Genomic DNA, 72,089 nt, shown 5'->3' with positions numbered 1-72,089 from the left:
TCTTTCGCGAAAGTCACGGTTTTGCTTTCGCGAGAGACACGGTTGTGCTTTCGCGAGAGTCACGGCCGTGCCTCTCGGAAAGGGAAAAACAAAACGTGTTTTCTATATTTTTTGTTCATGAGAGTCATGGTTTTGCTTCCGCGAGAGGCACGGTTGTGCTTACGCGAAAGTCACGGCCGTGCCTCTCGGAAAGGGAAAAAAATACACATTTTCTGTTTTTTTTCGCGGGAGTCACGGTTTTGCTTCCGCGAGAGGCACGGTTGTGCTTCCGCGAGAGTCACGGCCGTGCCTCTCGGAAACGGAAAAAAACGCGTTTTCTGTTTTTTTTTCTTACACGAAAGTTACTGTTTTGCTTCCGCGAGAGGCACGGTTGTGCTTCCGCGAGAGTCACGGCCGTGCCTCTCGGAAACGGAAAAAAACGCGTTTTCTGTTTTTTTTTCTTACACGAAAGTTACTGTTTTGCTTCCGCGAGAGGCACGGTTGTGCTTCCGCGAGAGTCACGGCCGTGCCTCTCGGAAACGGAAAAAAACGCGTTTTCTGTTTTTTTTTCTTACACGAAAGTTACTGTTTTGCTTCCGCGAGAGGCACGGTTGTGCTTCCGCGAGAGTCACGGCCGTGCCTCTCGGAAACGGAAAAAAACGCGTTTTCTGTTTTTTTTCCTTACACGAAAGTTACTGTTTTGCTTTCATGAGAGGCACGGTTGTGATTTTGCGAGAGGCACGGGCGTGCCTCTTTCGAAAAGGGGAAAAAACCATGCTCCCGGTTCGGTTTTTTTCGTCCGTTTTTTTTTGTGAAAAAAAAAAGTTTTGTCAAAACCTATCAACATGGGATCTAGTTTTGAAGATCTCGACGCGAACAATTCAATGGTGAAAACGGTTCGAGATTTGGACGCACGGTTTAAGAGATAAAACGTTTTGAATAAACGGATCTACGAAAAAGGGTAAACTCCCAGGTTGCGACAAGTGACGCGCTGCATGTGCGCCACTTGTCGCGACCTGGAAAAGTGGAGTGTTCTTTGCAATGAGTACTCCTTAATTAGTGATTTCGCTGTGTCGTACTGGCACTGCAGCAGTCTATTTTAGAAGTTAAAAAAATCAGTCTTTTTAGGCAGTTCTTTTAAATTCCGATTTCTTTGTAAATACAAACATTTTTATAAAAGATAATATTTTTTCGAAAATGGAGCAGTTTTTGTAATTTCTGAAAAAAACGCAAGCATTTTTTTAATCTATGAACAAATTTTGGAAACATGAACATTTTGTGAAATTCCCAAACTTGTTTGGTTTCCTTTCATGCTCTTGTTATTTCAGGTTGTTCTGCAATGAAGCAACGATTTGTTAATCTATCTTGTGGGGAGTGTGTCTCTAGCCATTATTCTTTGAGGCCTCGTTCAGTTTACAGGATTTCCAAATCAGAGGGGTAGGAAAGGTAAATGGTTAGAATGAGATGCCAACTCTAATCCTTAGAAAATTTCCACGAGGTCTCACTTAATGCTAAGAATCCTACTAGGGAATGAACAAAAGAATCCTCCAAGGAATGAGGTCAATATAGACACAATCCTCTGGAATCTTGTACCTATGTTCCTCTGAAACAAATTCTAACAGATGAAAAATTCCTCTAGGAAAACCGCAAACCGAACAAGTCCTCAGCAGGTTGCTTACATCTCTTCACAGGATGTTTAAGATATGATCACAATATATAAAAAAAAAGGAACATGACTTGATGCATGTAACTACCATTTTTCTCATTGAGGACCTTGTTGACCCCTCTTCATTTAGTTCTATTCATTTTCTTCAAAAATGGTGTAACTTTATTAAAGCAGGAAATGCTGGACATAGGAAAGCTGTATGGCGATGCTATTTTGTGTTGAAAATGCAGAATAACCTTCAGCAGAACTGAAGGGCACAACAATGTTGACTTGGTGAGGTGTGCTCCGTTATTCTGCTTCAGCTGTGGCAACCCAGAGGCCGGTTAATGAACTGTGATGTAATAGGGACCATAGCATTTGCAAGCGTTTTCATAATACTGTATCACAATCACTATTTACAATTTTAGCAAGAATTTCCCCCCGTTTGTACTAGGGGTCAATCAGCAAACTGATTCAACCAAACAACTTTATTTTGTTGACCCAATGATGTAAGCCAGTCCCCTTTCTTTCAAGCCCGTCTTAAAAAATCAAATGATCCTCACCAGATACTTTGCTTGTGAAGTCGCAGTTTTCCAGAGTCAGATAAAGAGAGGAACGACTCAATCGTCCATTTCCTCTTGCATAATCTCATTACAAAGCATACAATTGGTATTACAACCTCAGGTGTACATCGAGCAAAAGGAATCAGTAATTGTGGCCGGCATCTGACAAAAAACCTTCTATGTTATCCTCCAAAGAGCCCAGTCAAATGATTGGAGATCAATAAAAAATAAATTTGAGGCCCTTAGTTCGCAGCCAGAAATTCAGTTGGTTGAATTTGCACCGTGAGACCTCCGTGCAAATGTTGCGGCTACAAGTAACGGGAAAGCGATAGTCGCATCACAGTGAACCTGGATTTCCAAAAGCTGGAATGTTAGATTACAATAATGATGATCACCAAATATGATGTATGAAAACCATCGCACAGCACAATTAGGGCCAGTTCTTTTGGGCAGGTGCATCATGATCATTATACCCTATACCTAAGGAACATTTTACCTAGTACTAGTATGCAAAACACAAAACAAAAATATCTCAAACTTGTGAGCATCTGTATATACCTTTACAGGCTTTGCTGAACCTTTGATCTTTCCCCATGAAACTGCTTCATCTGGCTGTGCCCCTGAGTCGCTTCCATCAAACTCTTGAGCTGTGTTGATATAGACTGCATAATCTGCACCATTGCGAAACATATTTGCATTGCATATGTGATGCTTTGGAAGGCCTCCACCAAGAATTATGGCCCCGGTCTTCCTTGGGCTTGCATGAATGGCTTCACCATTTATCAACCTTATATCTGCAAAACCATTCAAGCATTTGAAAACGAACACAAAGGATATCAAATAAAGGGGAACTTACCTTGTACAATGTCGATAATAAGACCAGGATTGCGAACTGCATGACAAAACAGCATGTCTCCGAGTGATCCATCAGTCAATGCTGGGCAGTATACAGGAATATTGTTCTGGTCGATTTTAATGAGTCAGCACTTCGCAACTTCAGTCATTGCACAAATAGTTCTTGAAAGTTAAGAATTTCAACCGAGAAAAAAGAACCCAGTGTGGAATAAAGTGAAGGACAACCCAATAAGTGTAACAACCAGCCAGCAACTCTACCATGCTTACTTACATCTGCTAAACTGTGACCCACCACTTCAGAAAAAATAAAAATTTGGTTAAGGAATGATTACTATTTCTGGGTAAATCATAAGACTCAATACGGTAAAGAATTTTTTATGGTAAAACAAAACCAATATGAGAATCAAACTCAACAAAATTCTTAAGAAGAAACTCTAGATTATCTCCCTGTTTACCAAACATAGTTATTTCCAGACTTCTTAAATACGATCAGAATTTACACAAACACATGCCTGCAGACTTTCTGATAATTTGAAAAATAATGAAGAACTGTCAAAAGCATGCTACCTTGTATGCCCAATAAAGGTAGGAGCTTTCATCATTTATTTCCTTGCCAAGACGAGCAATCACTTTTGATGGTGTCCAAACATTCTGTAGGTAACAAGAAATAAAAAAAAAACATAAGTATGGTCAGCAGTGAAGCTTGTACAAAGAATTCACATTGTAGGAAATGCTGGATCATCTTTAATTAAAAGATCAATCAACCGAGGTGCAACAATATCTGCATAGACTTCAGCAATTTGTGCAGAAACTTATAAAGTGTACTTCACACAGTAGGTTTGACAAGATTCTGTAGTCTGGATGCTTATTCATGTATATATTGCTAGATGCATACATCTGAAAGAAAGGAAACTCATGGCGCCGGGTTACAATAAAGTTCGCGACTTCATGTTATGTAGAATTTCAGTTGTTTTAAGCATTCTTTCTATAGCATGTGAAACAAATACTATTGTAAGTACTTTGAGTCAGATTTAAGTTCTCTTCATTTTAATTGTTTTTTTCTTTCCTGCTTATTTGTTGTTCCAGAAAAGTAATTGTGTACCCTTCAATTAAGGAAATTTTCAAAGACTACAAGACAACCCTATCAAAATTATATTACTACTAGTTTCGCTAAATACAAGATATAATTAATGTACTCTCCTATTCATGCATCCCCTGCAAATTACCAACTTTGCAGCTAATTTATGCATCAAAAGCTTCCGTGTGCAGTATAATGGGCCCATGACACGTACAAGGAAGGGTAGCCATAATCCACATTATTGGGGGATTTCGGTAACTAGGGACATACCGAACGAAAATTAGAACTGATTATTACCAGCTTGCTTAAGCCAAGAGGAATGATTACCTCAGTAGATTGTTCTTGTAGCATCTGGTCAAAGAGTGGCATGATCCAGTTTTCAAACTTGCAATAGTTATCATTAGGCACCAACAGATTTCCTATCCGGTTAAGTCCTTTTGACCGTAGCAGTGCCCCAGGTAAAGAAAATTCACCTCGGTACGTTGGTGCTAGGCATTTTATGAGGTCTTCCTCTATACCCCCAGCTGTCGTTACAATAACATCCACCTGAAGAATTTTGTGGAAAATAATTAGCATGGATTAGGAAATCAATGGATATGCAGTTAGTGATTAACTGGAACAAACATCTCCAGGCGACTAGGCATACTTCTAATACACAGATTCTTAAAATGATATTTGAGGTTGCTTTGCTTTCAGATTTGCACACGTGACACAGAGTTGGAGCATTTACCATGTGATGTTGAACTAGAAACCGTATTACATCCCGTATACCGGAAGAAACAAGGTTTGAAGTGAAACCAAGGAATATCTTGCACTTCACAGACTCTCTGTATTTCGGGTCAAGTTCAGCTTCATCACAGTCCTCGGTTGGCTTCTCATGCGACAACCTCCAATCTAACTTCATTGTAGCAAATTACAGTGGAGAAAGAGTCAGTAGAATGTAAGGAGAGTAGCGAAAATCGGCAAAAATTCTGGAAAATAGTACTTAATTTTCGGAAGCATGCATAGTGATATGACAGGCATTCCTTCATCTATAGATTACCTCCAGCTATTTTAATGCACAGCACTTGGATTAAATAAAAGACTCCAAAGTGACACACATTCAGCTAGACTGTTCAGATACATCTAAAAGATTTACTTTGGGGAAAAAAAACACTTGTCAGCTCCACCCTGCATCGAAGCGATATATATCCAACTATCTAAGTGCTCTAAATGGCGAAATAAACGGAATAAATCATCTGCTTCACCTAGTTCTGCTAACTAATCCCGTGCTCAAAAGGAAAAGGCAAGCTCGCAGATGGAGAGAAAGGGAAAAGCGGGCGGTGTACCGTACCATCTGATTGACGACGTCAATGGCGTCGCCGAGGTTGGACGCCTGGAACCCCGTCGAGGCGAGCGACCCAAGAAGCCCGTCGAGGCCGAGGCCGGCGTCGTTGAAGTCGGCGCCGGCGATTTTGGTGAACCGCGACTCGTCGAGGGACTCGGACGGCTTCAGCACGATGGCGCGGACGCCCTCCAGCGGGTCCTTGCCGCGCTCTCCGCCGCTTCCGCCCTCGCCGGCCATCTCCGGCGAACCACTGACCTGGAGCACGAGCCTCCGCCGCCGCCGCCCGCGAGAAACTCACTTTTTCCCCCCGGCGAAAATACTGTACTGAAGCGAACCAGGTTCCGTCCGGTCTGGTCTCTTACTTCCGGGAGCGACTAGCATAGAATCTGGACCGTTGGATTACAAATCGACGGCACAGATTCTAGTACAGGATGAAGTACCATCTGATATTCTCCCCCCTGACGACCCACGACACGCAAACAATCCCAGATCCACCGCTGCTGTCTACTCCCCCACCGAGCTGCCGGCCGGCCGGCCAGCCACCGCTGCTCGGAGACCCGATGGCCATGGACGCATCACCTCGGCTCTACCGCCGGCTCAGGAAGGCATCCGACATCTCCATCGCCACAACCGCTCCCTCCTCGTCCAAGCGTGTACGCGGCCACCCCCAATCCCCTCTCTCTCCCCCTCCGCCTCCTGTTTTACCTATAAATTTCACATCTTTTGGAAGCAATTCTGCTCTCGCTGCCAATTAATGTTCAAACTCGTCCAGCAATTAAACTGGTGGCCACGCAAATCCCCCCTTTTTAGTTTTCCAAGAAAAAATCTCTGTATTTTCTGGATCGCTCCATGTGTTGCCGAATATACCAATATGCTGTCTAGAGCGAGTACATCTAGATGTGCCTTAGTTATTAGTTATTGTACACCCAAGTGATTCAATCAAGCATATACAGAAAAAGAAACAGAATCAAGAAAATGCTCACACGAATCTCCATGTAAGATCAATGCCATAGGACTTAGATGTGATGGCACATCTAGATGTGCTTTAGCAAAACTGTATCAATATATACTGATGCCGTAAATAGAGACAACGCAGTTTAAGGTGATTGTTTTGCTGCGTTTTTTGGGTTATAATCTATCTACTTGTTAGAATTGCTCTTAAACTGTTTCCTTGTTCACGTCATTATTTAGTTTTCCCTGCAAAAGAACGTCACTATTTTGTTTGTTTCTGATAAAAACACTTTTCAAGGTGTTTTTCGCTGTGATACTAGAGGTCTTATAATAATTACTCCCTCTGTAAAGAAATATAAGACCTTTTAGATCACTATATTTCTTTACAGAGGAAGTACTCCCTCCATTCCTAAATATAAGTCTTTTTAGAGATTCCAACGCGGACTACATACGGAGCAAAATGAGTGATTCTACACTCTAAAATATGTCTATATAGTCCGTGTTGAAATCCCTAAAAAGACTTATATTTAGGAACGGAGGGAGTACTTTTTAATACAAGTAGCTTACTTATCTGGGTAAGCTTCTTGGAATTCACTGACCATAACTCCATATTCTTTCACATGGAAATGAAACCAGATGCGTACGAAGGAGTAACACAGCAGCTGCTGCGAGGACAAGATCAGCAGCTTACCTGAGGAGATACTGATCATGATCCTTGACAAGCTAGACGCGCGCACAACAATAACCACCACTGTCCTTTCAAAGCGGTGGCTGGATCTTCCTCGGCGATCACACGCATTTTATGATTTTTCCATTTATGATATTCTCCCTCCACGCTACCACAGGCTGAAGAAAATAGCTATGGAGACTAAGGCCAGCTATGAGGTGGTGAAGAGGACTCAGAATCTGACTGACATCTGTGACAAGTACGATCGGTATAATGCCATCAAAGACAGGAGTGAGCAGTGGATGTGGAAAGTCCGTCTGCTCACACCCATCCTGCAACGTTATGAGCGTCTGGCCATGCGATGCTATGTTAAACGGGTGAATGCATTCCTTCTGCCTCCCGATAATGTTCAGCGACGGTCTTTCCAGAAGCTGAGGCTTCAAACCTTTTGGAGGCCCGGTCTTGATGAATGGTTTAAGGCAGCGGTTGGCAGATGGGGGGTTGAAGATTTAGAGATTGTCGTTGAGAGCCCTTGCAAGCAATTGGGATTCTATCGGTTAGATAGATGCCAGAATGTGCGGCTGAAACGCCTTCTGCTATCCAATTACTGTCATTATTATGCAACCCCCCCATTGTTTTTTCAGAGGCTCACAACACTTACTCTGTGCAAGGGAAGTTCACGTCCCCACCTCGTATACGATATTCTGAGAGATTGCTTGCAGCTGGTGGATTTGAGGCTGAGGGATAGTCCGCATAGCCGAGCTCCTTTACACGTCAATTTTCCTAACTCAAGGTTGAAGAATCTGCAAGTGGACAACTGCGATATTTTTAAAATCTATCTGACTTCAGTGCCTTGTCTTGAAACATTTGCTTGTCGGGGTCAGCCAACCAAACTACGCTACGGTGAGGTGCCTCGGCTTAGGCATGTGAGTTTGAACTTCTTGGAAACTGGATGTGCATATACTGGTGAGCTTGATTTGATTCCTAGAAAAAACACCCATTCACTAAGCAAATTCTTTAAAGGGGTGCCGCCACCAGTAGAGGAGTTTTTTCTGCAATTGAGAGGGCATCAGGTGAGGAACCATTCCTGAAATGATCTTGTCTTTATCAATCATAATGTTGCATTGCTATATAAGGTGGTTCTAAATATCACTATATCATGTCTGCAGATGTGGCTTAAACCAACCGCCATAATCAGCCGGCTTACCAATCTGAAGAAGTTATTCATTGCAAACGTGCCAGTGGACTGGGATACATTCTGGATATTCATCCTATTTGCTGCCGCACCTTACTTGCAGTCGCTACATGTTCATGTCTGTCCCTTGGCGACCCAATAACCTAATAACTATGTTTTTTTTGTCAAAACACGTACCTTTTTGATTTTGAAATATTTCTGCAAAGCAAATATCCTGAACTCTGAAAATCTGAATGCAGTTTGACAATAACTTGGAGAAGGTGAGTGCTGCTGGATCACTAGACGTGCAGGTCGAGCAACCACAGCACCATCACCTCAGAGAACTCGTGGTCATCGGCGAGTGGCGTGGCAGACCGGCTTTGTGAAGCGGATCATGAGGGCGTCGCGGAGGCTGGGGCGTGTCCATTTGCTTGACGGGCACGTCGTGGAGGACAAGGAGCAGGAGCTCGTCGGACTGGAGATTCTCCCGCACCGGCGGGAGTGGCATGAGTGCGAGAGGTTGGAGGTGCTCGAAGAACTCACAGATGGCACTGGTTTCCCAGTTCACAAGATAGTTTTGGAGTGACTTTTGATAATTAATACTCCCTCCGTCCAAAAATACTTGTCCTTGGAAATGAATAAAATGAATGTATCTATAACTAAAATAAGTCTAGATACAACCATTTCTAAGACAAGTATTTTCAGACGGAGGGAGTATGAGTTTGTTGTGCCGGTGGCCTGCCTCTACTAGACCACAAGCCTAACTATGGTGGCTGAGAAGAAAGAAAAGTGTGTCCATATGGGCAACTGGGTATCTTTGCTTTGATTTTGCTTGATTATGCAACGGATGGATGTAGGCATGTGGAATACGTAGCTGTTTAGATGATTCCGGGCCTGTTCATGGTGTGGCTTTATTCGGCAGAAAATAGTGTTAGATACAACAAATCTAAGACAAGTAATAATATGGGGGGTACCACTATTATGTATAAACGGTATTTTATTATCGACAAAGCTAATTTCCTGCCGGCAGGAATCGAAAAAGAAAGGGGCAGGACGTAGCTGTTTAGATGATTCCGGGCCTGTTCATGGTGTGGCTTCATTCGGCAGAAAATAGTGTTAGATACAACAAATCTAAGACAAGTAATAATATGGGGGGTACCACTTTATTATGTATAAATGGTATTTTATTATTGACAAAGCTAATTTCCTGCCGGCAGGAATCGAAAAAGAAAGGGGCAGGACGTAGCTGTTTAGATGATTCCGGACCTGTTCATGGTGTGGCTTCATTCGGCAGAAAATAGTGTTAGATACAACAAATTTAAGACAAGTAATAATATGGGGTACCACTTTATTATGTATAAATGGTATTTTATTATTGACAAAGCTAATTTCCTGCCGGCAGGAATCGAAAAAGAAAGGGGCAGGACGTAGCTGTTTAGATGATTCCGGACCTGTTCATGGTGTGGCTTCATTCGGCAGAAAATAGTGTTAGATACAACAAATTTAAGACAAGTAATAATATGGGGTACCACTTTATTATGTATAAATGGTATTTTATTATTGACAAAGCTAATTTCCTGCCGGCAGGAATCGAAAAAGAAAGGGGCAGTAGCTGTTTAGATGATTCCGGACCTGTTCATGGTGTGGCTTCATTCGGCAGAAAATAGTGTTAGATACAACAAATTTAAGACAAGTAATAATATGGGGTACCACTTTATTATGTATAAATGGTATTTTATTATTGACAAAGCTAATTTCCTGCCGGCAGGAATCGAAAAAGAAAGGGGCAGTAGCTGTTTAGATGATTCCGGACCTGTTCATGGTGTGGCTTCATTCGGCAGAAAATAGTGTTAGATACAACAAATTTAAGACAAGTAATAATATGGGGGTACCACTTTATTATGTATAAATGGTATTTTATTATTGACAAAGCTAATTTCCTGCTGGCAGGAATCGAAAAAGAAAGGGGCAGGACGGGATTCGAACCCGCGACCTCCTGCAATTGGCCCACCACGGTAACCAACTCACCCAGACTTTGCTACTGTCAAAAGTGCCCAGGCTATGAATATATTGCGTAGTGGCTCTCTGTTCAAGATTTAAAATGTGAACGACTCGCTAACTTTGATTGCGAATTCCGTTGACTGTCGCGATTTTTTTCTAAATTGGATCTGTCATTTTTTTGGGGGTGCTAGATCTATTGGCACGCCCTCATTACATTTTTAGTCAAAAAAAATCTTGCTAAATATGGGATTTGAACTCACGCCTAGCAAATAATGTGAAACACACACTAAACAGCTCAGCTGGACCATTTGTTGCGAAAAAGAATGCACGCCATATTATTTGACCATTCCATGTTGCTTTCTTTCTTTCTTTTCTGTGAGGAGTTGATCAAATATACCCCAGTAACTGTTATGTGAATAACATGGTCACTCACACATCGCAAACCCGATAACTTATATATCCCTGTCCTGATAACTTTGGCGACCGAAGGGGGAGGGGGGAGTTGACGAACTTTTGTGTGAATAGCATGGTAACTCACACATTGCAGACCTGATAATTTATGCACCCTATTCTGATAACTTTGGCAGGAGGGGGAGGGGGGGTTGATGAAGTATCCTCTCGATAGTTTTTGTGTCAATAGCATGGTAACTCACACATCGCAGTCCTGATAGCTGATGTACAAATAACGTAGTAGCTTTTTTGACCCAAAAAAACTAGTGTAAACATACCTTCGATAACTTTTTATATGAATAGCATGGTAACTCACGCATCGCAGACCTGATAACTAATGCGAGTCATCCTGGTAACTTTGACAACGAGGGGGGGGGGGAGTTGATGAAATATTCCCTCGGTAGCTTTTGTGTGAATAGCATGGTAACTCACACATCGTAGACCTGATAACTTATGTACCCAGGTCCTGATAACTTTGGCGACGAGGGTGGGGGGAGTTGATGAAATATCCCCTCGGTAGCTTTTGTGTGAATAGCATGGTAACTCACACATCGTAGACCTGATAACTTATGTACCCAGGTCCTAATAACTTTGGCGACGAGGGTGGGGGGAGTTGATGAAATATCCCCTCGGTAGCTTTTGTGTGAATAGCATGGTAACTCACACATCGTAGACCTGATAACTTATGTACCCAGGTCCTAATAACTTTGGCGACGAGGGTGGGGGGAGTTGATGAAATATCCCCTCGGTAGCTTTTGTGTGAATAGCATGGTAACTCACACATCGTAGACATGATAACTTATGTACCCAGGTCCTGATAACTTTGGCGATGAGGGTAGGGGGGGGGGAGTTGATAAAACATCCCCTCGATAACTTTTGTGTGAATATCATGGTAACTCACACATCGCAGACCTGATAACTTATGTACCTGACCCTGATAAAAAAGTCATAGAGGAGTCCCTCTACACATTCACATGTATAGTACATCATCATTTATGCAGTGATTTTTTTTCAAGAAAATACCTTTCCTTTTGTCATCAGACAATGGTGAAAAAGAATTTTAAAAGACTTTTGTTTTCAAGTATTGAACAACAGCCTGGGTTGGTGTAATGGTTGTTGGTCATGGTATTAGGCGTGCCCTAGCTATTTGATGCAGGTTTGAATCCCATGTAGCGCACTTTTTGATCTGTCGCTGGTCGTTAGCACAGTCCTTTTATTATTTTTTATTTTGGAAAGAAACAAAAAATCCTTGATATTGTTCACTACTACTTCGTGGACCATGAACAACATAGAGGTTCAAAATCTCATAACTTACAAGTATCTAATGCACTATATATGAGTTGCATGTGTAAGTGCATCTCGGCGCTCGTATTGGAGCGGTGCGCCAACCAAGAGAGCACCGCCGGCGCCGCTTTCCACCATTGCTATATAAACTGGTGCCCAGGTCATAGCCGTAGTCATCCGACTCCTACCAAGGAAGTAAGGGGACATCGAGATCCCTGTAGTCCGTTGGTTGATCAAATGGAGTAACTTACCACCAGTGAAAGCTACACGAGAAGACGCAACATTCATTTAGAAAGTTTTCCCTCAATTCAAACCCTGAGGACAGGTTTGATCTTGATCAGGGGGAGTTATCAGGACCCAACAACGTTCTATCTGAAGACGGTGCTATTGTAGTTTAAATTCAGTTAAGTTTGAATGAGAAGAGCGCGGGAAGACTTCATCACCGTTCATCTGCCATCGGATGTGTCACCTTCCTTCGTACCGCTTTGGGAGTTAAGACGAAGAAGCAATCGTTGATCGAGCATCGGACGGCTCGTGCTAGCGCTCTTGTCGTTGTTCAAGTTTCCGGCAAAGTCTACAGTAGTACTTCATTTGCTTTCCCTTCGTTTTTCTCTCATTTGTAATAAAACCACCTCTCTTGAGACTGGGCAAGCTATTCAGACATTTTTAGGGTTTCCCCCTTCCGCCGTCGCCCATCAGTGTTCCTGGTTGGCTAGTTCCTCTTGTAACGAGCTTGTACTCTGGAATCCTTCCTCTGAAACTGCCATGACAATGCAAGTTTAGCCTGAAATTCCTGAATTTAGTTCGTCAGTACTACTTGGTCTAACAACCCCCTTCCACTGAGAGAAACTAGGACATGGTACTAGTATTGTAGTACATGTATTCTGTTTGGTTTAGGAGGGTGAACGTGTCGATCTTCCTCTCAAGCTCTTCTTCTTAGCCCCAACCACGTGACTCAACTGCTGTTCGACTTTCACTACTACAAAGGTCGGGGTCGCTTCTATTTGACAACCTCCTGCAGAATTCCAATATATCAACATTTGGAGAAAATCTGCACTCCCATTTTAGAAGAAGAGGAAAGAATCCACTCTGAATAGATCTATGTAGCATCCGCGTGCGTAAAATCCAGATGATGTGGAAGCCTAGTGCTATTCAACATTGATAATAGTAGTTTTTTATCCAGTTGATTGATATACAGGGCCGTGATGATGTTTTACTGTATATTTACAATGGCCCGACTAAAATGTAAATTGCAAGTTATCACTCTAGTGTCAGCAACTTGTCATCTATCTTGAGAAAATGTTTAATGCTATGAATAACTTTACATCTCTGTTTCTCCTGGAACATGGTACCTGTGCCATTCATTTTTTTAGAACAAAGGCTCGAGAGAGAGCCCGGCTTTGAATTAACAAAACCATCAACCGGCCAGGAGTTACATCGGACAACACCTTACAAGAGGAAAAAGAAAAAGACGGCAGATACATGGTGCTACTAGACAACTTGCAAACCTCAACAACACCAAACACTACAACATAATGTACAACAAAGCTTCGCTTGATGTCGATGATGTCCCCAGCCGCAGAATGAGCACCATAGGTGGAGGGCTCCACTCACAAGATGAGACCCATCATAGGCAGGGAGCATGCCCTCATCTGCACCAGGAGTGGTGAGCTGCAACAACCTACCCAAAACCATCTCCGAAGAGGACCCCTGCCCCTCGTCCTGGCTTGAAGGACGCCGCACCGTCGGAAGATGGGGAAGCTCACCCTAGAGCCAGATAAGATGGCAGCCACGAACAACCTTGAGAGGTACTCAGCCCAGCCCCCAGCTGAGTCGAGTTCGCCTTGGAAGATCCTCGCCCACACACATAGAGCCACACACGAAGGGATGAAGCTATCAAGATCGAAGGTGCTGAGGAAGGAAGCGCAGAACGATAAAATCGGACCATGCGACCGTTGATCCCCCAATCCCCAAATCAGAACGCCCTCGCATCTCTCGAACCACCAGAGCGGCACCTCCAGGAAGGTGACGGCGGAGAGCGCCGCTGCCGCCCCATCCAAAAGGATGAGGTTTTCACCCGGGGCGAGAGGAGGGAGAGGGGAACAGAACCTCGACGGAGCCTCCAGGGAGGGGCACAACAACAGCTGATGTCGTCACCATTGTGGCCGGGCCATACCAGATTTCTCCCGGACTGCCGCCACTCCCGCACCCCAAACGCACCAGATCCGGCGACTAGGGACCGCCAAGGACCAACAACGCCGGGGTGGAAGGAGCTATGAGAGGGGGAGGGAAAGACCTGCAGATCTGGCGCCGTCCGCCGGGGGGAAGACCGCACGCGAAGACCAGCCACCAAACGACCACCGCCACCACGCCGCCCACGCGGCCGAGGGGGCGGAGCAGCACCCGTGACCATTGCTCGCCGGAGAGCCAGCCGGCGCCTCTCCTTTCGAGGCCGCCGCCTCGGCGTCCGTGTCTCTCCACATGGAGGCGGAGCAGCAGATCCTCGCCGCTACCGCCCTCGTCGGCCGCACTGGCTTGCCCGAAGACCTACTCTGGTGGCGACGAGGGAGGAGCTAGCAGGGGGCGGCGGCGCGCACTAGGGTTTCGTTGCCGCCCGAGTCGCCCCGAGCGGAGCGACGCGGGGGCTGGGGGGAGGGGCTCTACCTGTGCCATTCATCATCCTCTACCTGAAGAAACTCAAAACTTTCTTGGAGCGGACATGACAGAAGGTTGCACCCGTCTAGGAGTCCCAGTGGCTCGGGCTGATGCTGTTTGTAGCCGTTCCGTTCCCAGGCACCGGAGCATGGGCAAGTGCCATCGTCATGTCTGTCCAGGGCATGCCGTTTTGGTCAGGCTTGTCTGCCAACTTGGTGGGAGTGGTTCTTGCAGGGTTGCTGGAAGAAATCGTTGAATACGAAATGATGTCTTGGCTGAATCCACATTATAGTGTTTTCGGTGCGTTTTGTGTGCCCATTAAAGAAGTTTACAATAATCCGTTGATTAGTCGCAAAGACCATTTCTGCTTTCCCACTGCGCAGTAAACTGTCAAAGATTCTGAGTAACTGGACCGATGTTGTTTCACTTGATGCCTTCAGTTTGCAACAACAGTAGATAGCTGAGATCCAAATCATAGATGGAAGTCTGTAACTACGATTTTATGTTACAAACTTTTCTTTGTGGTCCCCCGCAAAAAAACTTCTCTTTTGTGGTGACTACAAAATGGCAGTAAGATAGTAGAGATCCATGCCAGAAAACTACAATGGGGATGTACAATATAATACTCCCTCCATCTCATAATATAAAAACATTTTTGGCATTACACTAGAGTCAAAAACGTTTTTATATTATGGAACAAAGGTAGTAGTTTGTAACATAACATGCTCTGTTAGAGCAACTCCAATGGGTTGCCCGTTTGGGTCGGCCGCCCGCCCGCCGTCCGCCCTCTTTTAGTTTTGGGTCGGCAGTGTGCCCAACGAGCCGACCCATTTCATGACCGCGCGCGTTTTAGATCATGTCGCCGCCCTGGTTTTGGCGCTCCAGCGCGCGGGAAAGGTTCACGCGCGCGGGGGAAAGCGGCCTAGCGCGCTGGTTTTGGCGCTCCAGCGCGCGGGAAAGGTTCGCGCGCGCACCGCGGCTGACGCTCGTTATAAAGAAGGCACTCCCTCCACACTCTGTCCGCCGCCCACTCTCGCCGCCTCTGCGCCACCATGTCGATCCGCCGCCTGGGCGCTTCGGATTTTCGCGGAGTCCGCGAGCGCCGCTCCGGCGCCTTCTCCTCCGAGATCTGGTTTCGCGAGAAACGTCTCATCCTCGGCACCTTCGACACCGCAGAGGAGGCGGCCCGCGCGCACGATGCGGCAGCGTGGTGCCTCCTGAGGCCTCGTCGGGATATGAATTTTCCCAACGTGTCGAGCCAGCGAACGCAGGATCTGGCGCCTCTCCTGCGGCTTTTCACCGACGAGGATCGTCGTGTCCACCGGAGGCGGCAGCGTTGCCTCGCCATCGCGGAGAAGGACGTGGAAGCCTTGGTGGTGTGGCGCGGAGGCTTCCCGCAGGACATCATCGACGAGCGCCAGTTCTAAAAGCAAAGGAGGTTGGAGAGGGACGCGAGGAGGAGGGAGCGAGCCGCCTATCGGGAGGACAAGCGTTCGCGGAAGCAGGCATCTCAATTGAAACTGAAGCTACGAGAAACGTCGGGTTGGGACTTTCAAGACGAGCAGCATGCTGACGCCTACATTCAGACGTCAGAGGAGGACATTACCGAGTCGGAGTCAGAAAACGACGAGTAGTGGTCTTTTCTTTTATCTGTGTACACTAGAACTATCGATGTATCCATTTTTATCTGAAAAAATGGCCGGCGGCGTCGGCGATGTAGCAGGCGGGCGAGGGTGTGAATCCAATGTGCCACCGACCAGCGGGCCCGGTGAGAAAAGAGGGCGAGCGCGCGCGTCCGTCTTGTGTCCGTGCCGACGCAAATCAGGCTCAAAAATGGGCTGGGATGGGTCGGCAGGAGGACGAAAGCGGACGCACGTCCATTTGGGTCGGCATGTTAGGCCGCTTTTTTGTCCGCGCCGACCCAAACGGACGGCCGCGGACAAAATGGGTCGCCCCATTGAAGTTGCTCTTATGTCCCGTGTAAAAAAAGGTGGATTGGTAGTTCTACCTCAGTACCTGCTGGTTGAAAGGAGAGATCCAAATGAACAAAAAGTAAACCACTCCGGGTAGTTACCCAAGGGAGGCTAGGGAAGATGATAAAACAAAGGGAAAAAGGTATTTCACATGGCCACCCTTGCTAAGTACCACCCTTGGTCATGGTCTCGGGGCCACAAGGCATTGGGGAGTACTTCAGCAACAAAAGAAGTTGAGGTTTGCAGGCCGATAGGGAGATCATCGGAGCCAGGACCACAAAACCACCTTATCCAAAGTACGACAAGGACAACAGCAGCAAGCCCGAAACGTTGTTGTCAGCCCCACTCCTCCCTCTGTCGCTCCTGCGGGCGGCAGGGGAGGAACCCTAGCCGCCCCCCACTAGCAGCCCTATTTCTCCTCCTCCCTCCTCGTCGCCGCCTGCTCGCGCTGGCGGGTAAAGCCCGATCAGCCTAGGCGGCGGCGGGGCGATTTCTCCCCCTCGTGTGGTGGGGTTGCCGCGGGCAGATTCAATCGGGACGGGGCACGTCGTGGTGCGGGACGGCGCCGGCGGCGCTGTGGCAGTGACTGGAGGCGGTGCTGGGCGTCTCCTGGTGGTGCGGAGGGTTGCACGGGGGCGGTGGAGCGCGCTGTGTTCGCGAGATCCAGGCAACGCGGGAGGTGGGCTCTCTTCCGTTGGTCGCGGTGGGGTGTCCTTTGTCAGGTCTGGCCGAACCTGACTCCGGTCTGCTCCGGCGCGGTGCGGGAGGTGGTGGCGGGGCTGGGGCGCAGGCTGCACGGTGGCTGGAGTGCTCATGGCGGCGGCGGCTCCTGGTTTGGAATTTGGCGCAGACGGGCGGCGCGGGGGTGGGCTGCGACCTCGGTGGCGCACCACAGCCGCTGCAGGGCGGCTCGGGGCTGCCCCTCGGGGTCCTGGCATGGATGTGGGCTGCCACGGCATGGTGGTGGCTCATGGCGGTGGTTCGGGTCATTTCACGGCGGCAACCGGACATCTCCGTCGTCGGCCCGTCGGGAAGCGGCTTGTTTTGGCCTTCTATTCCTCTCCTCGGCGTTCGGACGCTACCTTCATCAAAGGGCTGGCCCTCTCCCAGCTGCGGTCCATCACCTGTCTCGCACTCGGTGCTGCGGGACTGATCTCGTCTCGTGCCCGGCAGCATGACCGAGCTTGTCTCGCGCCCGGCAGCAGGACCAACCTCGTCTCGCGCCCGGCAGCAGGACTGAGCCCGTCTCGCGCCCGGTGCAGCAGGACAGGACGATGGAGGCTAGTTTCGGCCGGCCTCTTGGGTCTCGACGCTGGGGGTCGCCCAGGGGTGCGAAAGACGGGGCCTTTCCACTCGTCTCTTTGGTTGGAGTAGCGGCTGCTCTCGGGTGAGGTGGTGTCAAGGTCTTGGATGACAGGGTGGCGGCCCTGGTGGTGGGAGCACGGTGCTCATGGGCAGAGCCCGTGGCTTGGTGCTGCCTGGTGACCATGGCCGTGTGGGAGGCATGGTTGCCGGGGTGTGGCGTTCGATGGTGGTGATTGTCGGCTAGGGTGAAAACCTGCTCTATCTTCAGACGGACCGGCGGCGGTTAATCGTTCCCTTCTTGAAGGCGTCGTCGCGACCTTCATTGCCCGCCGTGTTGTTCCAGGGGAAACCCTGACCCTCGTGTCGGGCGGTGACGGCGCTCTGGTGTCGTTCCCTTCCTGGAGGTGTCGCCTTGGAGCACACGATTCGCCATATGCGGCTTCACCTCTTGGTGGTGGCGTGTTCACGGCCGAGTTCTCCGGTTGCTCTTGTAGTGGTAGGGGTGGTGTTGCTGCGCTCAGCATCTTTGTATCCTGCCTTGGGTGTGTGTGTTGTGTTGGCGTGCGTTTGTACCGGGTTGTTGATGATCTTTGCTTTATATATAAAGCGGGGCGAAAGCCTTTTTCGGTCACCGGAGCCAGCCCCAGACCTGCGTGGCGATCCTGTCCACCACCCTGCATGCCGACAGGGAAGGAGGGGGAATGTATCTGGTGCACCCATACTTGTGGTGCTACCGATGCACCGGATGCCATACAACATTTTAATAAATATAAAAAAACTAGCACATTGACACAACATCAGTGTATGTTGTTGTAAAATTTCATATAAAAATTTGAAACATTTCTTGAGATACAAAAAAGACAAATTTGCCATCAGTGTGATAATGGGTTAAACCTAAAGCCCAACTTATGTTATGTATTATTCAGTCTTGAATTTATCATTTTTGTTTTTAGAGCTATATTTTGAATTTTGACTTAAAATTTTGTGACAACCTACATAAATATTGTGCGTTTTTTTCAGAATTTTTTGAACATTTAAAACGTGCAACATGAGTTCGATGCACCGGTAGCACCACAAGCATCGGTGCACCAGATATTTTCCCGGGAAGGAGGGAAAAAGATGGTTGGGAGAAGCGAAAGGGATATAGGGCAACGACAATGCAATGCAGCCCGTTGGCACAAAAGAGACCAGGCTGGGTTTAGGTTAGGACAAGAGAGAGAGAGAGAGAGAGAGAGAGAGGAAGGGAGGGGGCGGGGGCATGCATGAATGGGACGCGAAGACGCCCGCCCCTCCCCTCTTTCCTTTCCCAACTTGCCTCCAAGCATCTATAGCCAGACCTCAAGCCCGTCCCAACATCCGGACTGACCGTCCGATCAATGCCCACATGTTTTTTTGACACCCAACTGGGCTCCTCGTAGCCGGCCCAAACCTCCGGACAGACCGGCACTACCCATACCCGGTCTATATTTGGGGTGGATATAGGACGCCTAGACGTGTCCTCCACGGCGGATTGGCGGTTAGGGCCCACACGAGGATGCACTAATACGAGGGCGCCTCCTCCGCTCAGCGTCGTGTGGCCCCGCTCCGGCGTGCCAGCGAAGGGGGGAAGCCGGCAATTTAAGCCAGACTGCGATAACCCAACCCTAGCCTGCCTCATTTCCCCTCTTCGCCGCCACCACTTCCAAACCGTTAGCCGCTTGCCATGCCGAGGTGTTGGATCACCACTGATACGTCCATTTTACATCATGCTTTTATATCGATATTTATCGCATTATGGACTGTTATTTCACTTTATGTCACAATACTTATGGCTATTCTCTCTTATTTTACAAGGTTTACATAAGAAGGGAGAATGCCGGCAGTTGGAATTCTGGGCTGGAAAAGGAGCAAATATTAGAGACCTATTCTACGCAACTCCAAAAGTCCTGAAACTCCATGGAACATATTAAAAAAATAAAGAAAAATCCCCGCCAAAGATGAAGGCCAGAGGGGCCACACCCTGCTCACGAGGGTGGGGGGCGCCCCGCCTAGGGCGCGCCCCCTACCTCGTGGGCCCCCTGGTGGCTCTCCAACGTACATCTTCTCATATATGAAGTCTTTCGATGAGAAAAAAAATAAGAAAGAACTTTTCGGGATGAGACTCCACCGCCACGAGGCGGAACCTTGGCGGATCCAATCTAGAGCTCCGGAAGAGCTGTTCTGCCGGGGATACTTCCCTCCGGGAGGGGGAAATCATCACCATCGTCATCACCAACGCTCCTCTCATCGGGAGAGGGCAATCTCCATCAACATCTTCACCAGCACCATATCATCTCCAAACCTTAGTTCATCTCTTGTATCCAATTCTTGTCTCAAAGTCCGGGATTGGTGCTAGTAGGTTGCTAGTAGTGTTGATTACTCCTTGTAGTTGATGCTAGTTGGTTTATTTGGTGGAAGATCATATGTTCAGATCCTATATGCATATTATTACCCCTCTAATTATGAACATGAATATGCTTTGTGAGTAATTACGTTCGTTCCTGAGGACAAGGGAGAAGTCTTGCTATTAGTAGTCATGTGAATTTGGTATTCGTTTGATATTTTGATAAGATGTATGTTGTCTAGCCTCTAGTGGTGTTATGTGAACGTCGACTACATAACACTTCACCATTATTTGGGCCTAGAGGAAGGCATTGGGAAGTAATAAGTAGATGATGGGTTGCTAGAGTGACAGAAGCTTAAACCCTAGTTTATGCGTTGCTTCGTAAGGGGCTGATTTGGATCCATATGTTTCATGCTATGGTTAGGTTTACCTTAATACTTTGTTGTAGTTGCTGATGCTTGCAATAGAGGTTAATCATAAGTGGGATGCTTGTTCAAGTAAGAACAGCACCCAAGCACCGGTCCACCCACATATCAAATTATCAAAGTATCGAACGCGAATCGTATGAACGTGATGAAAACTAGCTTGACGATATTCCCATGTGTCCTCGGGAGCGCTTTTCCTATTATAAGAGTTTGTTCCAGCTTGTCCTTTGCTACAAAAGGATTGGTCCACCTTGCTGCACTTTATTTACTTTTGTTACTTGTTGCTCGTTACAATCTATTTTATCACAAAACTATCTGTTACCACTTATTTCAGTACTTGCAGAGAATACCTTGCTGAAAACCGCTTATCATTTCCTTCTGCTCCTCGTTGGGTTCGACACTCTTACTTATCGAAAGGACTACGATAGATCCCCTATACTTGTGGGTCATCAAGACTCTTTTCTGGCGCCGTTGCTGGGGAGTGTAGCGCCTTTGGTAAGGAAAAAATTATATAGTGTGCTGAAATTTACTGTCACTTGTTACTATGGAAAGTAATTCTCTGAGGGGCTTGTTCGGGGTATCTTCACCCCGTCTAGTAGAGCAAAGAGTTGCTCCTCAACCTACTGAACCTATTGAAAATGAAACTCCTTTTAAATTTCCTTCGGGTATGATGGAAAAACTGCTAGCCAACCCTTTTACAGGAGATGGAACAAAGCATCCTGATGAGCACTTAATATATGTGGATGAAGTTTGTGGATTATTTAAGCTTGCAGGTATACCCGATGATGTTGCTAAGAAGAAGGTCTTCCCTTTATCTTTGAAGGGAGACGCATTGATATGGTATAGGCTATGTGATGATATGAGATCATGGGACTATAAAAGATTGAAGCTGGAATTTCATCGAAAGTATTACCCTATGCATCTTGTTCATCGTGATCTCAATTATATATATAATTTCTGGCCTCGTGAAGGAGAAAGCATCGCTCAAGCTTGGGGGAGGCTTAAATCAATGTTATATTCATGCCCCAATCACGAGCTCTCAAGAGAAATGATTATTCAAAATTTATATGCTCGGCTTTCTGATAACAATCGCACCATGCTCAATACTTCTTGTGCTGGCTCTTTTATGATGAAGACTACTGAATTCAGATGGAATTTATTGGATAGAATTAAACGCAACTCTGAAGATTGGGACCTCGATGAAGGTAAGGAGTCAGGTATGACACCTAAGTTTGATTGTGTTAAATCTTTTATGGATACCGATATTTTCCGTAAGTTTAGCACTAAATATGGACTTGACTCTGAGATAGTAGCTTCTTTCTGTGAATCTTTTGCTACTTATGTTGATCTTCCTAAGGAGAAGTGGTTTAAATATCATCCTCCCATAGAAGTAACAGTAGCTGCACCTATTAAAGCTTAAGAAAAGACTGTCACTTATAATGATGCTATTGTTCCTACTTCTTATATTGAGAAACCACCTTTCCCTGTTAGAATAAAGGATCATGCTAAAACTTCAACTATTGTTCATAAAAGCAATATTAGAACTTATACACCTCCTGAGCAAGTTAAAGTAGAACCTAATATTGCTATTGTTAAAGATCTCTTGTCTGATAATATTGATGGGCATGTTATTCAGTTCGAAGGTGAAACTGCTAGAATTGCTAAACCTTGTGATGAAGATAAACATAGACCTGTGGTAGGCGTGCCTGTTATTTCTGTTAAAATAGAAGATCATTGTTATCATGGCTTATGTGATATGGGTGCTAGTGCTAGTACAATACATATTGACTTATACAAAGAAATTATGCATGACATTACACCTGTTGAGTTAGAAGATATTGATGTTATTATTGAACATGCTAATAGAGATACTATTGCACCGATGGGAATTGTTAGAGATGTTGAAGTCTTGTGTGGGAAAACTAAATATCCTGCTGATTTTCTTGTTCTTGGTTCCCCACAAGATAGTTTTTGTCCCATTATATTTGGTAGACCCTTCTTAAATACTGTCAATGCTACCATAGACTGCACAAAGAATGTTGTTACTATTGGCTTGGATGATATGGTTCATGAGTTTAATTTCTCTAAATTTAGTAAACAACATCATGAGGAAGAATTACCTAGTAAGGATGAAATTATTGGTCTTGCTTCTATTGCCGTACCTCCTAGTGATCCTTTAGAGCACTATTTGCTAGACCATGAGAATGACATGTTCATGAATGAAAGAAGGGAAATAGATGAGGTATTCTTTAAACAGGAACCTATTCTGCAACATAATTTGCCTTTTGAAATTTTAGGGGATCCTCCCCCACCCAAGGGTGAACCCGTGTTTGAGCTTAAACCGTTGCCTGATAATCTTAAATATGCTTATCTTGATGAAAAGAAGATATATCCTATTATTATTAGTGTTAACCTTTCAGAGCATGAAGAAGAAAGATTATTGAAAACTCTGAAGAAGCATCGTGCTGCTATTGGATATACTCTTGATGATCTTAAGGGCATTAGTCCCACTCTATGTCAACATAAAATAAATTTGGAAGCAGATGCCAAACCAGTTCGTGATCCTCAACGACGTCTAAATCCTAAAATGAAAGAAGTGGTAAGAAAAGAAATACTCAAACTTCTGGAGGCAGGTATAATCTACCCCGTTGCTGATAGTGAGTGGGTAAGTCCTGTCCATTGTGTCCCTAAGAAGGGAGGTATTACTGTTGTTCCTCATGATAAAGATGAACTGATTCCACAAAGAATTATCACAGGTTATATGATGGTAATTGATTTCCGTAAATTAAATAAAGCTACTAAAAAGATCATTACCCCTTACCTTTTATTGATCAAATGCTAGAAAGATTATGCAAACATACACACTATTGCTTTCTAGATGGTTATTCTGGTTTCTCTCAAATACCTGTGCCGGCTAGAGATCAATCAAAGACTACTTTTACATGCCCTTTTGGTACTTTTGCTTATAGACGTATGCCTTTTGGTTTATGTAATGCACCTGCTACCTTTTAAAGATGCATGATGGCTATATTCTCTGACTTTTGTGAAAAGATTTGTGAGGTTTTCATGGACGATTTTTCCGTCTATGGTTCCTCTTTTGATGATTGCTTGAGCAATCTTGATCGAGTTTTGCAGAGATGTGAAGAAACTAATCTTGTCTTGAATTGGGAAAAGTGCCACTTTATGGTTAATGAAGGTATTGTCTTGGGGCACAAAGTTTCTGAAAGAGGTATTGAAGTTGATAAAGCCAAGGTCGATGCTATTGAAAAGATGCCATGTCCCAAGGACATCAAAGGTATAAGAAGTTTCCTTGGTCACGCCGGATTTTACAGGAGGTTCATTAAGGACTTCTCAAAAATTTCCCGGATACTTACTAATTTATTGCAAAAAAGATATACCATTTGTCTTTGTTGATGATTGTGTAGAAGCATTTGTAATACTTAAGAAAGCATTAGTCACTGCACCTGTTGTTCAGCCACCTGATTGGAACCTACTCTTTGAAATTATGTGTGATGCTAGTGATTATGTTGTAGGTGCTGTTCTAGGGCAAAGAGTTGATAAGAAATTAAATTTTATTCATTATACTAGTAAGACTCTAGACAATGCTCAAAGAAATTATGCTACTACTGAAAAAGAGCTTTTAGCAGTTGTATTTGCATGTGATAAGTTCAGATCTTATATTGTTGATTCTAAAGTAACTATTCAAACTGATCATGCTGCTATTAAATATCTTATGGAAAAGAAAGATGCTAAACCTAGACTTATTAGATGGGTTCTCTTGCTACAAGAATTTGATTTGCATATTGTTGATAGAAAGGGAGCTGAGAACCCCGTTGCAGACAACTTGTCTAGGCTAGAGAATATTCTTGATGACCCACTACCTATTAATGATAGCTTTCCTGATGAACAATTAAATGTTATAAGTACTTCTCGTAGTACTCCATGGTATGCTGATTATGCTAATTATATTGTTGCTAAGTTTATACCACCCAGCTTCACATACCAGCAAAAGAAAAAGTTTTTCTATGATTTAAGACATTACTTTTGGGATGACCCACATCTTTATAAGGAAGGAGTAGATGGTGTTATTAGACGTTGTGTACCTGAGCATGAACAGGAATAGATCCTACGCAAGTGTCATTCCGAGGCTTATGGAGGACACCACGCTGGAGATAGAACTGCACATAAGGTATTGCAATCTGGTTTTTACTGGCCTACTCTCTTCAAGGATGCTCGTAAGTTTGTCTTGTCTTATGATGAATGTCAAAGAATTGGTAATATTAGTAGACGTCAAGAAATGCCTATGAATTATTCTCTTGTTATTGAACCATCTGATGTTTGGGGTTTTGATTATATGGGACCTTTTCCTGCCTCTAATGGATACACACATATTTTAGTTGCTGTTGATTACGTTACTAAGTGGGTAGAAGCTATTCCAACTAGTAGTGCTGATCATAACATTTCTATTAAAATGCTTAAGGAAGTTATTTTCCCGAGGTTTGGAGTCCCTAGATACTTAATGACTGATGGTGGTTCACACTTTATTCATGGTGCTTTCCGTAAAATGCTTGCTAAATATGATGTTAATCATAGAATTGCATCTCCTTATCACCCTCAGTCTAGTGGTAAAGTAGAGTTGAGCAATAGAGAGCTCAAATTAATTTTGCAAAAGACTGTTAATAGGTCTAGAAAGAATTGGTCCAAGAAACTTGATGATGCATTATGGGCTTATAGAACTGCATACAAAAATCCTATGGGTATGTCTTCGTATAAAATGGTCTATGGAAAAGCATGTCACTTACCTCTCGAACTAGAACATAAGGCATATTGGGCTATTAAAGAGCTTAACTATGATTTTAAACTTGCCGGTGAGAAGAGGTTATTTGATATTAGCTCACTTGATGAATGGAGAACCCAAGCTTATGAAAATGCCAAGTTGTTTAAAGAAAAAGTTAAAAGATGGCATGACAAAAGGATACAAAAGCGTGAGTTTAATATAGGTGATTATGTATTTCTATACAACTCTCGTTTAAGATTTTTTGCAGGAAAACTTCTCTCTAAATGGGAAGGCCCCTATGTTATCGAAGAGGTATATCGTTCCGGTGCCATAAAGATCAACAACTTCGAGGGCACAAATCCGAAGGTGGTAAACGGTCAAAGAATCAAACATTATATCTCAGGTAATCCTATAAATGTTGAAACCAATATTATTGAAACCGTAACCCCGGAGGAATACATATGAGACACTTTCCGGAACGTTTCAGACTCCGAAAAGGAATAGGTATGTGGTACGGTAAGTAAACCGACTCCAAAACAATTTTTAAGGCAATATTTCTCCGTTTTGAAATATTTTAAAAAATAGAAAAATAAGTAGTAGTCCGGGAAGGACACGAGGGTGGTGGGCGCGCCCTACCCCCCTGGGCGCGCCCCCTACCTCGTGAGCACCTCGTGTGCCTTCCGGACTCCGTTTTCTTGCATGATACGTATTTTGCTCGGTAAAAATTCATTATATATTCTCCCGAAGGTTTTGACTCCCGTATCACGCAAACCTCCTCTGTTCTTGTTTCGAGCTGTTTTTCTGACAGATCTAGGTTATCATGACGGCCCCAATCGCCCCCAAGGACAAGTTCTTTGAGAAGGTCATCAATCCTTACCTCGCGGAGGTGTTGCGACACCCTCAAACCATTGAGTTGCGTGATGGGTTGTTGCACATCTGCGATGAAGAGGGACCAAAGGGGACCGGAGGCATGGAGACGAGGCTCGAAGCAATGGAGCAGCAAGTTTTCAAGTGCCAAGGGATGGTGGAGCATGGAATCAACGCTAGCCACACGATGCTCGCGGAGTTCACTAACAACTACAGGTCGGATGCCAAGAACACCGAGGAGGCCATCTTCAAGCTATATGAGAAGATCGAGCACCTCCAAGCCCAAATCTATGACCTGCAAAACCAAAACTGTGAGTATGAATATAGATTCAAAAGAATGAGTTTGGCTGCAGATTCGAGGATTCTGGAGACTCGATCATCCTTCTATGATGGTGAACCTATGCCTTGGAAGATGGATGACAAGCCTGCATCATCAACAACACCTCCACCTTCTTCACCAACTAAGAAGATATAATTACATGGGTATGGGCACTCCCCTTGGCAACTGCCAAGCTTGGGGGAGGTGCCCTGGTATCGTATCACAATCACAACTCCTATCTTTACCGTTTTTCTTAGTTCGATCCTATTAGTAGTATCTTGATATAGTAGAATAAAGTTTATGGCATGATCTAGTTTTGAGTTTTGCTTTATGATCTCCCTTTGTAATCGAGTCTGTGAGCTATATATAATAAAGATTAGTGTTGAGTCAAGGGCTTGATTATTTTGCCATGATCTTGGGCGAATAAAAGAAAAGAGAAAAAGAATAAAAAGAAACAAAAAAGTTCATATTGATCTTATTGAGAGTAATGACTTCACATAGAAAGAGTATGATGATTAAAATTTGTTGGGAGTTGGCAAGCATAGCTTTGGTCATTGTTGCAATTAATAGGAAGTAATAAGGAAAGAGAGGTTTTCACATATAGATATATTATCATTGACATCTTTTATGATTAGGAGCACTCATTAAAATATGACATGCTAAAGAGTTGATGTTGGACAAGGAAGACAACGTAATGAGTTATGCCTTTCTTATATCTGAGATAAAGTATGTTGTCATGGATCCTCTAACTTGTTGAGCTTGCCTTTCCCCCTCATGCTAGCCAAATTCTCAGCATCAAGTAGAAATACTACTTGTGCTTCCAAATACCCCTAAACCAGTTTTGCCATGAGAGTCCACCATATCTACCTATGGATTGAGTAAGATCCTTCAAGTAAGTTGTCATCGGTGCAAAGCAATAAAAATTGCTCTAAATATGTATGATTGATTGGTGTGGGAGAAATAAGCTTTATACGATCTTGTGATGTGGAAGTAATAAAAGCGACGGACTGCATAATAAAGGTTCATATCACAAGGGGCAATATAAAGTGACGTTCTTTCGCATTGAGATTTTATGCATCCAACCATAAAAGCGCATGGCAACCTCTGCTTCCCTCTGCGAAGGGCCTATCCTTTATTATTATCTTCTACCTTATGCAAGAGTGATGGTGATCTTCACCTTTTCTTTTTCATTTTATCATTTGGCAAGCTCAGCATGTTGGAAAGAACATGATATATATATATATATATAGGAAAAATCCATCCTACCACCCGGTGGTAGTTACCCCACATATCTCATATACTACCATGTGGTATTATATATACAATTTTATTATTTTAAATATGTTCATATAATATATCTAAGATATTTCAAAGCAAGTTACATGAAAAAATTGCATATGAACCCATAATTTTTGTTATATTTGTGAAATACGTACATATTTATACGTAAAAAAGAGCATACTCAAAACAAGGTATATACTACCTAAAAATTAGTATATACTATATAATCATTGTTATATACTACATACTACACGTACATACTCTCGGTTTCGTCAGATACTACATACAACATACAAAATGCAAGTGGTGGTAACTAGCACTGCTTGTAGGAAACATTTGTCCTATATATATATATAAAATTGGATGTAGGGGAGCATGAGCCATTATTGTTGACATTACCCTTGAGGTAAAAGGTTGTGGGGCAAAACTATAAGCCCCTATCTTTCTCTGTGTGTCCGATTAAAACTCCGTAACCACAAGTATTGCGTGAGTGTTAGCAATTATGGAGGACTAAATGATAGTTGAGTATGTGGACTTGCTTTTTAGCTCTGACATAGGCGCTTTTTGATGTTATGATAAATTGCAATTGCTTCAATGACTGAGATTATAGTTTGTCGGAGCCCAATAAGGTTTATGATTTATACTTTTGCACTGTGAATAGATCATCACTTGAATATAAGTAATCATATGACAAAATCTATATATGTTGTTGTTATGAGAATAATCATGATGCCTTCATGTCCGTATTTTATTTTTATCGACGCCTCTACCTCTAAACATGAAGACATATTTATTGTTATCGGCTTTTCGCTTGAGGACAAGCGAGGTCTAAGCTTGGGGGAGTTGATACGTCCATTTTGCATCATGCTTTTATATCGATATTTATCGCATTATGGACTGTTATTTCAGTTTATGTCACAATACTTATGGCTATGCTCTCTTATTTTATAAGGTTTACATAAGAAGGGAGAATGCCGGCAGCTGGAATTCTGGGCTGGAAAAGGAGCAAATATTAGAGACCTATTCTGCGCAACTCCAAAAGTCCTGAAACTCCACGGAACATCTTAAAACAAATAAATAAAAATCCTCGCCAAAGATGAAGGCCAGGGGGCCCACACCCTGCTCACGAGGGTGGGGGCGCGCCCCCCTAGGGCGCGCCCCCTACCTTGTGGGCCCCCTGGTGGCTCTCCGACGTCCATCTTCTCATATATGAAGTCTTTCGATGAGAAAAAAATAAGAAGGAACTTTTCGGGACGAGACTCCGCCGCCACGAGGCGGAACCTTGGCAGATCCAATCTAGAGCTCCGGCAGAGCTGTTCTGCCGGGGATACTTCCCTCCGGGAGGGGGAAATCATCACCATCGTTATCACCAACGCTCCTCTCATCGGGAGAGGGCAATCTCCATCAACATCTTCACCAGCACCATCTCATCTCCAAACCTTAGTTCATCTCTTGTATCCAATTCTTGTCTCAAAGTCTGGGATTGGTGCTAGTAGGTTGCTAGTAGTGTTGATTACTCCTTGTAGTTGATGCTAGTTGGTTTATTTGGTGGAAGATCATATGTTCAGATTCTATATGCATATTATTACCCCTCTGATTATGAATATGAATATGCTTTGTGAGTAATTACGTTCGTTCCCGAGGACAAGGGAGAAGTCTTGCTATTAGTAGTCATGTGAATTTGGTATTCGTTTGATATTTTGATAAGATGTATGTTGTCTAGCCTCTAGTGCTGTTATGTGAACGTCGACTACATAACACTTCATCATTATTTGGGCCTAGAGGAAGGCATTGGGAAGTAATAAGTAGATGATGGGTTGCTAGAGTGACAGAAGGTTAAACCCTAATTTATGCGTTGCTTCGTAAGGGGCTGATTTGGATCCATATGTTTCATGCTATGGTTAGGTTTACCTTAATACTTTTGTTATAGTTGCGGGTGCTTGCAATAGAGGTTAATCATAAGTGGGATGCTTGTTCAAGTAAGAACAGCACCCAAGCACCGGTCCACCCACATATCAAATTATCAAAGTATCAAACGCGAATCATATGAACGTGATGAAAACTAGCTTGACGATATTCCCATGTGTCCTCGGGAGCGCTTTTCCTATTATAAGAGTTTGTTCCGGCTTGTCCTTTGCTAAAAAAGGATTGGGCCACCTTGCTGCACTTTATTTACTTTTGTTACTTGTTGCTCGTTACAATCTATCTTATCACAAAATTATCTGTTACCACTTATTTCAGTACTTGCAGAGAATACCTTGCTGAAAACCGCTTATCATTTCCTTCTGCTCCTCGTTGGGTTCGACATTCTTACTTATCGAAAGGACTATGATAGATCCCCTATACTTGTGAGTCATCAACCACCTACGCCATGCTCACTCCGGAGCGGAGGCTGTAGCTGTTGGAGGAGATCAGGGTGAGGCGCGCTGCTCGTTGGGCTGCTGACCTTCCTCCGGATTCGCCAGAGCCGGAGGAGGAGGAGGAGGAGCAGGCTGGGGAGAAGAGGAGGAGCAGAAGGAGGACTAGCAGGCGGGAATGAGAAGGAGGTGGGAGCCCCGGAAGCTATGAAAATCTTGCCATACTTAAGTCCCTATGTCTATATGGGAATAGACGTGATACCAAAATGATGGCGTTTGTGTGAATGCTAAATAGAGAGGAACGATTTCAAAGCATGGGCTAAGCTTTCTATGTCAGACTATGTTCTCAAGTTCTAATCTCACATGCTCTTCTTGCTGCATGTCAAATCAGTAGCGGTATGACAGAAGAGAGAGCGCGATAAAAGTGGGTTAGGACTGCTACCTTTTTTCCCACGGAAACTAGAGTGTGAGATGGAGAATGACGCTTCCTACGATTTGTTCTCTTGTGATTGTTACTGAATCATGTTTAACAAAGATTTGTTGTTGCTAGTTGCCTTCATTGTTTAACAAAGATTTGTTGTTGCTAGTTGCCTTCATCGATCGTTTAACACAGATTAAACTCAATTTTATACAAATGGAATCGGATGATCACTAGAGGACCTTAGTGCAACTCAGGGGGCATGGGCCCCTCAGGATAGTGGTCAATGAGATTGCCATCGGAATGTGTGCTTTGGTGGAAGAGGGGACCAGGAGTACATGTTGGAGAGGAACTTGGTGGAAGAGATTAAGGGAGTGATCAAGGAGATTTAGTGATAGACGACCCTGCGACAATGTCCATTGATTATGTGTAAATGTGATTATGTGAAATTGTTGTTTGTTGATCTTTGAGTTTTGCACATAGGTGAAATTGCTAACCGAATGTAGTTCTGGCAAATGGCAGTTTGCTTGGTAGTTATAAGATATTTTTAAAATATAGGAAAAAGATGGAAATATTTTTGACCATTGTCTATATGGGAATTTAGAGAACCAAATACTCTGGGGCTTAGAAATTTAATCTCTGGATTTGCTAATTCCCAGTCTTTGTTAAGAAAATGCTACTTCTCAATCGACTAATAATCAATTTAATTTAAGTGGACACCAAAACCCGTTGATCTCAATGGTGTGATCCATGCAAGTTATATTTTTTTCTGAACTACGGAAACAAACACTGAGTTTATTTTAAATAATACTAGATGAATTAACACCTTTCTATACCACGGTGAGCACATCTTGAGATTTTTAGAAACAAATTTGTATAGATTGACTAAGATCTAGACAATCGCTTCAATACAACATTGGCAATGATGGAGCCAGCAAAGGGCGAGCTAGGGTCATGGTTCCCTCATGATGAAAAATATATCTTAGAGAATAGAGACCGTTCGGATCTTTTCAGCTTCACGAAATAGCCAACTTCCTAAGACTAGCCACAATGGAGAGTAACATACACTAGTAACATACACATATCACTAGACTATGTTACTATCTTCATAGTGGATAGTAACTTAAGTGTGGTAACATGCAAAGATTCATTTATTAGGTTATAGACTCATATTGCATTGAGACATGCGATGTTACAGTAACTAGCTAAGTTACTACAACTACCTCTCTCCTCATTAACTCATTGCCACATAAGCAAATTTGTTGAGCTGGACTCGATGTTACTGCTAAAGTTACTCCCACTGTGGCTAGTCTAAGAAACCAGCCGCCGCTAGCTTCTGACAGGAGAACAATGTGTTCGACAGCACTGAGCAGCTCCTCTCCGTCTGCATGGGCTGGCAGCCTAGGAAGCGAGTTTGAGGCCCAGTTTGGTGGCTCGTAACAAGAGCAAAGCGGTTCGATCGAAAGAAAATGGTTCGCATGAGGCACTTCAGGAGGGCATTTCCACGTAATTACAAGCAACTTCCCCTTCTCCTTTACGTGAAGCGGCGCTTCTGCTGCTCCTGGGATTTGCACTGCAGGCCGCTTGTTCTCCTAGAGCAGGATTCTTAGAGTTGCACCACTCGGCAGGCTTCTCGGGAAGCTGGGTCGTGTTGGAGATCCGAGCGGGCCCTTAAACTACGCCTATGTAGTATGTGAAGTTAATGACTTTAATCCCTAAATTTCTACGCATGCCCCGTTCAATTTTTACATGTTTCATTGGCCCCCATTTAAAAAATTCCATCTCCATTCTTGAACACTGTACAAGTAGTCTCATGGTCGCAAAGGCTTTGGTGTCGGTCTAGATGCGCAGAGGCATATCCATGCGAGAAGACGGTGGCCACCCATGTCCATGCTCCGGTGCCCAAGAGCAGGTGCCTCACAGCCTCGACGCCCAAGCGTGGAACCAACCGGACAACAAGCTACGAAAAGCATCTCTGCGTGGAGCAAAAATGTTGATGGAAGTCGCTGACTACCAGCAACAACCTGAGTTACCATCTTTTTTTCGTTCTGAAAATAAATATGAACCTTGTTCACGGCCTGCTTGGAAAAAGCGTGCTTTGAGAGGCACTCAAAAAAATAAAATAAAGCGGTCCTAAAGAGAGTACTGCGGAAACAGATCTAGCGACTGTCCAGACAACCATAGGTGAGGAAATATTTTTGACGTATGATGTTCTCTGTGATAGTGTTAAACTCAAATTCCAGTCAAGTAACCAGATAAATAAGGACACACACAGAAACCATTAGTTTGGACACCATGTACAGTCTCATTGAAACATACGACGGGAACCTCATGTGACAATGAAAAAAGGATGTAAGATTACATAGCAATGGTGTTGGAAATGAATAACAAAACAATTCAAGGTTCCTTATTTCAACGCCATTTGGTTCAAGATGCACCATGAAACTTACATGCAAATGTTGCAGCAACAAGTAAGGGAAAAGCGATAGTCGCATCGCAATGAACCTGCATTTCCAAAAGCTCAAATGTTATATTGTACTAATAATCAAATAGGTTGCATGGCATCATTGCATAGCACCAGTATGTCTCATAGAAGTGCATAGACTCTAAAGCTGCAGTATTCTACAATGCAAAAAATATATTGAAGGTAGTTCAAGGCAATGCCTCGATGTGCGTCATTGTCGATGCACCTATGAAACATTTCAGTAACTAGAGTCTAGTAGTATGTAAAATATAAAAACAAAACCATGTGAAACTTGTGTTGGTACATATTAGTTGGAACATATAGGTTTGGGACCATGTTACGTAATAATTCATGCAAAAAATTCAAAGGCACATTTGTGGTTGCATAGCATGTGTGAAGTTTGGTCCCACATTGTGTGGTGGTAGCTAAGAGAAGGCCAACAAATAAAGGGTTCTTTCTTATACCTTCCTAAAACATGAGAACATTGGACTATAACATGCTCGCTCACTCACTCGCTTGCCTCGCCACACAAAGCTAAGTTAATGGGGGTAATGATTGATCCGATTGATTCACGGAGTGGGTTAGTTACCAATCCAATTGTGATTATCCCTCCCACATCCTAGCTGAGTGCATCCCCGTGAATGCACCACTATTATTGCTCCCTTTTTGATGTGTTGCTCTTGCCTTCCCCATCTTGAGAACTGCATCGATAGCAGCGCCAGAACGCATGCCACTAGAACTGCACCTGGCCATCTAAGGGGCAGCTGCTCTCATTTGACCAACTACTTCTACTACGAGATCTTCAACTCAATGGTTTGGTGACACCTTGAATGACACGATCATTTCTACCAACGTATGTGTTCTAATCTCCTTTGTTCCTTCATGCAGTTTCTTATTAGTTAAAATTTGGCGGATGTGCTAGTTTACTATTCTATATAAACTTGAATGTCTAGTTTCTCATATGTGATTAATATTGCCAGCGCGATGGATGCAGAAATAATCCTAAAGATCCCTATCTTTGAGCACCATGAGGACTTTGTGGCCTGGCAATTTGACAACAAGGGGCTGTTCTCGGTAAGATCGGCATACAAGGTTTATACTGACATGCTCCAGAGACAACGATCGAGCCCGCGTGGGGAAAGCTCAGTTGGGGGAGAGGAGGACAGAAGAATGTGGCAACAGCTGTGGAAGATACGATGCCCCGGAAAGATCCATCACTTTATGTGGAGACTGGCCCATAACAGTCATCCTCTTCTGCGGAATGTGGAGCAAATTGGCGTGCAACTGGAGACGGACTGTGTGGTATGCCGCCGGCTACAGGAGGACGGAGGCCACCTGTTCCTTCGCTGCAAGGAAGTGAAGAAGATGTGGAAGGCGTGCGGGTTAGAACAGACACGGCAGAAGCTATTACCATGCCAATCACCGCGCCAACTCCTGAACCTTATTGTTTCCTTGCCGGAGGACGAGAAACTACATACTATATGCCTGCTGTGGATGTGGTGGACGGAGCGAAACAAGGCAAACCACAACGACCAGAGGGCTACGATCCAGGAGTTCGCCTTCACGTTGTCAAAGCACATTGCAGAATGGCGCCTATATTGTGGAGAGCAAGGTCAGAGCAATCCTAAACCAAAACCCAGCTGGATCCGCCCGACCACCGACGTAGTCAAGATCAATTTGGATGGATCTTTTGATCTGGGGACTGGACTCGCGGGTTGGGGATGCATCGCTCGGGATCACAAAGGTGAGGTGATCCTTGCCGCGGCAGGAAGACTTTCACATATGGGCGAGGCCCTACACGCGGAGGCATGTGCCCTGCTTCATGCAATTAAGCTAGCTAAAAGTCAGGATATGGGACGAGTCATTTTTGAGACGGACTGCATCGGGATCCAGCAAGTTGCAACGACGACTGCTCTCGACCGATCTAACCTGGGCACCCTATTCCGTGAGATCAAATACCTTCTCCAGATTGGTTTTATTGATTGGAATGTTTCCTACTGTCCTCGTGTGTGTAATGTTCCTGCCCATGAGCTTGCGGCTATTGGTAGGCGGAATGTCAATGCCGACTACCAAGTGTGGTCGGTAGACCTCCCTAGAGCTGTATCCGATGCGGTGACCGCCGATTTGGCTGGTCCATGGTGATTTATGGAATGCAAGGTGTTCCATTTCAAAAAAAATATTGCCAGCGCTGCTATCTTGATATTATTTTAGACTAATTAATTCAAAACTGACTTATTTTTTCAACATGTATATACCTTTACAGGTTCTGCCGAACCCTTAATCTTTCCCCATGAAACTGCTTCATCAGGATGCGCTCCTGAATCACTACCATCAAACTCTTGAGCCGTGTTGATATATACGGCATAATCTGCACCATTGCGAAGCATATTTGCATTGCATATATGATGCTTTGGGAGGCCTCCACCAAGAATTATAACCCCTGTCTTCCTTGGGGTGGCATGAATAGCTTCATCATTCACCAGCCTTACATCTGCAAAACATTCAAGCATTTTAAATCACAAATGAAGTAAGTGAAGTAATTACAACACAATTTACCTTGTACAATGTCGATAATAAGACCAGGATTATGAACAGCATGGCAAAACAACATGTCTCCAATTGATCCATCGGTCAATGCTGGGCAATATACAGGAATATTGTTCTGGTCAAGTTTAAAGAGTCAACAATATATAACTTCAGTCCTTGCACAATTGCCTTTGAAACGAAGATTCAAAGACACACACAAAATATAATGCAAAACATATTCTCTAAGGAATAAAGTGAAATACACAATAAAGTAAGAGTCAATCAACCACGCCTAGACTTTGAGAAAATAATAGTGCGTTCAAGAATAGCAATTGTTCCCATGTTTAGGATTCATTCTTCCTCAATGGGAATTATAAAGATTGATTAAGCCGATGGTGAGTGGATAAGCACCTCCTTGTGTGATTCAGGTTGTACCATGTATTTGGCCCACACACTTGTTAGATGTTTTCATCAAACTAAATGATACATCATGTGTTTTTGCGGGAACTAGTTGCAATAAATTTCAGTGATATTTGGTTGTATGGAACATGAATTTTTGGATTAATAATGTGAGAATTGAAACTGGAAAAACATATAATCTATTGTGTTTGATTATCATATAACTGTAAACTATTTATTGAATATAAGTGGCATAATCAAATGGAGCCTTTTTCCATGCATGGCGGAATGTTGAGGTGGATCCTTCTCATGCATGGTTGTATGTTGAGGTGGCATTGTATTGCTGCAAGAATTGCTATATCTAGATGATACCTTGTGTGTTGCTGCAAGAATTTGTTTCAATATATTTAGTATCTATGAAAACTAAAACTAAAAGTAGATGTATTTATTATATTTTATTACTGTGCAGTTGTAATTATTTATTGAATATAAGTAGTGTTTTCTCATACATGATTGAATGTTGAGATGAGAATTTTTTTCATGTATGATTGCATGTTGAGATGGCCCTTCTCCCATGCATGGTGACTTGTTGAGGTGTATGTTAAAAGAAATATGCTAAAACCTCACGCATTGTTGTGGGACTTCATATCAATAAATTATTGAGAACAAGATTAGAATATATGAGAATAATACCCCCTCCCGACACACACACACACACATCACACAGCACACATTTCCATATCATCAGTAGCAAACCTAGTAGTAAATGGAGGGTGAAGTTATAGTTCCTCCCGCTGTTCCATTTTAGTTGAATTATTTATTGATAAAATAATAATTGATGATGTTGAGGGTTTGCACGCACTGAAAAAAATTTAGAGGGTCATGCATTTTCTTGAAAATGGGATTACCTAATGGGGTCTTGTGAGTGTTGGGGGCACACAAGCTAAAACCTAAAAAACACAATCACGTTCATTTTCTTTGGCAAGATTTCCTAAACACCTCACAATATGAACAAGGGCTTGGGGCCACTACACACTGACATTTGAAGGAAATATGCCGTAGAGGCAATAATAAAGTTGTTATTTATATTTCCTTATATCATGATAAATGTTTATTATTCATGCTAAAATTGTATTAACCGGAGACTTAGTACATGTGTGAATACATAGACAAAACAGAGTGTCACTAGTATGCCTCTACTTGACTAGCTCGTTAATCAAAGATGATTAATTTTCCTAGCCATGGACAAAGAGTTGTCATTTGATGAACGGGATCACATCATTAGGGAATTATGTGATTGACTTGACCCATCCGTTATCTTAACACTTTGATCGTTTAGTTTACTGCTATTGCTTTCTCCATAACTTATACATGTTCCTATGACTATGAGATTATGCAACTCCCGAATACCGGAGGAACACTTAGTGTGCTATGAAACGTCACAACGTAACTGGGTGACTATAAAGATGCTCTACAGGTGTCTCCAATGGTGTTTGTTGAGTTGGCATAGATCGAGATTAGTATTTGTCACTCCGTGTACCGGAGAGGTATCTCTGGGCCCTCTCGGTAATGCACATCACTATAAGCCTTGCAAGCAATGTGACTAATGAGTTAGTTACGAGATGTTGCATTACAGAACAAGTAAAGAGACTTGCCGGTAACGAGATTGAACTAGGTATTGAGATACCGACGATCAAACCTCGGGCAAGTAACATACCGATGACAAAGGGAACAACGCATGTTGTTATGCGATTTGACCGATAAAGATCTTTGCGGTTTGACTGACAAAGATCTTTGTAGAATATGTAGGAACCAATATGAGCATCCAGGTTCCGCTATTGGTTATTGACCGGAGATGAGTCTCGGTCATGTCTACATAGTTCTCGAACCCGTAGGGTCCGCACGCTTAACGTCCGGTGATGATCGATATTATGAGTTTATGTGTTTTGATGTACCAAAAGTAGTTCGGAGTCCCGGATATGATCATGGACATGACGAGGAGTCTCAGAATGGTCGATACATAAAGATCGATATATTGGAAGGCTATGTCTGGACATCGGAATGGTTCCGGGTGAGTTCGGGCATTTACTGGAGTACCGGGGGGGTTACCGGAACCCCCCGAGAAGTATATGGGCCTTATTGGGCCTTGGTGGAAGAGAGGACAAGAAGGCCAAGGTGGAGGGTGCCCCCCTAGCCCAATCCGAATTGGGTGGGGGCGCGGCCCCCCTTCCTTCCCTCTCTCTCCCCCTTCCTTCTCTCCTACTCCAACAAGGGAAAGGGGGAATCCTACTCCCACCGGGAGTAGGACTCGCCTCTTGGGCGCGCCATAGAGGGCCGGCCCTCCCCCTCCTCCACTCCTTTATATACGGGGGAGGGGGCCACCCCATAGACACACAAGTTGATCTCTTAGCCGTGTGTGGTGCCCCCCTCCACAGATTTCCACCTTGGTCATATCGTTGTAGTGCTTAGGCGAAGCCCTGCGTTGGTAACTTCATCATCACCGTCATCACGCCGTCGTGCTGACGAAGCTCTCCCTCGACACTCAGCTGGATCTAGAGTTCGTGGGACGTCACCGAGCTGAACGTGTGCAGATCGCGGAGGTGTCGTACCTTCGGTGCTAGGATCGTGAAGACATACGACTAAATCAACCGCGTTGTCATAACGCTTCCGCTTACGGTCTACGAGGATACATGGGCAACACTCTCCCCTCTCGTTGCTATGCATCACCTAGATGGATCTTGCGTGTGCGTAGGAATTTTTTTGAAATTACCGCGTTCGCCAACAACATTCGACCCAGTCATGCACTCTCGCATCATTTTTGTGATAACAGTGGGATAACATGGTAGTGGTTGCCAAAGGTTGCGCTATAGTCTACTTCCCGTCTCATTGCCTACGCAAACTAGCTATTTACGTGCTTCTAAAATACAATCGACATTTATGCACGTCTATGATAGTTTCTAAGAATCTAAGGTTTATTCAAAATCATGTTACCTTGTGCGCCCAATAAAGGTAGGAGCTTTCATCATTTATTTCTTTACCAAGACGACCAATCACCTTTGATGGTGTCCAGACATTCTGCAGTTAACAAGAAATTCATCAACTAACAGAAATATAAAGACCGACAGAGAAGTTCTATCAATGAATTCACATTTTAGAAAATGATGGTTTAACTTAGAGAACATCAAATATCAACTAACGTGCAACCATCTCTATGTTGATTTCAGCAGTTTGTGCAATAATTAAAGCTAGATCACACATTTGTTTTGACAACACCTCATAGTCTTTCCATCCATATATTTGCTAGAAAGTTATGCGGTGGTCGCCATAAGTGACATGGGTTATGCATACATCTGAAAGTAAGGAAATTCATGCAATGAACTTATAACAAAGATTATGAAGCACCACATCATGTACGATTGTGAAACATTTTGCAAATTATGAACTTTGCACAATTGGTAATTTTCTTCACGATGACCATGAAGCACTCTCATGCACTACCATGAAATGGCGCAATCATGTGAGCCTACTCCTATTCATGCATCTTCTGCAAATTATCAACTATGCATCTAATTTGTGCATTCTATGCGCACCATCAATGAGCCATGACACACACAAGGGATCGTCACCATGACCCTTTTATTGGGGCATTTTGATTGCTATAGTACATATCATATGAAACAAAATTCAAATGGAAGCTACCTTAGTAGATTGTTCTAGTAGCATCTGGTCAAGGACTGGCATGATCCATTCCTCGAACTTGCAGTAGTTATCATTGGGCAGCAAGAGATTTCCAATCCGGTTCAGTCCTTTCGACCGCAACAATGCTCCTGGTAAAGAAAAATCACCTCGGTATGTCGGTCCAAGGCATTTAATGAGATCTTCCTCTATACCCCCTGCACTCGTAACAATAACATCCACCTAAAGAACACATTTTTTGGAAAATAATTAGCCATGGGCTAGGAAGTTAGTCAATAGTGGCTATGTACTCAGTGATGTTAGTAAGCGACTAAGCGCCAATGTGCAATTTGGCATTTCACATTTTTTGGAAAATAATTAGCCATGGGTTAGGAAGCTAGTCACCAGTGACTACTAGCAATTAATAATTCTAAAAAGCAGTGCTATCTATATTTCAAATTAATCTATTAGTATATGCTTTATGTACATCAAACTGGTATCATTATATTCATATTCTAAAGAATTATTTATTTGTAATTATGATTTTTGATCACAAAGTTACTTATTACTAGTGTAACTGTGGGTCAAATGTTTAACAACACCTAATATCCAAAGTAATTTGAAATGGAGGGAATCGCATTTAGTGACCAAGCAACCTTTGATAACAAACTTTTTAGCTTGGCCACCACATGCTTGGTTGGTGACTAGACATCTCCTGTAACCAACAATGAATGTGTGTCGCCGTATATTTGGTAAATGCGTTAAAGTAACGGGAGCAAATATCTCAAGGCAACTAGTCATACTTCTACTATACAGTTTCTTAATTAAACGATGATTTCTTTAAGAAATACATATCATTTTAATTAAAAACACTCTTATATTTCTTTACAGAGGGAGTATATATATTTAGCTAGAACAATGCACGTGCGTTGAAACGGGGTATAAATATTCTAGTACATGGGCTTGTGATTTACCTGTCTATAATAATGCGATTGTGTAAATAATTGATCATCAAATTTTGCCCATGAATTAACTTATGTTTCGATCCGATGTTTGGTAAGTAAACTAAAGTGAAACTAGTTCATAAGGTAAGTAAATTAAGTTGATTTATTATCATACAAGGAAGGTTGGACGAAGTGGTGGTGGGAAGAAAGGTGAAATGTGATCCTTACTTTCTTTTTAAGTATATATATAGTAGAGATTATTTAAGAAATACAAATCATTTTAATTAAAAACACTCTTATATTTCTTTACGGAGGGAGTATATATATTTAGGTAACTAGAACAATGCACGTGCGTTGCTATAGAATATAAATCTTCTAGTACGTCGGCTTGTGATTTACATGTCTATAATAATGCGATTGTGTAAATCAATGATCATCAAATTCTGCTCATGAATTACCTTATATTTTTATCCGATGTTTGGTAAGTAAACTAAAGTGTAACTGGTTCAAAAAGTAAGTAAATTAAGTTGATTTACTATCATACAAGGAAGGTTGGACAAAGGTGAAATGGGAACCTTACTTCCTTTTTAAGTAGTAGAGATAGAGGTAGAGATTAAAATGATATTTGAACCTGTTTTGTTTTCAGGGTTGCACACGTGAGACAGAGTTGGAGCATTCACCATGTGATGTTGAACCAGAAACCGTATGACATCCCGTATGCCAGAAGACACAAGGTTTGAAGTGAAACCGAGGAATATCTTGCACTTCACAGATTCCCTGTACTTGGGGTCAAGTTCAGCCTCATCACACTCCACGCTTGGCTTCTCCTGGGACAGCCTCCAATCCAGCTTCAATATAGCCAAGCACAGTGGAGAAAGAGTTTGTAAAAATGTAAGGAGTAGCAAAATCAGCAGAGATTCTGGAAAAGAGCAAGTTCCTGAAGCATGCATGCATATGTAGTGAGGACAGCTAGAGGTTACATGCTCAAGTGAGGGTGTACCATCTGATTGACGACGTCGATGGCGTCGCCGAGGTGGGAGGCCTGGAAACCCGTGGAGGCGAGCGACCCGAGAAGCCCGGCAAGGCCGAGGCCGGCGTCGTTGAAGTCGGGGCCGGCGATCGTGGTGGACTCGTCGAGGGACTCGGACGGTTTCAGCAGGATGGCGCGCACGCCCTCCAGTGCGTCCGTGTTGAACCCTGCTCCGACGCCGCCTCCATCGCTGCCCATCTCTGCCGGATCCTTCGAAAATGGAAGCGAATCTGGTTCCGCGGGGCTGTGTGCCTGTGTCCTTGCGGTCTTCCTCCTACTTATGGTTCCGCTTCCTCCTACTTATCCATTCGAAACAGAAATGCTAGTGCTCAAACGTGTTTCGTGCGAAGACGTGGGTGGGCCCGGCTAAGTCGTTATCATGCATGATCTGCATGCTCCTGCATGTGCTATGTCGGTCGGTCTCGTGCAAACGTTAGTGAACAACTTAGAGACACACACATTTGCATAACTTCTACTCTCTCCGTAAAAAAATATAAGAGCGCTTAGTGATACAGAGGGAGCACTTTACTCAGAATTAGAATAATAGTGATGCTACAAATTGGTGGCGAAGTTACACGCATGTTTCTAGCTGTGGAGTGACACGCTGTCTCTCACTCGAGAAATAATCCACCTTACCGAGATATATTGGTGTCAAATCCAGATTTGATCCCCTGTGGAATGGGGTAAAACCATCCGAGAGACCACTCAACTAATGATCATTGGCTAAAGACACGTTTAAGATGGGTTTCCTGGACTTGCTGTTCACCCTGAACATCGCCCTCATGGTGGGGTCATGGCCAGCAACCCCATCCGCTGTCTGGCCGCCCCACCAGCAAGCCCGCGCCGCTCACGCGCTCCCGTCCTGCAGATCCTTGTACAGCGTTGCAGATTTGCAGCCACCGATCGCCACCAAGGATCCTTGCTGGAGGCTGCTGTTGTATAATTCCCTAAAAAGATTATCACTCAAAAAAAAAATGTTGTCTGATTGGGGCATCATCAGTTCATCACGATGCGAATTGTCTAGAAATGTAAAATAGGCTCCAGTCTCCCAAACTCCATGAAACTATTAAATTTCTGGAAACGTATTTTGAAGTTTTTTCTTTTGAAAGGGCCATTTTGAAGTTTTATGAAGAAAAAAGTATATATAAGTGTGCATTATATATATGTATAAATGGGTATGCTAAATCTCAGTTATGTGTTTCACCCGTTGGATCATTATGCATTGAGATTGGTGCTAGTTGATAGTTTTTTTAGTTCTTCTTGTTATGTTTTTTTAGTAGAACATGACCATTTATTCATTCAAGATGTTCCATGGGATACACATAATATCAGGAATAGTGCCCAGCCGAACATGTTGGCCAACACCTAAGGAAGCAACCGCCTTTACTAATTTACTCAGTATTGGCTTGTCTTCCCTCATGAACAAAAGACACCTCCTCGAAAGCTTGTGAACGTTGATCAATATCTCTCAGGATTGTAGCATAAGCACATGAGGCCTTACTTCTCAGGTTTGAAATCACCTCAAGGAAATCAGAGGCCACTTTGATGGAACTGACGTTGAGATCAAGAGCTAAATCAAGTACCTCATTGCATGCAACAACCTCAAGATTAGCAGGATCACGAGCCCTTCGACAGCAGAAGCACCCAGGAAGGCTACATTGATGTCCCGGCAAACAGCAGCAGCCACACCCCTATGGCCGTCCCTAGACAGATCCTCATCAACATTTATCTTATACCTACCCCCGCAAAAAAAACATTTATCTTATACCTAAAATCACCAGGGGAAATCCACTTCATCTTAGCTTTCCCATCTGCTAATTTTGGTGCAGCAGAGCAGATCCGTACACATTTGTTTGATGTATCCAACTCTTCTAAATATTTGTTAATGAAGCAAATGGTGGAAAAAGGATTCTGGAACTCGTTGTCGTGAATTGTTCTTCCCCTTGCTCACCAAATCGACCACATGGTAACCAACACTCTTGCGAGATCATTCTGAGATAGGGTATCAAATGACCAGAATAGTCATATTCTCACATCAGGTGACCAATTTGAAATCATATCCTCAACTAGCTCATCATCCACTAGTGCCCAAACAGCCCTTGCCATATTGCAATCAAGCAATGAATGCCTCCCAGAATCAGCCGAAGCATTGCATATTGTACATAAATCGTTGCTAGCCATCTCACGGTGCATACGAACATCCCCTGTTGGCAGTGACATTTTTGCAAGCCTCCAAGCAAATACTCTTTCAACGGCACTTGGACTTTCCACAATTTAGTCCAAGACTTCTTCTCTCCCTCTACATTGGATTGTCCACATCTATGTTCAAGCTAGTTCTCTCTGTGTGTTTTTATGTTCACTAACATTTTGTAAGCTGGTCGGGCCGTGAAAACATCATTTTTTTTCATAATGCCATGCCCAAAAATTAGCTTGCACTACTGCAGGATGCTGCTAACGCGACACTACGATCAGAGACCCTTCGAGAAATTGTGTGCGATGCCATAATCATAAACGGTGTTGTATGAAAACCGTCAAAAAAGGTGAAAACATTTGCGATGGAGGATGCATCAAACACGGTTCAGATTTTAGTTGTGTGTGCGATCCAGGGCATACGGTTCAGTCCAATGAACTGTTTGCGATGAGGCGAAACAAAAGAAACGGGCAGCCTGATTAAGGCACGTGCAATATAGAGCATACGGTTCACTCGGATGAACTGTTTGTGATTAGGCAACACAAAAAAACGAGCAGCCAGATAAAGGTGTGTGTGATATACAGCATACGGTTCACTCGGATGAACTGTTTATGATTAGGCAACACAAAAGAAACGGTCAGCCATATCAAGGTGTGTGTGATTGAGGGCATACGCTTCAGAAGAATTAACTGTTTGTGATTAGGCAACAGAACAGAAACGGGTAAGCCAGATCAAAGTGTCTGCGACTGATTGCATACACTTCACATGGATGAACTGTTTGCGATTAGCCACAACAAACTGAAACAGTTAGATAAATCAACGTGTGTGCGCTAGACGGGCACACCCATTTTAATTAAAAGACGTGTGCTGACATTATATATTGCGGTGCACCCTATGGTGCAAACGTCACGTACGCGGCCGAGAAGGCGTATGTGCCCACGTTACGCCTTCCGGGAATAGTGCCGCACTTATAACCGTCAATAAATTTTGAGCATGCGTCCCGTCACATTCCAAATTGCAAACCTGTTCACACCGATCAAAACATAAACGGTTTCCTACTTAGGAGCGTATTACTACACGGTTAGAAATACTACTACTCCAAGATGACTGCACATTCCTCCTCAACTCCTCATCCACAAAAAGTCAAAAAAAACAAGTCATTCATCATCGTTCCCTTGCGTCCGCCATGGCCAGTGTGAGTTCTGGGTCGAGGGATTGTGACCAAGGAGAGGCGAGCCTGGAAGCGGGAGCACGAAAGATGTCCCGCCTCGCCGCGATAGCAGCCAACATGTCCCGCCGCACGGCCGTAGCAGCAGAGAGGTCCCACCACGCTGCCGAAGCAACACGGAGGACCCGCCGCGCCGTCGATGCAGCAGACTGGTTCGGCCGTGCCGCGGAAGCATAAGAGATGTCCCGCCGCACTGCGAATGCAGCAGAGATGTCCTCCCTTGCCGCGGCGGCCTGGGAAAATGCCTCGCGGGCAGGCAAGGACTCTTACAGGCACATGCGTGCCCTCGTCCATAGGCAGATGGATCAGATCTCCAGGTGGGCGAGGTTGTAGGATGACCTGCAAGCCTCGTTTGAACAGTCTACCAATGTCATCCGGCAACTAAATGATAGCAATGCGAAGCTCCGGGCCGAGCGCGACCTACTGAGGGCGAAGATCATCGGAAGTGCAGAGCAGTAGGAGCAGACCACTGCCTTGTTGAAGAGGACCAGCGTCATCGTCGAGAAACTTATGGACGAGAATAACAAGCTGCGCATCGAGCGCAGAAGGCTGGTGGAGGAATCTGTGGATGCTCTCAAGCAGCATCTTGAGGACAAGAAAGAGCTCGCCGCCACTTGCCGCGGAGACTAGATCGTTGTCTTCCTTCTTCTTTTGCCCTTGTGTATTTCGCGCGTTGTTGCATATGGCTTTTTTTAATTATGTTTCTAAATATGTAAGACCATTATTATCCACTGTCATCGTTCTTATATTCATCATGCTTTCTATAAGCCACCGTCGATGCTATATAGGTCCGTCGGATCTTACATCAAGATCCGTGCAAAACTTTCTTTTCATATTTTCATTTTCTCTCTTAAATATCAGTCGAGTGAGACATATAGCCACGCCGTAGAACAGGTGATCAGGCGCCATTAATGGAGACATTGGGAGGGAGGTGCGCGGCGGGTAGCAGTCAAAGGGCTCTCCTCCCGATGAGCACGCGCAGGGGTCTGATCGCATGCCTCCCGTACTCAAATAGCTACCCCGCACGGCACCTCCTAGCCAATAAAAAAAGAGGACGCGTGACCGTATGTAATTGGTAAGTCGAACGCCCACGGTTTCAATTATACTTGTGTTTCCGATTTGTAACGTGACAACACCTGTTCCAAACTGATTTTGTTGATTGTTAATGTGTGGGCCTTCGCAAATCGGACAAAAAAATTACCACAACATGTTGGTGCCATGTCATGAGACCATGCCAAGTTTCATGATTTTCAGGTGTGTTTTGGAATTACAGGAATTAAAAAAACAAGTTTCTCAATCTTTCCGGCCGAGCCACGATGCCCGGATGTTTGAATTTCACTCGCATCTCTTGGATGCGACCTAGAAATTCACCCAAGGACAGACATGTGATTTTTCAAACAACTTTGGTGCACTGGAGCATGTGCTTGTAGTTCAAATTTGAATTATGCACATTAAATGCCTAGAAACTCAATTAATGTATAAAAAAGGCCAAACGAACCCGGAATAATTTCAAATTTTAGCACCGTACTTCTATTTGTTCTAATCTGGCTGTGTAAAAACAATAAGGCGAGAGAAGACAGTGTACGTATGTCGTTTCGCATACGGAGGTGACACGTTCCCTCGCGGAACCACGAGCCTTCTTGAGGGAAGCTCCAGTTTGCAAGAAGGTTACACCAAAGCTTGTCCAAATTCGGCTAAAAACATTACTGCAGCATGTTCATGCCATGTCATGACACCATGCCAAGTTTCATGATTTTCAGGTGTGTTTTAGAATTACAGGAATTAAAAAACCAGGTTTCTCAATATTTTCGGCCGAGCCACGACGCCAAGATGTTTGAATTTCACTCCCATCTCTTGCATGGGACCTAGAAATCCATCCAAAGACACATATGTGATTTTTCAAACAATTTTGGTGCAATGGAGCATGTGCTTATGATTCAAATTTGAAGTATGCACATTAAATGCCCAGAAACTCAATTAATGTATAAAAAAGGCGAAACGAGCCCAGAATAATTACAAAATTTAGCATGGTACTTATATTTGGTCTAATCTGGCTGTGTAAAAAAATTAAGGTGGGAGAAGGCAGTGTACGTATGTCGATTCGCACACGGAGGTGACACGTTCCCTCTCGGAACCACGAGCCTTCTTGAGGGAGGCTCCGGTTCGCAAGAAGCTTACACCAAAGCTTGTCCCAATTCAGCAAAAAAATTACCGCAACATGTTCGTGCCATGTCATGACACCATGCCAAGTTTCATGATTTCCAGGCTTGTTTTGGAATTACAGGAATTAAAAAAACCAAGTTTCTCAATCTTTCTGACCGAGCCACGACGCCCAGATATTTGAATTTCACTCCAATCTCTTGCATGGGACCTAGAAATTCACCCAAAGACACACATGTAATTTTTCAAACAATTTTGGTGCACTGGAGCGTGTGCTTGTAATTCAAATTTGAATTATGCACATTAAATGCCCAGAAACTCAATTAATGTATAAAAAAGGCGGAACGAGCCCGGAATAATTCCAAAATTTAGTACAATACTTCTATTTGGTCTAATCTGGCTATGTAAAAAAATTAAGGCGGGAGAAGGCAGTCTACGTATGTCGTTTCGCACACGGAGGTGAGACGTTCCCTCTCGGAACCACGAGCCTTCTTGAGAAAAGTTCCGATTTGCAAGAAGCTTACACCAAAGCTTGTCCCAATTCGGCCAAAAAATTTACCACAGCATGTTCATGCCATGTCATGGGACCATGCCAAGTTTCATGATTTTCGGGCGTGTTTTGAAATTATAGGAATTAAAAACCAAGTTTCTCAATCTTTCCGGCCGAGCCACGATGCCCAGATGTTTGAATTTCACTCACATCTCTTGCATTGGACCTAGAAATTTACCCAAGGACACACATGTGATTGTTCAAACAACTATGGTGCACTGGAGCACGTGCTTGTAGTTCAAATTTTAATTATGCACATTAAAAGCCCAGAAACTCAATTAATGTATAAAAAGGCCAAACAAACACGGAATAATTCCAAAATTTAGCACGATACTTCTATTTGGTCTAATCTACTAATAGGTTCAGATCTGAAATCATGGCACTCGGGCCCTAGTGACAAGCATTAAGCATAGCAAAGTCATAGCAACATCAATCTCAGAACATATTGGACACTAGGGATCAAACCCTAACAAAACTAACTCGATTACATGATAGATCCCATCCAACCCATCACCGTCCAGCAAGCCTACGATGGAGTTACTCATGCACGGCGGTGAGCATCATGAAATTGGTGATGGAGGATGGTTGATGATGACGATGGCGACGGATTCCCCTCTTCGGAGCCCCGAACGGACTCCAGATCAGCCCTCCTGAGAGGTTTTAGGGCTTGGCGGCGGCTCTGTATCGTAAAACACGATGATTTCTTCTCCCTGATTTTTTTTCTCATCGAAACTCAATATATGGAGGTGGAGTCGGAGAGGCAACAGGGGGCCCACGAGGTAGGGGGCGCGCCCTAGGGGGGCAAGCACGCCCCCCACCCTCGTGGCAAGGTGGTGGGCCCCCTGGCCTCCATCTTTTGCAGGTATTTTTCTTATTTTCTGAAAAGTTGCTCCGTGAAGTTTCAGGTCATTCCGAGAACGTTTGCTCCTGCACATAAATAACACCATGGTAATTCTGCTAAAAACAATGTCAGTCCGGGTTAGTTCCATTCAAATCATGCAAGTTAGAGTCCAAAACAAGGGCAAAAGTGTTTGGAAAAGTAGATACGTTGGAGATGTATCAACTCCCCCAAGCTTAAACCTTTGCTTGTCCTCAAGCAATTCAGTTGACAAACTGAAAGTGATAAAGAAAAAATTTTACAAACTCTGTTTGCTCTTGTTGTTGTAAATATGTAAAGCAGCATTCAAGTTTTCAGCAAAGATTATAACTAACCACATTTGCAATAACGCATAGGTCTCAAGTTCACTCATATCAATAGCATAATCAACTAGCGAGCCATAATAATAAAACTCGGATGACAACACTTTCTCAAAACAATCATAATATGATATAACAGGATGGTATCTCGCTAGCCCTTTCTGAGACCGCAAAACATAAATGCAGAGCACCTTTAAAGACCAAGGACTGACTAGACATTGTAATTCATGGTAAAAGAGATCCAGTCAAGTCATACTCAATGTAAACTAACAGTAATGAATGCAAATGACAGCGGTGCTCTCCAACTGGTGCTTTTTAATAAGAGGATGATGACTCAGCATAAAAATAAATAGATAGGCCCTTCACAGAGGGAAGCAGGGATTTGTAGAGGTGCCAGAGCTCGGTTTTGAAACAGAGGTGAATAATATTTTGAGTGGTATACTTTCATTGTCAACATAACAACCAAGAGATGGCGATATCTTCCATGCTACACACATTATAGGCGGTTCCCAAACAGAACGGTAAAGTTTATACTCCCCCTTCCACCAACAAGCATCAATCCATGGCTTGCTCGAAACAACGAGTGCCTCCAACTAACAAGAGTCCCAGGGGGAGGTTTGTTTGCAATTATTTTGATTTAGTTTGCATAAAGCATGGGACTGGGCATCCCGGTGAGCAGCCATTTATCTCGTGAGTGAGGAGCGGAGTCCACTCCTCTTGAGAATAACCCGCCTAACATGAAAGATACGGACAACCCTAGTTGATACATGAGCTATTCGAGCATACAAAACAGGATATTTATTTAAAGGTTTAGAGTTTGGCACATACAAATTTACTTGGAACGGCAGGTAGATACCGCATATAGGTAGGTATAGTGGACTCATGTGGAATAACTTTGGGGTTTAAGGGATTTGGATGCACAAGCAGTATTCCCGCTTAGTACAGGTGAAGGCTAGCAAAAGACTGGGAAGCGACCAGCTAGAGAGCGACAACGGTCATTAACATGCATTAAAATTAATCGACACCGAATGCAAGCATGAGTAGGATATAATCCACCATGAACATAAATATCGTGAAGGCTATGTTGATTTTGTTTCAACTACATGCGTGAACATGTGCCAAGTCAAGTCACTTAAATCATTCAGAGGAGGATACCACCCTATCATACCACATCATAACCATTTTAATAGCATGTTGGCACGCAAGGTAAACCATTATAACTCATAGCTAATCAAGCATGGCATAAGAAACTATGATCTCTAGTTGTCATTGCAAACATGTTTATTCATAATAGGCTGAATCAGGAACGATGAACTAATCATATTTACAAAAAAAAGAGGTCGAGTTCATACCAGCTTTTCTCATCTCAGCCAGTCCATCATATATCATCATAATTTCCCTTCACTTGCACGACCGAACGTGTGAATAATAATAATAATAGTGCACGTGCATTGGACTAAGCTGGAATCTGCAGGCATTCAATAAATAGGAGAAGACAAGGCAATATGGGCTCTTTTGTCAGATCAACATTTATGCATATAAGAGCCACTTCAACAATTTAATCATGATCTTCTCCTATATCGACCCCCAAAGAAAAGAAAAGAAATAAAACTATTTACACGGGAAAGCTCCCAACAAGCAAAAGAAGAACAGGAAATCTTTTTGGATTTTCTTTTTAATTACTACTACAAGCATGGAAATTGAACTGATTAAAAGCTACAACTAATTTTTTTTTGTTTTTTTCTTAAGGTTCATTAAACACACAAGAAGAAAGCATAAAAAGGAAAATAAACTAGCATGGATGATACAATGAAAAAGTATGAGCACCGACAACTAGCAATGAGTGTGTGAACATAAATGTAATGTCGGTGGGAAATACGTACTCCCCCAAGCTTAGGCTTTTGGCCTAAGTTGGTCTATGGCCACGGCTGGCCTGGCGGATATCCATAATAGTAGCTGGGGTCGTACTGTGATGCAGCAGCTATCGCCTGCTGAGCTGCAGCGTGGCGACGAGCGGCCTCCTCTCTCCTCTCGTACTCATATGCCTCCTCTCTGGTAATAGTATATCCTCCTCTTGCCTGATAATCAAAGAAAGCAGGAGCAGGGAGAGTAATACGGACAGCACGGCGTCTGTCAAAGATTAGTCGGTACTGGAGAGGTGATTCATTCCTCTCAACAAACTGGTGGTGAATAATAACATTAAAATCTAGATAAGCAGGCGGTAATTCAATATCATCTTCGCGTATATCTATACCAATAAAATTAGCTATGCGGGTTGCATAAATTCCACCAAAGAAATCTCCATTACATCTATTAAGATGCAACCTATGTGCAACAATGGCTCCCAAATTATATGGTTTGTCTCCTAACACAGCACTCCTAAGAATACTGAGGTCAGGGACACACATGTGACATGCCTCATCTTTACCATTTATGCATCTACCTATGAAGAGAGCAAAATAATGTATAGCAGGAAAGTGAATGCTCCCTATGGTAGCTTGTGTAATATCTCTAGATTCTCCCACAATTATATTAGCAAGAAAATCTCTAAATTCAGATTTGCGAGGATCCCTTATACTACCCCATTGTGGAAGTTTGCAAGCAGTGGTAAAATCCTCTGAGTCCATGGTATAAGATTTATCATAAAGATCAAACAGGACAGTTGGAGAATTACGTGAAGTTGAAAATTCAAACCTCCTCACAAAGGAGCTAGTGAGATTATGATACTGACTGCACTTCTCTTCCTCGAAGCTCACGAGATCAGCGTTACGCAAATATGCGTTGAATTCTTCTTTTATTCCCGCTCGATCCATAAAATTTTCAGAAGGCCACTCACAAGGACGCACTGGAGTGTCTCTTGGTGGCTCTTCATCAGCGTCACGCATTGCAAGCCTGGGTCCTTGCTTCCTTGAAGAACCACCTTGGAACATTTTCCTAAGCATTTTTCTTCCTCTGAAAAATTCTTAAAATATTTAGTAACTTCAAAATAAAAGTAAACAAAACTCAATAATATTGATAGCAACTACTACAAGTGCCTAGGGCCTATATCATGCATCAAAACTACTTTTGACCATATAAATTTGACATGCAAGCTCAATAAGAGGGTCACCTAAGCAACAAAAATTTGCAATGAATAAAGCACTAGAACAAAAACTAATTGGACAAATGGAGGAGTCACATACCAAGGAACAATCTCCCCAAGCAGTTTTGTGAGAGGTGCTTTGAGCAAGGAGATCAAAAATGGCAGCAAAACGAGCTTGGACTCGGTTTTGAGCTGGTTATTCGTGTTTGGGGGAGGAAGAAGGAGTGTATGGGTGAAAGGATAAGTGGAGGAGGGCCACCGTGGGCCCACGAGGCAGGGGGCGCGCCCTAGAGGGGCAGGCGCGCCCTCCACCCTCGTGGGCAGGTGGCTGGCCCCCCTGGTGTGTTTCTCAGTTCCATAAATTCTCAAATATTCTAGAAAATCATATTTAATTTTCAGGGCATTTGGAGAACTTTTATTTTCGAGGTATTTTTATATTGCATGGATAATCAGATAATAGACAGACAAATATTTATTTTTATTTTATTTAATATAACTAACAGAAAGTAAAAGTGGGATACAGAAGGTTGTGCCTTCTAGTTTCATCCATCTCATGATCATCAAAAGGAATCCTCTAACAAGGTTGATCAAGTCTCGTTAACGAACTCATTCCGAATAACATGGAACCGGAGAAATTTCGAATAACACTATGTTACCTCAACGGGGATATGCACATCCCCAATAATAAGAATATCATATTTCTTCTTGACAGTAGGAAGAGGAAATTCAAAACCTCCAAATATAATCGATGGAATTTTTCCAATAGAGTTGATACTATGAACTTGAGGTTGTTTCCTCGAAAAGTGTACCGTGTGCTCATTATCATTAACATGAAAAGTGACATTGCCTTTAGTGCAATCAATAACAGCCCCTGCAGTATTCAAAAAGGGTCTTCCAAGAATAATAGACATACTATCGTCCTCGACAATATTAAGAATAACAAAGTCTGTTAAAATAGTAACATTTGCAACTACAACAGGCACATCCTCACAAATACCGACATGTATAGCAGTTGATTTATCAGCCATTTGCAAAGATATTTCAGTAGGTATCAACTTATTCAAATCAAGTCTATGATATAAAGAGAGAGGCATAACACTAACACCGGCTCCAAGATCACATAAAGCAGTTTTAACATAGTTTCTTTTGATAGAGCATGGTATAGTGGGTACTCCTGGATCTCCAAGTTTCTTTGGTATTCCACCCTTAAAAGTGTAATTAGCAAGCATGGTGGAAATTTCAGCTTCTGGTATCTTTCTTTTATCTGTAATAATTCTTTCATGTACTTAGCATAAGGATTGGTTTTGAGCATATCAGTTAATCGCATACGCAAAAAGATAGGTCTAATCATTTCAGCAAAGCGCTCAAAATCCTCATCATCCTTTTTCTTGGATGGTTTGGGAGGAAAGGGCATGGGTTTCTGAACCCATGGTTCTCTTTCTTTACCATGTTTCCTAGCAACAAAATCTTTCTTATCATAACGTTGATTCTTTGATTGTGGGTTATCAAGATCAACAGCAGGTTCAATTTCTATATCATTATCATTACTAGGTTGAGCATCATTATGAACATTATTATTAGCATTATCACTAGTTTCAGGTTCATTACCAGATTGTGTTTCAGCATCAGAAATAGAAATATCATTTGGATTCTCAGGTGTTTCAACAATAGGATCACTAGAAGCATGCAAAGTCCTATCATTTTTCTTTTTCTTCCTTTTAGAAGGACTAGGTGCATTTATATTATTTCTTTGAGAATCTTGCTCAATTCTCTTAGGATGGCCTTCAGGATACAAAGGTTCCTGAGTCATTCTACCACTCTAACAGCATTATCATTATTTTTACTATTCAATTCATTGAGCAAATCATTTTGAGCTTTAAGTACTTGTTCTACTTGAGTGGTAACCATAGAAGCATGTTTACTAATAAGTTTAAGTTCACCTTTAACATTAGCCATATAATCACCCAAGTGTCCAAGCATATTTGAATTGTATTTTAATTGTCTACCAAAATAGGCATTAAAATCTTCTTGCTTAGCCATAAATTTATCAAACTCATCTAAGCATGGGCTAGCAATTTTAGTAAATGGGATTACCGCTTTATCATATCTATAGAGAGAATTTACCTTTACTACCTGTGTCGGGTTATCAAGACCATGAGTTTCTTCAATAGGTAAAGGATTTGGATTATATGTTTCTTCAACAGGCGGTAAATTAAGATAATGCATTTCTTCAATAGGAGGTAAATTCTTAACATCTTCAGCTTTAATACCCTTTTCTTTCATAGATTTCTTTGCCTCTTGCATATCTTCAGGACTGAGAAATAGAATACCCCTCTTCTTCGGAGTTGGTTTAGGAATAGGCTCAGGAATTGGCTCCGGAGGTGTCCAATTATTTTCATTTGTCAACATATTATTCAATAGAATTTCAGCTTCATCCGGTGTTCTTTCCCTGAAAATAGAACCAGCACAACTATCCAGGTAATCTCTGGAGGCATCGGTTAGTCCATTATAAAAGATATCAAGTATTTCATTTTTCTTAAGAGAATGATCAGGCAAAGCATCAAGTAATTGGAGAAGCCTCCCCCAAGCTTGTGGGAGACTCTCTTCTTTAATTTGCACAAAATTATATATATCATTTAAAGCAGCTTGTTTCTTATGAGCAAGGAAATATTTAGCAGAGAAGTAATAAATCATATCCTGGGGACTACGCACACAACCAGGATCAAGAGAATTAAACCATATCTTAGCATCACCCTTTAACGAGAACATAAATATTTTAAGGATGTAAAAGTAGCGAGTTCTCTCATCTTTAGTGAATAGGGTAGCTATATCATTCAATTTAGTAAGATGTGCCACAACAGTTTCAGATTCATAACCATGAAAAGGATCAGATTCAACCAAAGTAATTATATCAGGATCAACAGAGAATTCATAATCCTTATCAGTAACAAAGATAGGTGAAGTTGCGAAAGCAGGGTCAGGTTTCATTCTAGCATTTAGAGATTGCTTACTCCATTTAGCTAATAATTTTTTAAGTTCAGTTCTATTTCTGCAAGCTAAAATAGCTAAAGAAGCATCTTGATCAAAAACATAACCCTTAGGAATGGCAAGTGGTTCTTCATCATCACTTTCATCAGTATCATCAGATTCAATATTTTCAATTTCTCTAGCCCTAGCAAGTTGTTCATCAAGAAAAGCACTAAGTGGCATAGTAGTATCAGGCATAGAGGTAGTTTCATCATAAGTATCATGCATAGCAGAAGTGGCATCATTAATAACATGCGACATATCAGAACGAATAGCAGAAGCAGGTGTAGTTGTCGCAAGCTTACTCAAAACAAAAGGTGAATCAAGTGCGGAGCTAGATGGAAGTTCCTTACCTCCCCTCGTAGTTGAGGGATAGATCTTGGTTTTTGGATCTCTCAAGTTCTTCATAATGATAAGCAGATATATATCCCAAGTGACTCAAAGAATAGAGCTATGCTCCCCGGCAACGGCGCCAGAAAATAGTCTTGATAACCCACAAGTATAGGGGATCACAACAGTTTTTGAGGGTAGAGTATTCATCCAAATTTATTGGTTCGACACAAGGGGAGCCAAAGAATATTCTCAAGTATTAGCAGTTGAGTTGTCAATTCAACCACACCTGGAAACTTAATATCTGCAGGAAAGTGTTTAGTAGCAAAGTAATATGATAGTAGTGGTAACGGTAGCAAAAGGTAACATTAGTAAAAGCAGTGTTTTTGGTATTTTGTAATGATGATAGCAATAGCAACGGAAAAGTAAATAAGCAAAGAACAATATATGGAAAGCTCGTAGGCAATGGATCGGTGATAGAGAATTATGCCGGATGCGGTTCATCATGTAACAGTCATAACCTAGGGTGACACAGAACTAGCTCCAGTTCGTTGATATAATGTAGGCATGTATTCCGAACATAGTCATACGTGCTAATGGAAAAGAACTTGCATGACATCTTTTGTCCTACCCTCCCGTGGCAGCGGGGTCCTTACAGAAACTAAGGGATATTGAGGCCTCCTTTTAATAGAGAACCGGAACAAAGCATTAACACATAGTGAATACATGAACTCCTCAAACTATGGTCATCACCGGTAAGTATCCCGATTATTGTCACTTCGGGGTTAACGGATCATAACACGTAATAGGTGACTATAGACTTGCAAGATAGGATCAAGAACACTCATATATTGATGAAAACATAATAGGTTCAGATCTGAAATCATGGCACTCAGGCCCTAGTGACAAGCATTAAGCTTAGCGAAGTCATAGCAACATCAATCTCAGAACATAGTGGACACTAGGGATCAAACCCTAACAAAACTAACTCGATTACATGATAGATCCCATCCAAACCATCACCGTCCAGCAGGCCTATGATGGAATTACTCACGCACGGTGGTGAGCATCATGAAATTGGTGATGGAGGATGGTTGATGATGACGATGGCGACGGATTCCCCTCTCCGGAGCCCTGAACGGACTCCAGATCAGCCCTCCCGAGAGGTTTTAGGGCTTGGCGGCGGCTCCGTATCGTAAAACGCGATGAATTCTTCTCCTTGATTTTTTTCTCATCGAAACTCAATATATGGAGGTGGAGTTGGAGTCGGAGAGGCAACAGGGGCCCATGAGGTAGGGGGCGCGCCTGTGGCGCGCCCCCCACCCTCGTGGCAAGGTGGTGGGCCCCCTGGCCTCCATCTTTTGCAGGTATTTTTCTTATTTTCTGAAAAGTCGCTCCGTGAAGTTTCAGGTCATTCCGAGAATGTTTGCTCCCGCACATAAATAACACCATGGTAATTCTGGTGAAAACAGCGTCAGTCCGGGTTAGTTCCATTCAAATCATGCAAGTTAGAGTCCAAAACAAGGGCAAAAGTGTTTGGAAAAGTAGATATGTTGGAGACGTATCATCTGCCTATGTAAAAAAATTAAGGAGGGATAAGGCAGTGTACGTATGTCGTTTCGCACACGGAGGTGACACGTTCCCTCTCGGAACCAGGAGCCTTCTTGAGGGAAGCTCCGGTTTGCAAGAAGCTTACACAAAAGCTTGTCCCAATTCGGCCAAAGAAATTAATGCAGCATGTTGGTGCCATGTCATGACACCATGCCAAGTTTCATGATTTTCAGTCGTGTTTTGGAATTACAGGAATTAAAAAACCAAGTTTCTCAATCATTCCGGCTGAGCCACGACACCCAGATGTTTGAATTTTAATCCCATTTCTTGCATGAGACCTATAAATTCACCCAAAGACACACATGTGATTTTTCAGCAAACTTTGGTGCATTGGAGCATGTGCTTGTAGTTCAAATTTCAATTATGCACATTAAATGCCCAGAAACTCAATTAATTCATAAAAATGACAAACAAACCCGGAATAATTCCAAATTTAAACACGACAGTCATGTACTAGTTGCATGTTCACTGTACGTAAATGTTCTAGCAATTCAAATACCATCTTTCCCTCCGTAACACCATTTTGTCTTTCAAAACATAATGAAAAAAATCAGGTATACCACAAACAGTTTACTAGAAAGAATCGTGTGGGATGCGATATAAAATATCTTGGCGCACCATCTTGTCTGGCTTACGCAGGAAGCTTCATCGTCTCCAGTCCACCGCCCCCGCTTGAACCATACTTGCACGCCAGTTTCTCGCGGCACCAAGCAAAAAATTTTTGCCACCGCGGAAATATCTATCTCCCCGCCCCCCTCCTACCAAAAGCCACATTTCCACTGTTCCTCCTTGCTTTCCAAGTTCAAACCTTCACTGCTGCTTACTGGCAGCTCAGCCTCCTCGCCGGCGACCCTTCTTCTTGCAGCGCCGCCTCCTCGCCGGCTACCCTTCTTCTTGCAGCGCCGCCTCCTCGCCGGCGACCCTTCTTCTTGCTGCGCGGCCTCCTCACCGCCAACCCTTCTTCTTGTTGCGCGGCCTCGTCGATATGGTCAGGTAATCCACACCCCACCCACACCATCCTCATCCTTTCCCGTCCCACATGCCCGACTGACGGAGCAACACCTTCCACCGAAATCACTGCCCCCTCCTCCAATTAAGCACTGCCCACAGCCATTTTACACGCAGTATAACGTGGAGCTGAGTAGCATGCGGCCGCACGCGCGAACGAGGTTGCTATGGCTGACATGCGTGTCGACCGCCAGATCTTGGAGGAGCACCTCGTCTTCGATGCAACCGTCGAAACCGCTGCGCGGTTGTCTACTTTAAAATACAGTTCGTGATGTTTTGTCGAGGCCACCGCCAGTGCCTTCTAGTGATTTGTCCACTGTAATGTTAATATGCAATCTAATGTTCAGTTAACAGTTTGGTCCTCTGAAATGTAATGTTCAGTTAACACTTTGGTTCAACAATTGCTACATTTCGTAGTACTGTTCTCAAGAATTCTTTGTTTTGTTAACTGTCTTATCCTCTAGTACATGTTTCTATTCTGCAATGTCGTGCTCAGTTAACTATTTTGGTTCATTTGGTCTGCTGTCCATTTAACTGTTTGGTTCAGTTCTACAATTTGATTTTCATTTGCTGTGGGTACAATTTTGTATTGTTATGCATGTGACACCAATCGAATTTGGCTATACTAAATACATATTCTACTGATAGTATGGTAACTCTTAGTTAACCTGATCAAGATCTTCCTTATATGTGTTGCAAGGAAACAATGGGAGACACTGCGGTTTACCATCGAGGTTTTTTCAAGCAGGGTCCTTTGGCTAATAGCACATTATTGTGCAGTTGCAGGAATCATTCTAATATTTAGGTTTCTTACAATTTGGTCTTGCACATGTAGGTCCTGCTGTCAGAGGCTTAGACCCACTGTTCGACCCATTTTGCATATGGGGAAATGAGATGTCCATGAATATCAGTCAAGTCAAGAAACTCAGAAAGATTGTTAGTATGAAGAAACTTGCAACGAATAACAGCAAGATCTTTGTTTGCACAATGAAGAAGACATCAGTCAACTATAGGATGGTACCAACTCTTTTACCTTGTTTTTACCCCTTGCGCCATTTCAAAATTTACAACAGCGATTTATTCATAGCTTTGTTTTCAGTACTTTTCAAAGAAGTTCACCGATGATTACCTCTCAAACCACCTGCATGGTCAAGAGGCGAGGAAGGTATTCATTCAACACCCACGGTACAATATTGAAGTCTTGCTGAAGAGGACAAAGGTTGGGTGGGCAATTATCCATAGCCACTTGCCTAAAGTTGCAAGGACATTCAACATCACTAAAGGCTCAATATTTGCCTTCCGCTTCTGCAGTTTCCTAGATGAGATTCATCTGTCTATTTACCGTGTATGATGCTACTTTCCAAAGGTTTTTGATGCTGCATGTGAAACTTGGTGTTGTTGTGTAATGGTGTAACTGAGTGCCGAAGCTATCTGATGTAATTCGATTATGAAATCCTGGCCGCTTTTATACGGATATGAAATATCAGACATGTTTTATAAGAAATATCAGTTTGATTAGTACATGGATTATCAATAATAGGCTAATTACCCTGCTTATTGGGGTTTTCTATTGCAAACGGTTACTCAGACAGCACCGTGGGCGATGAACTCAAACAACCCGCACGGTTTCTAGAAAGTAGGCGTGTTCGATCAACTAACAATCACACACGGCTTCCGGCAGCGAACTGTTTGCGTTAGGCCACCTTGCACACACGTTTCCACACAAAGAACTGTGTGGGATGTACATACCCACGGAAATGATTTTCTAGGATTCACCGTGTGGGATGTACATATCTACGGAAATGATTTCTGGGATTCACCGTGTGGGATGAACATACCTACGGAAATGATTTCTGGGATTCACCGTGTGGGATGTACATACCTACGAAAATGATATCTGGGATTCACCGTGTGGGATGTACATACCTACGGAAATGATTTCTGGGATTCACCGTGTGGGATGTACATACCTACAGAAATTATTGGGTTTCCATGCCTCGCCCGATCGCACACAGCCCCAGCCTGGGTCCCATGAGGGCCTATCCCTGACAATTTCTGGGTTGTGTGGGAAGGACCCCGCTATCGCCCACACTCACTTGGCGATGGTTCCAAATGCCGTTGTGGAAAGGGGTTTTAAACCGTTTGTTTAGGACGTCGTTGTACTAGTGTTGTCTTGTAGAACTTAAAGGTATACTCAAAATAATTTCCTTGTCCATCTGAAATAAATGCTCTTCCAACAAGTTTTGATTCCAAACAACATTCAACGGGTCAATAAGATCAACAATCATAGTGGGGGATCCATGGTTTTTGCCACAACTGTGATAGATTGCTTTGGATCAGGGTAGGCTAGATCATCCGATAAACCTACCTTCTGCTTGTCTAGACGAGGAACTCCCGGTGCCGGCCATGGTGACGGTAGCCGGCAATGGCAGAGAGTGGATGGCGGTGGTGGTGGAACTTCCCGTGAGCACCGCGCTAACCCTATATCGGTAGGGAGTGTCGGTGGGTGATAACCCACAAGTATAGGGGATCGCAACAGTTTTCAATAAGTAAGAGTGTCGAACCCAACGAGGAGCTAAAGGCAGAACAAATATTCCCTCAAGTTCTATCGACCACCGATACAACTCTACGCACGCTTGATGTTCGCTTTACCTAGAACAAGTATGAAACTAGAAGTACTTTGTAGGTGTTGTTGGATAGGTATTCAAGATAATAAAGAGCAAGTAAATAAAAAGTAGGGGCTGTTTAGATAAAGACACAACTAAGTTAGGTTTAGTAGAGAGTTTGTTGTTACGAGAAAGTTATTTGTCCCTAGGCAATCGATAACTAGACCGGTAATCATTATTACAATTTTATTTGAGGGAGAGGCATAAGCTAACATACTTTCTCTACTGGGATCATATGCACTTATGATTGGAACTCTAGCAAGCATCCGCAACTACTAAAGATTCATTAAGGTAAAACCCAACCATAGCATTAAAGCATCAAGTCCTCTTTATCCCATACGCAAACAACCTACTTACTCGGGTTTGTGCTTCTGTTCACTCGGCCACCCACCATAAGCAAATCATAAACATATTGCAACACCCTAGAACGGGAATCCCTCACGCTTGCACGACACGGCGAGCACCATAGGACAGCACCAATAATAAAACATGCAACTCAAACCAATCTTGATCATCAAATAGCCATTAGGACAAAATGGATCTACTCAAACATCATAGGATAGCCATACATCATAGGGAAATAATATATAGCATTGAGCACCATGTTTGAGTAGATATTACAGCGGGTGAGAGAGAGGTTACACCGCTGCATAGAGGGGGGAAGAGTTGGTGGTGAAGGCGGTGAAGTTGTTGGTGAAGATGACGGTGATGATGATGGCCCCCGGTGGCACTCCGGCGCCACCGGAAGCAAGGGGGAGACGGCCCCCCTTCTTCTTCTTATTCCTTGACCTCCTCCCTAGATGGGAGAAGGGCTTCCCCTCTGGTCCTTGGCCTCCATGGCATTGGAGGGGCGAGAGCCCCTCCGAGATTGGATCTGTCTCTCTGTCTCTCTCTGTTTCTGCGTTCTCCGCTGGCTCTGTTTCACTGTTTCGTGTATATATGGAGATCCGTAACTCCGATTAGCCTGAAACCTTCGCCGTGATTTTTTTCCTGAAAATTAGCTTTCTTGCGGCAAAAGAAGAGCGTCAACCGCCTTACGGGTGGCTCACGAGGGTAGGGGCGCGCCCCCTGCCTCGTGACCACCTCGGGCACCGTCTCGTGTGGATTTTTCTTCCGGAATTTTCCAAATATTTCAAAAATTATCTCCGTCCGTTTTTATACCGTTTGGACTCCGTTTGATATGGATATTCTGCGAAACCAAAAACATGCAACAGACAGGAACTGGCACTGGGCACTGGATCAATATGTTAGTCCCAAAAATAGTATAAAAAGTTGCCAAAAGTATATGAAAGTTGTAGAATATTAGCATGGAACAATCAAAAATTATAGATACGACGGAGACGTATCAGCATCCCCAAGCTTAATTCCTGCTCGTCCTCGAGTAGGTAAATGATAAAAAAGATAATTTTTGATGTGGAATGCTACCTAGCATAATCTTGATCATATGTCTAATCATGGCATGAATATTAGGACACGAGTGATTCAAAGCAATAGTCTATCATTTGACATAAAAAAAATAATACTTCAAGCCTACTAATAAAGCAATCATGTCTTTTCAAAATAACATGGCCAAAGAAAGTTATCCCTACAAAATCATATAGTATGTCTATGCTCCATCTTCACCACACAAAATATTTACATCATGCACAAGCCCGATGACAAGCCAAGCAATTGTTTCATACTTTTGACGTTCTCAAACCTTTTCAACTTTCACGCAATACATGAGCATGAGCCATGGACATAGCACTATAGGTGGAATAGAATATGATGGTGGAGAAGACAAAAAGGAGAAGATAGTCTCACATCAACTAGGCGTATCAACGGGCTATGGAGATGCCCATCAATAGATATCAATGTGAGTGAGTAGGGATTGCCATGCAACGGATGCACTGGAGCTATAAGTGTATGAAAGCTCTAACTAAAACTAAGTGGGCATGCATCCAACTTGCTTGCTCATGAAGACCTAGGGCATTTGAGGAAGCCCATCATCGGAATATACAAGCCAAGTTCTATAATGAAAATTCCCACTAGTATATGAAAGTGATAACTCAAGAGACTCTCTATATGAAGAACATGGTGCTACTTTGAAGCACAAGTGTGGAAAAAGGATAGTAGCACTGCCCCTTCTCTCTTTTTCTCTCATTTTTTTGTTTTTTTTTGGCGGGCTTCTTTGGCCTCTTTTTTTGGGCTTCTTTGGCCTCTTTTATTTTTTTGTAAAGTCCGGAGTCTCATCCCGACTTATGGGGGAATGATAGTCTCCATCATCCTTTCCTCACTGGGGCAATGCTCTAATAATGATGATCATCACACTTTTATTTACTTACAACTCAATATTACAACTCAATGTCTAGAACAAAGTATGACTCTATATGGATGCCTCCGGCGGTGTACCGGGATGTGCAATGATCTAGCGTAGCGATGACATCAAAAAACGGACAAGCCATGAAAACATCATGCTAGCTATCTTACGATCATGCAAAGCAATATGACAATGAATGCTCAAGTCATGTATATGATGATGATGGAAGTTGCATGGCAATATATCTCGGAATGGCTATGGAAATGCCATAATAGGTAGGTATGGTGGATGTTTTGAGGAAGGTATATGGTGGGTTTATGGTACCAGCGAAAGTTGCGCGGTACTAGAGAGGCTAGCAATGATGGAAGGGTGAGAGTGCGTATAATCCATGGGCTCAACATTAGTCATAAAGAACTCACATACTTATTGCAAAAATCTATTAGTCATCGAAACAAAAGTACTACGCGCATGCTCCTAGGGGAATAGATTGGTAGGAAAAGACCATCGCTCATCCCTGACCGCCACTCATAAGGAAGACAATCAACAAATAAATCATGCTCCGACTTCATCACATAACGGTTCACCATACGTGCATGCTACGGGAATCACAAACCTCAACACAAGTATTTCTACTAATCCACAACTACCCACTAGCATGAGTCTAATATCACCATCTTTATATCGCAAAACTATTGCAAGGAATCAAACATATCATATTCAGTGATCTACAAGTTTTATGTAGGATTTTATGACTAACCATGTGAATGACCAAATCCTATCATCTCTCTAAATAGATATAAGTGAAGCACGAGAGTTTAATTCTTTCTACAAAAGATATGCCCGTGCCCTAACAAATATAAGTGAAGCAAAAGAGCATTCTACAAATGATGGTTTTCTATGTAAAGAGAAACAGGCAATCCATACTCCAAATGATATAAGTGAAGCACATGAAGCATTCTATAAAGCCATACTCAAAAGATATAAGTGAAGTGCAATCAAAATTCTATAAATCAACCAAGGACTATCTCATACCAGCATGGTTCATAAAAGAAAAATGAAAACTAAATGCAAAAGACGCTCCAAGATTGCACATATCGCATGAACGAAACAAAACGAAAACATACCGATACTTGTTGAAGAAAGAGGGGATGCCTTCCCAGCATCCCCAAGCTTAGATGCTTGAGTCTCCTTGAATATTTACTTGGGGTTCCTCAGGCATCCCCAAGCTTGAGCTCTTGCCTCTCTTCCTTCTTCTCACATCGAAACCCTCTCAATCATCGAACACTTCATCCACACAAAACTTCAACAGAAAACTCGGTAAGATCCGTTAGTAAAATAAAGCAAATCACTACTCTAAGTACTGCTGCAAACCAATTCATATTTTGTTTTTTCATTGTGTCTACTTTAATATAACTTTTTCGTGGCTTAATCCACTAATATAAATTGATAGTTTCATCAAAACAAGCAAACTATGCATCAAAACAGAATCTGTCTAAAACTGAACAGTCTGTAATAATCTGAACATTCACCATACTTATGATACTTGAAAAATTCTACCAAAATTAGGAAAATAAACAATTTGTATAGGAAGACAGTGCAAAAAGAATCAGAACCATTTGACGTTCCGGCTAAAAATGTAAAATCACGCACTACAGCCAAAGTTTCTGTCCTGCACCATACAAACCATCAAGCAAATGTAAACATCCTAAAGGCAAACCTTGGCACATTATTTTTATAATACAATGGAATTGTACAAGGGGATAATTATTTTTGTTGAAAATTTTCTGTAATCAAGATTCACAAAGTTTCAGTGAGCATGAACAAAGTTCAAGGAGCTCTCCCACTTCAACAATGCTTGTCTTTCTCACTTTCACTTTCCTTTTTGAAAAAGTTTTGGGTTCCCCTCTTTATTTTTGTTGTTTTTAAACTATATGAAAGCACTCAACAGAAATAAATGACTCCCTAAAACTTCAGGTTGTCTCCCTGGCAGCGCTTTCTTTAAAGCCATTAAGCTAGGCATATAGTGCTCAAGTAATGGATCCACCCGGATCCCAAGGTATATCAAAGCCAATTTTAATTAACAATGATTTAGCATTTAGTAGTGAGCACAAAGTAACATATATCATGTAACAATGAAGTCTAACTCTCTTCCTATGCATCAGCATGTCATAAAAGAACAATTCATGCACACAAAGTAAAGGCCAATGCATAGTATAAACAGATTCTTGCAATTTTATCATATTGGAAACATAGAGAGGTGGAGATATAGTTCCTCTCTCATAATAATTGCAAGTAGGAGCAGCAAGCACATGCATATTATATATATCAAAATCATCATGTGTAGTAGTAAAAGGCAACCCATCAATATAATCCTTAATAAGGGCAAATTTCTCCGATATAGTGTAGTTTGGAGAATTCAAAAAGATAATATGACTATCATGCGTGGGTGCAATAGCAACAATTTCATTTTTAACATAAGGAACTATAGCAAGTTCATCTCCATAAGCATAATTCATATTGGCATCTTGGCCACAATCATCATCAAAAAGGGATATTTCAAAAGAATCCAAGGGATCATAACAGTCATCATAGCAATCATCCTTCGGTAAGCACGAAAGGGAATTAAGCAATGTATGAGTTGAAGAGTTACTCTCATTAGAAGATGGGCATGGGTGATCAATCCGCTCTTCCTCCTTTTGTTCTTCGCTCTCCTCATCATCTTTTTCATCCAATGAGCTCATAGTTTCATCAACTTCTTCTTCCATAGATTCCTGCAAAATATTAGTCTCTTCTTGGACAGCGGAGACTTTCTCAATAAGCGCATTAATATAGGAATTATATTCATAATTATCATAGCAATATTTTAAGATAGCTAAATTTTTAGGCCTATAAACATCATCACCATAAGCTTCGTTTTTTCGAACAAAGATTCAATTTAATAAGCACCCTTAAAAGCAACAAATTCTTCTATTTGTTCCACATCATAGTAATCATATATACCTCTAGCATAAGAAGCCAAGGTTTCATTATCATTAAATTCACATGAAAAGGGAAGGTGTGGAGCCTTCATCCTAGAGCAACAAGTAATATCATAACTCAAGCATACTTGCCGAGCATACCACTTCAATATATAAATTTGATCCCATAATAGTTTCCTTTTTTGTGTCAAGCAATAATCCCTAAAGTATTCACATTGATCCAACCTTACTCCCATTACCAGATTGAATGAGGTTTTCTCAGGATTATCAAAGTGGTACATAATATTTTTCACATATTGAGCATCGAGGGTTTTAGGAGGTTCCTCATCTCCATGAGTAGCAAGTGCACCTAATTTTTTTGGTATTTCGTGTTCCATATCCATAACTAAAGATAGAGAACAACTAAGAATAGCAAATAAAAATTACTTAGTGATAAAGCAAACAAGCACACACGAGAATATTCACCCCGCGCTATTGCTCCCCGGCAACGGCGCTAGAAAAAGGTCTTGATAACCCACAAGTATAGGGGATCGCAACAGTTTTTGATAAGTAAGAGTGTCGAACCCAACAAGGAGAACAAATATTCCCTCAAGTTCTATCGACCACCGATACAAATCTACGCACGCTTGATGTTCGCTTTACCTAGAACAAGTATGAAACTAGAAGTACTTTGTAGGTGTTGTTGGATAGGTATGCAAGATAACAAAGAGCGATTAAATAAAAAGTAGGGGCTGTTTAGATAAAGACACAACTAAGTTAGGTTTAGTAGAGAGTTTGTTGTTACGAGAAAGTTCTTTTTCCCTAGGCAATCGATAACTAGACCGGTAATCATTACTACAATTTTATTTGAGGGAGAGGCATAAGCTAACATACTTTCTCTACTTGGATCATATGCACTTATGATTGGAACTCTAGCAAGCATCCGCAACTACTAAAGATTCATTAAGGTAAAACCCAACCATAGTGTCGGAGTAATCGACCACGGGTACCCCGAGGGCGGCGAGACAATAAATCAAGACATCGGGGCTAGCAAAGCCCCTCAGTCCGACTGCCCGGCCGCTCCTGCCGGCTCCCCGTCCGACTGCTCTGCCCGGCCGGCTGCCGACTGCCGGCTGCCGACTACGCCAACCAGCCGGCTGCCGACTGCACCAACCAGCCGGCTGCCGACTGCAGCCCTACCTGACACCGACAAGACCCTGACACGATGGCCATACCGCGGACAAGACGGCTGTACCCGGACACTGTTGAGAAATAGTGATACACTGTAGCAGGTGTGAGATGTCACATCGTTGTCTCCCAAATAGTGAAGTTGGTCACATGGGCCATCCCTTGTCCCCTGGGCTCCTCTTTATAAGGAGCACCAGGGGAGGCTCACGGCCAAGGGCGCCACCATGGCCTCTTGGCCATTCACTCCCACGCATGCATGCTAGCTAGCAAGATGGCTAGCTAGCTCACGCCCACATCCATCCATCCATCCATTCATACACACATGGACTCACACACTCTCACGCATGAGCATGGCCGGCCACTAGCTAGCTCACATACACATATGAGACATATACCAGATCAGATGCACTTGGCACTGATCCCAGATACAGCTCCAGGAGCACTTTGTACTGCCCGATGTACACCCCAGATAGATACACTCAGACATGCAGCAGTAGGAGTATTATCTCTCCGGAGAGCTCCGAAGCTGGGTAAACCACCGCGTGCTACTCGCATACCCGCTCCCGGGCCTATCAGCAGCAGTCTTACCCACACTAAGCCCTTGTGGCATCTGTCGACTCGCAAGCCCCCCGTGAGAAATACCACGACACATAGCATTAAAGCATCAAGTCCTCTTTATCCCATACGCAAACAACCTACTTACTCGGGTATGTGCTTCTGTTCACTCACGCCACCCACCATAAGCAAATCATAAACATATTGCAACACCCTACAGCGGGAATCCCTCACGCTTGTGCAACACGGAGAGCACCATAGGACAACACCAATAATAAAACATGCAACTCAAACCAATCTTGATCATCAAATAGCCATTAGGACAAAACGGATCTACTCAAACATCATAGGATAGCCATACATCATAGGGAAATAATATATAGCGTTGAGCACCATGTTTAAGTAGAGATTACAGCGGGTGAGAGAGAGGTTACACCACTGCATAGAGGGGGGAAGAGTTGGTGGTGAAGGCGGTGAAGTTGTTGGTGAAGATGACGGTGATGATGATGGCCCCCGGTGGCACTCCGGCGCCACCGGAAGCAAGGGGGAGAGGGGCCCCCTTCTTCTTCTTCCTTGACCTCCTCCCTAGATGGGAGAAGGGTTTCCCTCTGGTCCTTGGCCTCCATGGCGTGGGAGGGGCGAGAGCCCCTCCGAGATTGGATCTGTCTCTCTGTCTCTCTCTGTTTTTGCGTTCTCCGCTGGCACTGTTTCACCGTTTCGTGTATATATGGAGATCCGTAACTCCGATTGGCCTAAAACCTTCACCGTGATTTTTTTCCAAAAATTAGCTTTCTTGCGGCAAAAGAAGAGCGCCAACCGTCTTACGGGTGGCTCATGAGGGTAGGGGGCGCGCCCAGGGGGGCAGGCGCGCCTCCCTGCCTCGTGACCACCTCGGGCACCGTCTCACATGGATTTTTCTTCTGGAATTTTCCAAATATTACAAAAAGTATCTCCGTTCGTTTTTATCCCGTTTGGACTCCGTTTGATATGTATATTTTGTGAAACCAAAAACATGCAACAGACAGGAACTGGCACTGGGCACTGGATCAATATGTTAGTCCCAAAAATAGTATAAAAAGTTGCCAAAAGTATATGAAAGTTGTAGAATATTGGCATGGAACAATCAAAAATTATAGATACGACGGAGACGTATCAGTGGGGATTGTGGCAGCGATGAACTTCGTCAGTCGTGCCCCGGCCCCACCTATGTTAATATAGCGCGGGTCACATGGGCCAACCAACCATAATGGGTTGGGCACCCCCGATCATGGCGCATTGACCAAGGGCCTGGCAGGCCGTTGGGCCTGCACAGAGGAGATCAACCTAACATTCTCCCCCTTCATCTCAACACTTTTAACCTTATACTTTCTAGTTTATTTGTTTCATCACATATTGGTACATAGAGCATGTTTCGTCGTCACAGCTCAACTGCCGATAGAATCATACAGCTACAACATACGTTTTGTTCAGAAACAAATTCTGTTCCTTTTGGGCCTATCCAGGAATCATAAGGCTTTCCCTTAAACCCATGTCGGCTAAGTGTTCCTTGAACACATTGGGTGGTAAGCCTTTCGTTAGCGGATCCACAAGCAATCGTTTGTCCTTATATGCTCGAGACTTATAGTTTGATCCTGGATTTTATCTTTCACAACATAATGCATTATCTCTATTGTTTTGGCAGCATTACTTGACTTGTTGTTGTGAGCTAGAACACTGCGGGCTAGTTGTCACAGTACATCTTTAGTGGTTTGTGAATACAATCTACCACTTTCAAGTCGGGTACAAATTTCTTTAGCCATATCGCCTGCCCCGTGGCTTCAAAGCATGCTATGAATTCTACATATATCGTGGATGATGCAACTATCGACTGTTTGGAGCTTTTCCACGAAATATCTCCCCCAACGAGGGTGAATACGTATCCTAACCTGGATTTTCTATCATCTTTGTCCCCCGCAAAATCTGTGTATGAATACCCTTTTATCTCTAGGGATCACTTCTCCTGTATATTAGCATGTAGTCCTTCGTGCCTTGTGCATAACGTAATGCTTTCTTTACCATCTTCCAGTGCTCTATGCCTGGATTCTCTTGATATCTATCAAGTACCCCGGTGATAAAGGCTAAGTCAGGGCGAGTGCACACTTGTGCATACTGTAAGCTGCCAACTGCCGAAGCATATGGTAATGCTTTCATTTGATCGATCTCGTACTGGTTCTTGGGACATTGGAATTTCCCAAAACTATCGCCCTTAACTATAGGAGCAGGTGTGGCTTTACTCACATGCATATTATACTTTTTAAGAACCTTTTCTAAATATGCTTTCCGCGATAGTCCTAAGACTCCATTGTTCCTATCTCGGTGAATTTCTATGCCCAAAACATATTATGCTTCACCAAGATCTGTTATGTCAAAATTTGAGGATAAGAACTTCTTTGTTTCTTGTAGTAGACTAACATCACTACTAGCAAGCAGGATATCATCCACATACAAGATTAGGAAAATATATTTCCCATTTTTAAACTTTGCATAAATGCAATTATCCTCAATATTTTCTTTAAATCCAAAACTTTTAATCTCTTGATTAAACTTTAGATACCACTGTCTAGAGGCTTGTCTTAATCGATAAATGGATTTCTTCAGGCGGCATCCCATATTTTCCTTGCCATCCATGATAAAACCCTTGGGTTGTTTCATGTAGACCTTTTCTTTCAACCACCATTCAGAAATGTCGTCTTAAGATCCATTTGATGTAACTCTAAATCATAATGTGCAACTAATGCCATTATGATTCTGAAGGAATCCTTACATGAGACTTTGGAAAAAATCTCATTGTAGTCTATCCCTTCTCTTTGAGTAAATCATTTTGCCACGAGCCGTGCTTTACACGTTTCTACATTCCCTTTAGAGTTATACTTAGTTTTGTAGACCCATTTACAGCCTACTTTGGCTTCTTTAGAAATTTCCTCTAAGTCCCAAACATCTTGGAACTCATCGATTTCACCTCGTCTTCCATTGCCTTCACCCATTTTAATGAATGAGGGCTTCTCATGGCTTCTTCATACGAGGTGGGATCTTTTTCTGTATGAAATATTTCCGTGTTAGAAACTTTATAATCAGTAGAAATAGCTGACTTTTTGTGTCTTGTAGACCTTCTAAGGGCCTCAGTTTCTGGCACATTTTGTGCCTCAACTTCTGGCACCTCTTCTAAAATTTGCTGTTGTACCTTCCTTTCATGCTCAACAACGGGTTCAGTCAGCTCCTGACAGACAGGCTCCGGGTCTGCCCCCATAGTTGTCATGGGTGGAGTTGCAACTGGTAGTGAGAAAAATGGCTCCTAATTCATTGGATTAGGTGCATGCACCCTCTTCTCCTCAAGATCAATTTTTCGAGCTACCAAGCTCCCCCTCATCATTTTGTCCTCTAAGAAGAGTGCATGTCTCGTTTCTACAAACTTTGTATATATGTCTGGGCAGTAGAAACGAAAACCCTTTGATCTGTCAGGATAGCCAATGAAGTGGCAACTCACTGTTTTGTGATCTAACTTTGCAATGTTTGGATTAAACATTTTGACCTCCGCAGGGCAGCCCCACACCCTGAAGTGTTGTAGGGAGGGCACCCTTCCTGTCCATAGCTCGTACGGTGTTATGGGCACCGACTTGCTTGGTACTCTATTGAGAATGTGAATGGCGGTTTTAAGCGCCTCCATCCATAATCCCAATGGCAAGTTGGAATAACTCATCATGTTGTGCACCATATCCATAAGTGTACGGTTGCGCCTTTCAGCTACACTACTAGGGAAAAACTTATACACAGAAACTTACCAGTAGCGCGGGACAAAAAGAAGCACTACTACAATTTACCACTAGCGCATGTTATCCAAACGCGCTGCAGCTAAGATCATAGCAGTAGCGCGTCTAACTATAGAGGCGATACTACTACTACAATTCCCCTTACTACTATTGCTAGGCTACCTATAGTAGTAGCGTGCCTAAGGAAAGCGCGCTGCTGCTAAGATTGTTGTAGCAGCGTGTTTCGCGCAGGAAGCGCCTACTGCTAAGGAAAGGAAAAGTAAATGAAAAACATATAGAAAAGTAAATGAAAATGAAAGAAATAGAAAAAGGGGAAGGAAAAAAGAAAATGTGAATGAAAATAAATGAAAAAGAAAAATAAAGGAGAAATGCGTAGCAGCAGCGGGCCTTATGGACAGGGGCTATAGCTAATGTAGCAGTAGCGCTTTCCGTGGAACGCGCTGCTGCTACTTTCCGCTTAACCAACCGTTCTTCTTCCCCAAC

General features: G+C 43.0%; 3 protein-coding genes across 3 annotated transcripts; 1 reads left to right on the top strand and 2 right to left on the bottom strand.

Moving 5' to 3' along the window:
* Positions 1-2,164: 2,164 nt before the first annotated feature.
* On the bottom strand, positions 2,165-5,782 carry LOC125510552 (deoxyhypusine synthase-like). The gene is made up of 7 exons (XM_048675768.1): positions 5,454-5,782; positions 4,851-5,018; positions 4,448-4,666; positions 3,610-3,693; positions 3,044-3,149; positions 2,746-2,981; positions 2,165-2,535 (listed from the first exon to the last, which is right to left on the bottom strand). The coding sequence occupies exons 1-7, from the start codon at positions 5,682-5,684 to the stop codon at positions 2,449-2,451; spliced, it is 1,131 nt and encodes a 376-aa protein (XP_048531725.1). The 5' UTR covers positions 5,685-5,782; the 3' UTR covers positions 2,165-2,448.
* Positions 5,783-5,910: 128 nt separating this feature from the next.
* On the top strand, positions 5,911-9,065 carry LOC125510551. Its single transcript, XM_048675767.1, has 4 exons — positions 5,911-6,100; positions 7,035-8,138; positions 8,235-8,378; positions 8,500-9,065. The coding sequence occupies exons 2-4, from the start codon at positions 7,107-7,109 to the stop codon at positions 8,623-8,625; spliced, it is 1,302 nt and encodes a 433-aa protein (XP_048531724.1). The 5' UTR covers positions 5,911-6,100; positions 7,035-7,106; the 3' UTR covers positions 8,626-9,065.
* A 23,841-nt stretch (positions 9,066-32,906) lies between these two features.
* LOC125510553 (deoxyhypusine synthase-like) lies at positions 32,907-42,038 on the bottom strand. The gene is made up of 7 exons (XM_048675769.1): positions 41,722-42,038; positions 41,402-41,569; positions 39,802-40,020; positions 39,094-39,177; positions 35,734-35,839; positions 35,433-35,668; positions 32,907-33,218 (listed from the first exon to the last, which is right to left on the bottom strand). Exons 1-7 carry the CDS (start codon positions 41,947-41,949, stop codon positions 33,141-33,143), a joined length of 1,119 nt encoding a protein of 372 aa, XP_048531726.1. The 5' UTR covers positions 41,950-42,038; the 3' UTR covers positions 32,907-33,140.
* Between the last annotated feature and the right edge of the window lie 30,051 nt (positions 42,039-72,089).

The sequence above is a fragment of the Triticum urartu genome, chromosome 5, assembly GCF_003073215.2.
Source record: "Triticum urartu cultivar G1812 chromosome 5, Tu2.1, whole genome shotgun sequence".
Classification (NCBI taxonomy): Eukaryota; Viridiplantae; Streptophyta; class Magnoliopsida; order Poales; family Poaceae; genus Triticum; species Triticum urartu.
Note: the sequence above shows the minus strand (reverse complement) of the source record. Positions and strands in the feature narration are given on the sequence as shown.

Coding starts and splice junctions, on each gene's coding strand:
- LOC125510552 (XM_048675768.1), bottom strand. CDS start 5,684: ATGGCCGGCGAGGGCGGAAGCGGCGGAGAGCGCGGCAAGGACCCGCTG. Junction 5,019..5,453: donor TTGACGTCGTCAATCAGATG/GTACGGTACACC, acceptor GCTACAATGAAG/TTAGATTGGAGGTTGTCGCA. Junction 2,982..3,043: donor TATTATCGACATTGTACAAG/GTAAGTTCCCCT, acceptor ATGGTTTTGCAG/ATATAAGGTTGATAAATGGT.
- LOC125510551 (XM_048675767.1), top strand. CDS start 7,107: ATGATCCTTGACAAGCTAGACGCGCGCACAACAATAACCACCACTGTC. Junction 8,139..8,234: donor TGCAATTGAGAGGGCATCAG/GTGAGGAACCAT, acceptor TCATGTCTGCAG/ATGTGGCTTAAACCAACCGC. Junction 8,379..8,499: donor TGCAGTCGCTACATGTTCAT/GTCTGTCCCTTG, acceptor ATCTGAATGCAG/TTTGACAATAACTTGGAGAA.
- LOC125510553 (XM_048675769.1), bottom strand. CDS start 41,949: ATGGGCAGCGATGGAGGCGGCGTCGGAGCAGGGTTCAACACGGACGCA. Junction 40,021..41,401: donor TTCTGGTTCAACATCACATG/GTGAATGCTCCA, acceptor TGTGTTCTTTAG/GTGGATGTTATTGTTACGAG. Junction 33,219..35,432: donor GTTCGGCAGAACCTGTAAAG/GTATATACATGT, acceptor TTGGAAATGCAG/GTTCATTGCGATGCGACTAT.